Genomic DNA, 72089 nt, shown 5'->3' on the forward strand with positions numbered 1-72089 from the left:
TCTGTGTAGTGAAGAAGACATTTGAACCAGTTCATACCTCTGGACTTTGTAGTGGTAATTCATTCCAAAAGCCTCTAAGGAAGCAGAAATTTGTTGAATTTCTCAATATTCTTTTAAAGTCATTAACAATATCAGTGGATTTCCGAGAGCACAAACTGTGGAAGGTTGCTGTCCTTACACCTGCAAACTGCTGCAGAGCATGCTGGCAGCCTGCTTCCAACACCTAACCCCCTGCTCAGCAAGCATACTGCAGAATCAGCCCAGTCTCCCCATTTCAGCCCCCAAAATCTTGGCCCATTTACTGAGTCTGGAATACAAGTGAGTTATTTCTTCCACTTTATTAGCATTTGTGAAGAGACAGGTGAGATCTAATTTTAAAGTGTTCAGTCTGATTTTTTTGCCATACTCATGAATCTTGGCAGAGAGCCCAAAAATGAAGAAGGATCATTCTATTCATTTGTAGGGGAGTCCTGCTCTGATTAAATCTTTTAAAGCTAAAAAAAAACCACCAATCCTTTTATTATATTACTGAGACATGTATAATTACATGACATATGTATGAATTAGGTTAATCAATTATTTTCAAATGCATGGTTTATATATTCATATCAGAAAAAATGGTTATTCAAAGAAGCAAATTAATGTATATTCTTTATCAAAAGGTATATTGCTGCTAGAAGTTGCATTTCATAAAATTTAATGATTGATGAGGGTTTTGAGACAGGGAGAATTTCTCAAGATTTTTCACAAACGTGAAATAACTGTATCATGATGACTTAAAAAAATCACCATCTGGGAATCCTTCCATTCAGCTTAGGCAGAGTTTGCTTCCTGATGGCATGACTCAGTTTGATAAACTGAGGCAGCCAAAACCATTAGAGGTGGGATGGCAGGATGCTAGAATGAAAATACTTTACCTCATGGGAGACTGTGTCTTAATAATATTATTGTTATATGTCCTTAAGAAAAATTGATTAAAAAGATAAAAATCCCTAATTTTGACTATGAATACCTGAAGAAAAATTAGCATAGAATTGGCATAGAAATTGAAAAAAGCAACTGGATGGCAATAAACATGTACACAGCCTATTTTGTAAAAAAAAGTCATGAAGCCACTTGCTTCATAAAAAGATCTCTGGAATTCAAAGATTTATCTTTAACTGAATAAAGACTTCTTAAAAAAATCTCTTCTGATCCTTGGAAAACACGGCTATGGGAAAGGCAGTTATGCATGAAGCACTTTCAAGTTATGCAAATCCTCAAGAGGAAATTATATTAATCCCCAGATTCTATGCATTCTTTACTAGTCATTTTTTATGCGCACTCAAAATACAGAAAGCAACCCAATCAAACAATTTCAAAATTTTTTTATGAGTGTAAAAATTCACAGATCTCTACAGAATAAATAATACAGGGATGCAGAACCAAAAGGTGAAAGTCAAGTTTAAAGTGGAAGTAAATTCACTGAGTGGATGCCATTTCACTCCTTGCCCCACATTTTATGCAATTCCCACACACTGAAGTTATCCCATCGCTCATCTACGGTAGCTGCCAAACCACAACATTGGCTCCCCCTCCTGCCTCACCAGGGCACAGCCTCTGCCTCAACACACCCACCCTGATGCCATCTCACTGTGCCTCTGCCAAGGCACATTTTCATGCCACACAAAAACATATTTGAATATACTACAACAGAGTAACAGATGGAATTCCTCCACACAGAACTGCAGCACAGCCTCTTCGGTGCTGAAATGGAAGTAGCCTGTGCTGACTTAGTCTATCTCAAACACCCCTTAACTTTCACTGGTGGAAGACAGTGTTTTTGGAAGCTGGAATAACCAGAATGAGCACATCTCAACAGGTGGAACTATGTATAAATTATGGACTGCATTGAAGCCATACTTAGGTCTAATTATTTGTGGCAACATTGAGTAGGGAGAGATATCCCCCAGGAAATGCTACAAAGGATTCAGGTTTAAAAATCATCAATCAGAAGTGAAATTGATCATCTACACAACTTTTAATTCTCTTACAGGCAGATGAAATGACTGGCTGGTAAATCAGTAGCTACACAGCTACAGTAGGAATAGCCTACTTTGGAGGTGACAAGAAAATAGATCATTGTGAATAAAACATTGAAAAAACACGAGAGCAGTTTTTTGTTGGGCAAAACTTTGAAGAAAGTAATGCCTGAGCTGCAAATTCAATGACTGAAAGACAAAATTAAGGAATTTTGCATCACGCTTTTGAGGCTATAAAATTACCAGTGGCAGAGGCATGGAAAATAAAGCTATGTAATTTAAAGGCTGCTCCTGAATATGTTTAAATTATTATGATTAAATTTATGGAAGAACATAAGACTTGCTATGAGGTAACACATCCAAACTACTGAGAAAGCTTAGAGCAATACAGTAACAGACAAAAATATTTCCCAAAAAATCATCTTAGCAGAACAAAAAATTATATACTGAAACTTGAAATATTAGGTGTACACAGACAAGTTTTCTATTGGTCATAAAGAATGAAAGTTCTAATACAATGGTGTTGAGTTTCTGAATTTCCATACACATTTTCTTGTGTTTTTACTTGTGGGTTTTTGAGGTGCTATTTTCCTGGGATTTGGGGTTGTTTTTTTTTTTTTTTTTTAATTTCTTTCGTTTATTTGTTGTAGGGGTGCTTTTTTAATCAACATTATTTCATAAATTTTAAACTATGGTAGAGACAAATGAATTAGAAAAACATAACACACCATACTACTTGAAGTAGTGTGAATTGAATGGAAAAATTATCTAGGTTAAGGATAAACTTCTGTTCTCACTGAGTTTTTAGTTCCCCAATCCAGTCTGCTGTAGGAAAGTATAAATGGTTCTTCTAACTGGGGGAAAAGACTTCTTCTTTCACATACATTGCCACCTTATGGCAGTTAAATATGTTTGTGAAACTATGGCCTAATTTAGACCTTCTACTTGACAATTAGTATGGATAAGCAAATTCAGAGATGTCAGCTGTCAGAAGTGCTACTGAAACAAAAATCACAGTGAGGCACCAGCATCAGAGCTTACTCACCAGAGATGTCTAGAATTCTAAAGAGGGAATGAGAAAGTCACAGAGATATAAAGCATACCTACATAAACGAAATTTTTACTTTATGATAACTAGATTTATAAACATTATGTCTGTCAGTATTACTTTTACTATATTCACAGTCAATCAGGAGAGTCAAGACTGGTATACTGTATTTTAAGGAAGGAAACTGGAATGCTGGAAAATAATTTGATGTAAGTCAATAAAATAAGAAAATTATTTTGCATTAATAATATGTAAAGAATGACATCTTTTTCTAAATCACTCAAGATCAAGAAAATTCACTTTTTGGTCAGATTTGACCCTAACTTCCCTGTGCCCATTAACTACCCAGAAGCTGTGTTAATGCATGTCTTACATAAACCCAGAACATTGAAAGTACTTCACAGCAGTGAAACAAATTATTTTCATAAACACTTTGACATTGCTTTCCTCCAATGCCTTTTACAGCTGAGTTGTGAAGGATCTGCTAAATTGTCATCACATCCTAGCAAATTTCTGAGCCCCTTGGAGTATTCTTCAGTTATACTGGAACATAGAAGTGCCCATGTTTTTAAAACTTCTTCCAAAGTCTCAAACAATTGCAGTTTCTAAAAGTATCAGGACAGCATTGATAAAATCAATGAGCTGAACCAATTCCTCTGCTACAACTAAGATTAGGAAAAGATAATGATATGGAATGCTAATTGAAATACACCAACTATCTGTGATTGTAACAATTCCTCATAACGTGTCAGTATAACTGACAGCAATTGATCTAGATGGTTTCAGACAAATCTTCAGTAATCCCTTAATATATAAACTGAGCAGAAGCAGGCAGAAACTCTTAAATCATGCATGTTTTATAAATACAAAGAAAGCAGTGCAATTGCTCAATACCTCTTACACTAAAGAATCCTCACTGGTATCAAGTTTGTATCTTCAGTGGACTTATAGTTTTCCAACTTTTGTTTTTTTTAATACTAAATTACACCAGTTAAGCTAGTTCAGTCTGTGACAGTCTGGAACAGAAGTTACTGCCCTGCTTCATTTTGTTCCTTTCCTTCATCTTTATCCCCACTGTTCCAGCTCCTGTCAGCTTTCTGAACTGAGCTGCTTCTCTTCCTTTCCATACCTTTACTTTTTTCCCTCACCTCACAGCCTGGTAAACAGAGCAGAAAAATGGGATGGAGAAACCCTGCCTCATCTACCAGAGAAATTGTTGGTTATGCACTCACAGCTCTCCCCACAGTGTGCAGGGTGGAGAAGGGACTCGTTGGCTGTTGTGCTTTTACAGACTTATTGAAGCATTAAGGGGCTGAGCAGTTGTTTGTGGCGTGCTGAAAGAACTTTCTCCTGCTCAGAAAGACAAGAAATTTAGTAGAAGTTTATATTACATTCTGCCAGATCAGTTACAGGTTAGCAAGCAATCAGAAAAGCCCTAAAGCTTAATGAGAAAATTTTTCGAGCTAGGGCAGTTCATAGCTGAAATTGTCCTAACATTAACTAGAGACTTGAAACTGTTAGGAAAATGCAGTCACATCTCAAGAAACTCTCACAAAGTTATGAACAAACCAGATACTTTACAAAAGTACTTCTTACTTTCATCAGATAGGACACTTCTTAAAGAGATAGAACCAAGTTCTCTGTATGAAAAATATAAATAAAAGGAGGAAGATGTTTATCAGTCTTGGAATATCAAATTTATCTGCCTCTGCTTACAGTTAAATGGGACATTTTAAGGTGGTATTTTTGCCATGTTTTAACATTATTTAAAATCACCTCTAAATGTCCTTTATCTCCACAAGGGAGGTCTGAGTACAGTGCATCTATTTTTTAAAGAATTCATACATAAAGTTGTAATTTTATGTGGAATAAAATTACCTATACAACTTAAAAGACCTTGTCTCCAATTTTTGTTCATAAACACCAATTATCTTCTCTCTTCACTCTTTAACATTCATTCTAATTGCTGCCAAAGTCTATTTGCTAATGGGGTTACCTTCCATCATTTGCTGGCGCTGTCACACATGAAAAAACTGCTGCAGCTGATCCAGTTACTCTTCAGCTCCACCATTTGAATCATCTGCAACAATAAATTGATTTGTGGTCTTCCTGCTTGAAAGGCAACTCTTCAGTCTTCCAGACTGGGAACAGAGGAGGAAGGAAAAGGAAAGGAGACACAATTACACTCTACTAGAGCTGCTCGGAAGTCAGAAAGAAGCTACAGGTAGGGGGACAGGTATAGGCTCTTACCTACCCACTTACATTCTCTTCCTTTAGACTTCCACAAATTTACTCCTGTAAAACCAGAGGCAAAAGAGATTGCAGACTAAATGCAGCTCTGAAGAACTAATTTTTTATTCTGTGTCCTCTGTATGAGGAAATACTGAGGAAACACTGAGGAAACCTTTCAAATGCAGTTCGTATGACTTAATACAGAACTTTTAAAAAGCCAAGAATTGCACAAGTGGTTTTTGGACAGCATATTACTGACAATGCCAGGGAGACCTGGAAACTCAACCTTTTTCTGTTCTTCAGAGGAGAAAAGGCATTTTATTTTACTTCAACATGGATTTTTAAAAAGAGTACATTCCACCACATCAGTCTGAATTGCCATGTGAAGCCTTCACCTCATGGAAAGGGATTGATAGTGGAACAGGGAATGGGAAGCTGGAATGTGAATAGGTACCAAGTCATACAGAAAAACTCAATCCACATGCCTTCCTATTATGCCTTTTCCCTTTTTTTCTTAATAAAACTTTGAGAATTTTTAAACTGTAAAATTATTAAAGACATTTATATAGTAATAGATGTGAATAAATAGGGTACATATACATAGATGTGTTTTGGGTATTAACAGATACGTAAATTATTTTTTGATCCTAGCTTTTAGTATGAAGTATTCTCTCTAATCACAAAAGTAAAACAGTTTTATGTGTAAGACAGTAATTTCTAATTGCATTCTGATGCAGATTTTTCTTACTCCATGTTCTGTGGCACACTCTTTTATTTTCAGAGTTCATCAATTTCCAATTAACTTCTGCAAAAGACTTTATATTAATAACCTGTCAGCAAGTAATATCAGCACAATGATTTCTTTTCCTGTCACTTCCTCTATGTAGCCTTTGAAATTTCCTGTTGGATGCTCTCCTCATATGTGGTAGAGTTTAACTGTGAAAAACTGTTTTAATCCTGAAATACAAGTAAAAAAAAAATCATGTCAACACTGTATTATTTTGTCTTCGTATGTCATTGGTTACTATCTTTTCAAAGCAAACATTCTCCTTTCCTTGTTCTTCCAGTCTTTATATAAAAATAACAGAATTCTAAAAGATTGATGCAACATAGGTAAATGAAATTTCAAGTAACTGATTTCAAATAAATGAGAAAGAGTGCTAAAGCTGGTGAATTCACAGAGCTCTTTAGCATCATTCTGGAATTATTTTTTTTTTGGATGTACATGCAGTTCCAGACAGAGGCCATCAGGAGCCTGCATTTTTCTGCCCTCCTATTCAGAATCACATAAATCACATCCAATTTCCAATGTTATATAGTTAGAGCATTAGCATCTGCTTTCCATCTGTATAAATTAATTTACTAGTATTTGCAGCAGTGCTGCAGCAATCACTGTGAGACCACATTTGGCAACCATCAGGGCCATGAAGAAGTTAAGAGAAAGGGTATTCACAATGTCAATTATTGGAGAGATTATTTTATATTTTTGGCCTGCCTGAGACCACTGCTGGCATAGTTCAGTTTGCATTATGTTGTTGATATAGCTACAATTTTCACTAAACACTATATAGAGACATATAAAGATATTAATATTCACCATATAAAGATATTAATGCAAGTATGGCTGCAGAATATTAACATAAAGCTACTATACAGCTTGGCAATCAAAAAGTACCACATGATGGGTTGCTATGGTATCTGCAAGCATGACTTTTTTCTAAAGCAATATTGCAAATAGCAATACAGCATGTAATTCTCTGACCATTTTTAAGCATGACTGTTACAGATACTTACTACTTTGGAAATCAAAACAGTTTATTACACTCCATTTCAGATATACATTGTCTGAAAAATATTTTGTGCTGTTTGTTAATCAGCCGTCACACTCCACAAAGAAGATTATCAAGACTGCTGTTAAAGAGAAAGTAACATGCTTTTAAGACAATAGAAAATGGAAGTGCAGAGCATGTCTGGAACTGCAGGGTTTGATTGTTATAAATTGTTTATGAAATGCCACTCCTTATTTTCATCAAAAGCTTTTCTTGCAGCAGATATCATGTGTGCTTCAGCATGCAATTTTTCCTCTCCAGAGGGATGAGAATGTGCCGCAGTTTACTTTGCTTGGGCTACACTGCAGTCTTTTTTTTTTAAGGCAAGCACTAGAATATGTTTCTTTCCACCATGCAACAGCTCCCACTGATCAGCGAGGAAAATTAAATATGCTGAGTGACAGAACCTGCATGCTGTATCACATAGACAAAACCTAGTTGTGCTCTAAGGATGAAAGAAATGGTACCATCCCCCACTGAAAAAGATGTTGCTAATGCAGAGGTTTGTGAGCCATTAAATATTCCTACACTGCAGAGATTTCAGATTATTTCTCCTAATGCCTTAGTGAGCTAGATAAGCCTTTCTGAATCTATACTATAGAATAAATATCGTAAGGATTTTCTATGTCCAAAAAAATCCTCTGCATTTTTACTAATACTTCATTAGACATATTATATATATGTACATATATATATATAAATATACATATATAATATGTATAATGAAGTGCAAATGACACAGATACTTTCATCTATGATTCTTTAGAAGGCTGGGGCTGTTTCAGGGGTGCACCATAGGATTAGATGAATAATGCCTATTAAGAAAAGTAAACCCAAAGCTATTTGAGGAATTCCTCACTGCATCAAACCCTTCAGCTGTAGCTGTAAACTCAGATGAGCACGGCAGCTGTTACCAACGTGGTATCAGGTCTGGATACAGGTCCACATGTCCTACAGGGTACAGAACTGAAACCCAAGGAGCGGCTGTTTCAGTCACAGAAGCGCTGACAGTGACCATCTCCGCAGCACCAGAGCGATTATCAGGCTGCACCGAGCACAAGGCCGGTCCCTCAGTGCCAGCCGGGCTCTGGCGGTGCCCGCGCCCGGAGCTCGCCGGGGCCGCCCGTGGCTCCGAGCGGGCACGCCGGGCTCCGATCCGCCCCACCGGCCCCTGGAATTCACGCAAATTCCTGCCTGAAAATACCAACTACCCCCGAACCTATTTTAGGTGTCTATGAAAACAAGCGAGAAGCAATATCCTACCTATTCCCCCTGCTATCTTCTCCCTTTTTCGTTTTTACAGGTGATTCCGTATGATGGATGCAGGACTTGTCTTTAGAAGTGAAGCCTTGTCCTTAGAAGTGAAACATTTTTGTTACAAGATTGAGCCAGACCAGGATTTGAAAAATTCCAAAAATGGTTCACTTTTATGTTCCCATACAGGTTTGAGGAATAGTTAAGGTTTGTTTTAGAGGGTGGGGAGGGGAGTTGGAGGTTGATGACAACTTCAAAAAGTAAAATACACCAATATTCCTGGATTAGTAAGAGACAGCTCATTTCTTAGGCAGTTTTAAAGGAGGTTTTCTTACTAAGTTTTCCTTCTCTGTGAGCTGGGACAATAAGAGAGTGGAGTGGCCTATTGCTCTAGGAATTTTTTTTAATGTTTTGCATAATGATTTATGACTGATCCATTACCTGAAACCACTGTCTGGTATCAAAACTAAAGCACAGAATAATTTCATACCTGCGGGTTAAGGAGGAAGTCTGCAAGTCAACTGTGTCTTCCATAAGTTTTTTACTTTCAAGGTATACTGGAATGATTTCAAAGAAATACAGAAGTATCCAAATTTATTCAAATATATACACTTGGAATCCAAAAATATATTACTTTTTGGTAAAGGTCTGAGATATTGCATTTAAGATACTAAAAATGGAGTGACTCCAGCTGTATTATTGTTTCAATAGCCATAACTTTAAAAATAATAGAAATTGTATAGGGTAAAATTATTTTATAAATGACCTTATATATTCCTGTGCACTACCAAATTTGTAGAAAAATTACTACATAAATATTTTATGCTTATTCCACATAGAATTTTCAATTTACCTACACACCCATCCAGCACTGACTTAAATTTAAGCAGCAATTTAAGAGTATAAAGTATAATATTATTTTAAAGTATTTACATTATTACATTAGTAATAATTATTAGCAACTGCCATATTAAAATATTAGGTATTCTGGATTGAAAAAAACATCCATATTAATTCAAATCAGGTATAGTTACTAAAAACATGCATATTATCTTTCAAAGCATAGCATAGTTCAGTGTTTTTTCCTGTTAGTTATATTGGCCCATGCATACAGCAGCTTCTCTTCACAAAAGAAATGAGAACACACACACACAAAAAAAAAAGCATTAATCACACCATGCCCACATCCAATGCACACACACCATGTCCCTCATCCTGCCACCTGTGTGCAGCAATCTCCAACCAGGGACCAGCCTGAGAGCCTTGCAAAGGCATCTAGCTGCTTGATGACGGCTGTGACAAGGCCCCTAAAACCTCGAACAGCCCCTGTTCCCTCTTCTTGGCAAGGATGGATTTCTTCAAAGCAACTCTGTTATGCTCCCATGGGGTTATTTTGGTGACAGATCCAGGCTGCCCTATCCCACAGTGAGCGGTGTCTGCAGGAGCAGCTGTGGAGCCATCCCACACTGGACTTGCCCAACAGAGAGTAACTCTAGAGCTCTTCCTGGACAACTCAAAAATTTGGCAAAAAGACACATAGTTGAAATACATTATTTTTTCTGAATTCTAGAAAACCTCCTCTGGTCAGGACAACATCAGCATTTCATTTCATCTTGATAGTGACAAGTTGAGACTGAGCTAAGTCATGAAGCAACACTGATCTAGAATATAGATCACCTCACTGCTGAAGTGGCTCCCCCTTAATTTTACCAACCATTACTTGTTAATACTTATAAAATTCATACAATAAAAGACAAAGACCAAAATAATTACATAAAAAGGTTATCTTTATTCTTTTGGGTTGTTAGCAATGTAGTTATTTTTGGTAAAACAACTTCCTGCATGCAGTTCATCAGTATACTACGAGCCAATAATTTCCATAAAAGCAGGAGCCCATCAATATTCTAGTTCTTTTATAAGAAATGCAAAGTGTTTCACTGTCCATTGCACAAGTTCACTATTCATCCTCATGAAGGAAGATTTTTGAATAACAAATTATATTTAAAGTGTTTCTACTGCAGTGTGCACCAATAAGCAAAGCAGACAGTGTGATATTAACTCTGGGGAAAAAGCAATGTTCCTATGACTAAGATCCCTGAAAATCAATAGACAGGATTATAACATAAAAAAAGGCCTTCTATCTTGTTTCACATAAAAAGACCTACCAACAGATCAGGAAAAAAAAAAATTGTACTGTCCATTTGTTTTAAAATTATTCCTTATTAAAAGCTATTTAAAGCAATTAGCAGAAATTTTCCATTACACATTGTATATTATGTTTCTGAACAGTAAAGTGCCAAAGACAGACAGCAATAAATATTAATAACAACAGGAAAATATGTATAATTTCCTATAATGAGTAAAAAATGTTATAAAATAAACTATTCTTAAAATAAAAATAATAAATATACATTATAATTTTCTTCTAGCCCCATATTTTAAGCCATCTATTTGTCCTGTATAGTCCATTACCTTACTGCATATTTGCTGATTACAACACTCACACAAAATAAAATCTTTAATAGCAGCAAACTATTGCTTACTGGTATGAGGAATGACGGTCTTGTCAAACAGTTTTTCTTTTTAGCATTCACATTTCTTCCCATGTTAAACTTTAACAGCTGTAGGATAATAGCAGCAAGCATGCATCAGTTAGAGCTTCCAATTATTTAAAGTATCACAGAATATATCATAATATCTACTGAAATGTTGTAAGCTAACTTACTAGGGTACATATTTGACACATATATGGTAATTAGGTCATTGTCTCCTTGTTCAAAAAGGTACCACTGTGTAAAACAACTGATTAAATAACAGAGGGTATTTTACTTACATGTATATTGCCAGCCTGAATGCAAAAAAAAATCATCTAAATCCCAGTGCAGGACAAAGCTGATTTCACTACATCTTTTTGGTCATCTCAGCTCTCTATGGAAGGTTACATTACAGTGGAAACCTGTCTAAATTGCCAAGAGGGCGTCAAAACCACCTCTTTCATGCACATATTTTGTGTTGCTATGATCCATCCCTGCAAAGTAGAGAAAATGAAATCTGAGGTACATATTAAGGTAGTCCCCAAAGGTACTCTGCTATCAACTTATACTCATAGCTTTATTTTCCTAAGTGGGATACACTCATGAGAAATGAGAAGTGTAGCAACAGACTTTGGAATAAAGTATGGAAGCTACTCACGATACTACAAGGTCAAACATACCATTTAAAAAATAGATATAATTTCCTATAGGCAGAATTTTTCATTTGAAGCTCTTCTGTGAAAAAAATTGTTTTAATGTTTCAGGAATTATCAGCTATCTTGTACACTGAAAGTAATTTTTTTAGTAGTTTCACAGTTTTCCAAGCAGGAGCTCTATGTAGCATCATTTATTTGTATCTGAAATGGACAGTACAATAAATTAAAAACTACTAAAAGGTAATAAAAATAAATACATGAAACTTAAAGGCTAAGTTACCAACCTCTTTTCTGTGAGAATTATTCCCTTGTTTGATTTACTGACAAATTCTTTATCTAGACTCTTGGCTTTTTTTATAGTTTGGTGCTTCTTTGATCTACACCCTGAGGTTTAGTAATCTGGAATTCTGGCTTTTTGCATTTAGAAGTGGCTTGAAGAGAACTATGTTCATATTATGACGCCACAATTACATATTCCTGACATTTGTGTTTCTCGGCACACAAGAGTATTATTTAGTGTTTATCGAAATAAAGAGTATTTAGATTTTTTTCTCAGCACAGCAGAACTAATAAAGCAGTATGTTATTAAAGCAAATGAAATCATGAACAAGAACTGACACACGTGGAACACAGAAAAGAGATGAAATGTACACAGTGGATACACTTACTCCACAAAAATACAGCCTTATTAGGACCCCTTAAGGGTTCCTATATTCCAAGTAGAAATTTTGTGTCTCCTCTCAATTAGTAACAGCTGATAATCAAAACTATTGTTCTGCAAGTTTGTTTCCCTGTTGCCACCAAGGGTTTACTAGTGATGGATCATTTTCTTGGACAGGCACTGTCTGCAGTAGTGGGTAAATATGTAAAAACTTATAATTTTGGCATAATCCTCCAGTAAGAGTGCTACTGACAAAAACATATTTTCAAGCTTGCAAACATTCATCATGGATAAAAGTGCCTTTTATTTTTTGTTTCCTCTTCTGTCTTTTCCTTTGTCTTCCTTTTCTGATTTGTCATCTTCATATTTTTCTTTTTCTGGTTTTGTTACACTATCATAAGAAGGCGGAGCTGTGGTGGATGCAGACATATTCATTTTCTCTGGAGACGAATTTTCACTCAGCTTACCAACAATCACATCCTTTTTGATAAGCTGATCACCCCCATCCTTCTGATACATAAATGAAAGCTTCTTTACTGACTGTCTCAGAAGATGACGTCTGTAAGCACGCTGAATGATAGTGGCAGAAACTTCTTCCTGCTTTCGTTTCAGTGTGGTTGTAATTGGTTCATAGGAAGCTTTAGAAGGATTGGATGCCATAAACCGATCTTCCATCTGTATTCTGAGGGTGTCCATCTCCCCACTTTCCCCCAAAACACGCTTTGTGAAAGCAAACAAGATGTCAAGGCAGTGAATTCTGTCACCGCTCACCACAGGTAGATCCATTGCAATGAGATGAATTGTGTTTGGTTTTGGTATATTAAGAGGAGGATCTAGAGAAGCTGCAAAATCAGACAGTTTGCTGTATTCTATGAATTGTGTTGCACCAGGATCATATTTTTCCCAAACCTCATAAAACATCTCAAAGTCATCCTCACCCAAGGGTTCAGCGCTTTCTTCAGTAGCAACACTGAAGTTCTCCAAAATCACAGCAATGTACATGTTCACCACTACCAGAAAGGATATGATAATGTAGCTGACAAAGAAGAAAATCCCAACAGAAGGGTTGCCACAGTCACCTTTCACAGAGCTCCCTGGATGATCTTTATGGGGGTCACAGTCTGGCTCCCCACTGTTGAGAATTGGGTTGAGCAAATTATTCCAGCCAGCGGACGTGGTGATCTGGAACAGGCAGATCATGCTGTTGCCAAACGTTTCAAAGTTGAACATGTCATCAATCCCATCTTCCTTCTTGACGTAGGCAAAGTTGGACATGCCAAATATGGCATAGATGAACATGACCAGGAAGAGCAGCAGCCCAATGTTGAACAAGGCAGGGAGAGACATCATCAAAGCAAAAAGCAGAGTGCGGATTCCCTTAGCGCCTTTAATGAGGCGCAGGATTCGACCGATCCTGGCAAGCCGTACAACTCGGAACAAAGTGGGTGACACAAAGTACTTTTCTATCACCTCAGCTAGAAACATACCTGTGAAAAAAATAAAAATAAATTAAGAAAGTAACTTTTTAACACAGATTACATTTTCCATAGAAAATGTAAAATAATCAAGAGAAATTAAAATTAAGTAACTCTTCTGATTTTTGCACAACTTGATAAAGCATTAAATACACATATAACTATATTTCATTGTGAACATAGGAATTTCTTACCTATTATTGAAAGAATAACAACCACAAAATCAAAAATATTCCAGCCAATGGTGAAGTAATAATAACGGAGTGAAAATATTTTGAAGACACATTCACCAGTGAAAAGGACAACAAAGACCAAGTTAATCCAATATAAAATATTTTGCATCAGTTCAGACTGGTCATCTGTTTCTATCATCATTGTGATCATGTTAAGGCAGATTAGAACCATAATGATGATGTCAAATAGTTGCTTGGTTACAATATCAAACACCAGACCTTGCAATTTGTTCTGAGGGAAGAAAAAAGAAAAGGTTATAGTACTTTTATGTAATAAACATCTGTTTCTTCCCTCCCATTTCATTCTTCCTCTCCCAAAATATACAACCAAGCAAAAGGCTCAAAAATCTAAGTAATCCATTCTCCAGTAACTTATATGCTCGTTCAAAGTTTTTCTCTCAAAACTCAACAAGCCTATATATTTCTTCATATTCTTTGATTCTCTGTTTTCTGAGGCATAACAAATATGAGCGATTTTTCCTGCAGAACAGACAAGTGTACATTTCAATTCAGAATGAAGGGGTAACTAATTAGGCTGAAACCATTTAAGAGTTAAAGGAGAAATTTTATTGTAATTGATGTACCACTGAGATTTCTCTCCAAATACAGATGACATAAGAATTGCACTATTCTTACCATTGGTCGAGGTATAGGTTTTTGTGGTTTCTTGGAGCCCAGCTTCTTCATTGCATTGTAGTATTTCTTTTGCTCTTCAGTCATGAAAATGTCTTGGCCTCCAAGGTAAATTAATAAAAGAAACCCCAAATCTGATTACAGACAAGCCTTCATATCCATTAATTCACAGCATTGCAGCACATGGTTTAAAAAAGCCCTTTAGTCATCCTTATACATTGTTACCAAAACTGAAACATAATAATTATTTCAAAGATTGTTAAAATATCTGATGAATCTTGAAGGAAAAATGAAAGAAATTATGGAGCAAAGAAAATCCCCAAAAGTTCGATTTATTTCTTCTTAAAAAAATACATACCTGATTAATTCCATTAAATAAATTTTAAAAACTAAACCCAACTTGGAAAATGCACATTTCATAGACACTTAATAAATCTAGCATCAGGATCTCCACACTGTAAATTAATCTACTAAAAATAAAAAAAGTTTCAAAGGTACAAAGATACACTGTGAGCATATATACCTTCAGGTAAAACATACCAAGAGAAACAAATTACTGATTCTCCTTTTCAGGATGTGCATTTTACCATTTGACTATAGGTATCTCAGTTCAAATGATATATGAACAGTGTGTATGAAGCTTGATCATCCCCCTACACTGCACCTAGATCATAAGAAGCATGGGTTTACTTTGGGGTTTCTTTTCTGAATAAAAGGATTTCTAGACTGGTGTAATGCACACATGGAACACTTCTCAGAAATACAATTTATATTTTCAAGTAACTTGTTTTATTCCTTTCATGCACTTGTTTGTAATTGTATTCCAGGTATGCACGATATCAAAGCAGTGGCAAATGGAAATCAGCTTCAGAGTCAGGGGTGATTCTGTGACTTTGTCCCACTGAATTTGTCAAATGTAGTGCCAATCTTATAGACAGAGTAATGATAGGTCAGAATGAAGGTGTGTTTAACTTTCAGCTGTGTCTATATATTGACATGAAGATTTAGAAGGCAAAAGAGACCATCTCTAACAAACTCTCCTCATAAATCAAATATTCAAGTAAAATTAACTTCTTGGATAGTAGGAGTTTCGGAAGAAAAACAAGAAATTGATTTGATAATTATGGTGGAAATATTCTGTGACTGTTGGAAGACTTCAGTCAGTGGGAAATAAAGAATAAAAGAAGAGAGCCATAAAGAAAGTGGGAAGGGGTTGGGGATTTCTTCTGCTGTCTCCCTGATGTAATGGCTATCATTAGAGATCAAGCCATTCTTGTCTCAGTGCACTGTCCCCAGGGAGAGTAAAGGCCTCAAGGCAAGATAACACACAGGAACCTCAGAAAAGCACAGTTTAACTACACAGAGACAGCATGTCGCAACACGAGCTCTTTTCCCATTCATATCCCAATGGGCCCAAGTGTCAGTGATATTCAAAAAGAACAACAGTAAGAAAAATACTGCTCCTTCCTTCCTTCCTTCCTTCCTTCCTTCCTTCCTTCCTTCCTTCCTTCCTTCCTTCCTTCCTTCCTTCCTTCCTTCCTTCCTTCCTTCCTTCCGCCACTTCCTTCCGCCACTTCCTTCCGCCACTTCCTTCCGCCACTTCCTTCCGCCACTTCCTTCCTTCCGCCACTTCCTTCCTTCCGCCACTTCCTTCCTTCCGCCACTTCCTTCCTTCCGCCACTTCCTTCCTTCCGCCACTTCCTTCCTTCCGCCACTTCCTTCCTTCCGCCACTTCCTTCCTTCCGCCACTTCCTTCCTTCCGCCACTTCCTTCCTTCCGCCACTTCCTTCCTTCCGCCACTTCCTTCCTTCCGCCACTTCCTTCCGCCACTTCCTTCCTTCCGCCACTTCCTTCCTTCCGCCACTTCCTTCCTTCCGCCACTTCCTTCCTTCCGCCACTTCCTTCCTTCCGCCACTTCCTTCCGCCACTTCCTTCCTCCCTTCCTTCCGCCACTTCCTTCCGCCACTTCCTTCCGCCACTTCCTTCCTTCCGCCACTTCCTTCCGCCACTTCCTTCCGCCACTTCCTTCCTTCCGCCACTTACTTCCTTCCGCCACTTCCTTCCGCCACTTCCTTCCTTCCGCCACTTCCTTCCTTCCGCCACTTCCTTCCGCCACTTCCTTCCTTCCGCCACTTCCTTCCGCCACTTCCTTCCGCCACTTCCTTCCGCCACTTCCTTCCGCCACTTCCTTCCGCCACTTCCTTCCGCCACTTCCTTCCGCCACTTCCTTCCTTCCTTCCTTCCTTCCTTCCTTCCTTCCTTCCTTCCTTCCTTCCTTCCTTCCTTCCTTCCTTCCTTCCTTCCTTCCTTCCTTCCTTCCTTCCTTCCTTCCTTCCTTCCTTCCTTCCTTCCTTCCTTCCTTCCTTCCTTCCTTCCTTCCTTCCTTCCTTCCTTCCTTCCTTCCTTCCTTCCTTCCTTCCTTCCTTCCTTCCTTCCTTCCCTCCCTCCCTCCCTCCTTCCCTCCTTCCTTCCCTCCTTCCTTCCCTCCTTCCTTCCCTATGAGAAATTTCAGACACTATAATTTATCCTTGCATACATTTACTGAATGCTCAATAATAATGAAGTATTGTGAAAATGAAACATGTGGTACTTATCTTCTTTTTTTGTTGGTTGAAGTTATCTATGATGACACCAATGAATAAGTTTAGGGTGAAAAATGATCCAAAAACGATAAAGGCCACAAAGTAAAGGTACATGTACAGGTTGTGTTCATACTTGGGCTGTTTCTCTACCTATATAACAGAGGAAAACAGCAAACATCACAAATAACAGTTAAGACAAATCAAAGATCCTGAGCAGGAGGAGAAGTTGCATCCAGATGTACAGGGGGGTAAACCCAACTCTTTTGGCGCATACGCTACACTTGCCTCATATTTGAACTTGAAAATCTATTTAATACAGGTTTCTGTAATTGCACACATTGCAGGACTTGCCATTCCTTCCCTCTCTGTCTGTTTTCTTTGATGACATTTGACATTTCATGTAGGTCCTACTAAATTTGACAGAAATGTACAAATCTCAAAAGCAATTCAGTTCCTACAGACTATATGCAAATCAAGAGCTGGATTGAGGAGAGATGCAAACAAATATCAAGATTAAAAGAAAAATAGGTAAAAATTAGCAGATTTGGTTTTTGAGATCATCAGAGTCTGCAGCTCTAGATTAGCTTTTGCAGTGATGCCTCTTGACTATTTGGGTTATTTTTGCGGACACAGAAAAAACTTTTTTCCTGATCTGTACAATCTCAGACATAAACGAACAGAAAACCAGATCCCATTATTTTGGATTTTTACAGAAGAATTATTAGATTAGTAGTAATTTATGTAGCTTACAGCTATAATTTTTGTTACCTGATAAAAGTATAAGCACTTTGTGGGCATAGATTGTAGAAAATTCATCAGGGCTTTACACTTAATTTTTTATATTTTAGGTCATTTCAACTACCATTCAAGAAGTCTCACATCAGTCTTAGATTTGTTTTCCCTCAGTAAATTTTATATTTACATAGTAGATTTAATATTGCACTCACTTCTGTAGAATCAACTGCAGCATACATAATCTCCATCCATCCTTTAAATGTTGCCTAAAAACAAAATTTGTTAATATTTTCTATCACAGCTCCAGTTCTGAGAACATTCTAAATAAACCAGTGTCTTCTGCAATATATTTCTGTTCATAAATATAAAGAAAATATTAGAAGTCTGGTGCATTACGAGTGAAGCATTCACAGGAAGTTCATTGCTGCGGAATATCTCCCCCCAGTTCTTAAAAAACACTGCATAAATTCTAATCTTCATGGAAATTTATATAAACACTCTGTGAGATGAGTTGCAATCAATATCATCATACCAGAGAGACTTTATCTCCCAGGGAACAGTGATGTGCTGGCTGCCATCTGTAAAGCATTACCTGAACAGGAAAGGCACTGTGCTATGTGACATCCCAGTAAAGCCAAGTCTCTCGTGTCAGGATACAGGGAACCTGCATGACCAGCTAGTCCACCTGCACAGGATGGTGTGGGTCACTCCACTGGAAACAGGGAGCTCCAAGCACAGACTGAGTGAAGCTGTCCAAGGACTCAGTAGCTCCTTAAAGTGTGTGCCATCTAAGCCTATCACAAAACTCAGCCTGGTGTCATCTGCCAACTGCTGAGGGTGCACTCAATTCCAATACTGATGTCATTGATGGAGCTATCAGATAGTACTGGTCCTGGGGGAAATCTCTGAGAGACTCCACTTACACTAAGCCACTGACTGTAAGTCTTTCCATCCAACCAATTATTTATCCTTCTAGAGGGCCCTCATCAAACTTCCTCTGAGGGCAGGAAAGGTGTGAATGATGTTAACTGCAATCATTACACAGGTGAACTGTGGGTGCAATACATGCTACAAATACTAAAAGCAGTGCCACTCTCTAAGCTGGTAATTAATGCAATTGCCCACTGCTGTTTAGCAACAGCTACTGTTACCTCCAGAAGCAAACAGATGGCAGCCTGCTAGCACAATACTGACTACTAAACACTACCAGTTGGAAATTTTTAAAGGCAGAATAATTACCAATTGTTTATGAGTACAAATAATTTCCAAGAAGCAGTTTGTCAAATGCATTCAATTATAAATATATATGCTTGTCTTATTGGCAATTTACAGATACTTTCTCTAAAAAGGCTCATGCCTAGAAATCTACTGCTCTCCTCTTGTTTGAAGAGCAGATAAGTCCTAGAACCTATCTATGACGACCATGGTAAAAATATTAGTCAATAAGCCTTAACAGATAAAGAAAATCTAGCTGCAGTTTTTAACCAGATATTTTAGCTACATACTGTACTTCCGTAGCACTTGAAAAGGTACTAGCAGCTGGGTGCCAAGCAACCTTTTATCCATCATGTAAATATTAGATATTCCTCCTTTTCCAAAATGTCCAGAGAATGTACCGCATGTTTACAATAAGCAATATTAATTAGCTCCATAGAACAAAATTATAAAGTCAAACCCATATCTATTTATTTATTTTAAAATAACATTGAAAATTATGGAATTAAATGATACCACCACTAAAACTAAGGGTGGAAATTTTATGCACTTACCACTTGAAGCAGAGAAAGATAACCAATTGCAACATTATCAAAGTTTACTTTCACATTTTTCCACCGAACATTTCCAGTAGTCCTGTTCATATCTTCACACATACTTTTATTACTGACTTGTTCTGGTGTGAGCATCTCTTTATCTGTGGTGTTAACACAGTGATAGAACTTGCCAGCAAACAAATTTACTCCCATGATGCTGAAAATTAGCCAGAATGTAAGACACACCAGAAGTACGTTCATGATGGATGGGATTGCTCCAGTAAGAGCATTCACAACCACCTAGTCAATAAACAAAGAAAAAAAAAATTAAAAACAACACAAGAGTTATTTATTTTTTTAATCTAGAAGATGATTTAATGTAAAGCATTACATTACATTTAAGTAATGCAAATAGAAAAGTAGTAATGCATGTCATATAACCAAACATGCTACTGTTGGCCTTACTAATAGACATAAAATTAGTATTATTCCATGCTTTTATAATTTGGCATATTTTTAGGGATTTGTTTTACACATTAGTTCCTTTTTATTTTCCTTACCCTCATGCCTTCAAAGCGTGACAAAGCTCTTAGAGGTCTCAAAGCTCTTAATGTTCGGAGAGATTTAATTGCACCAAATTCTGAGAAACCAAGGGCAGTAGCTACTAAGCTAACCAATGAGACCTAGAAGAAACGAAACAAAACAAAAGCACTTTTCTAAGTAGCTTCAAAATAGAAATGCCTTGAGGGGAAAAATTTTGATCTGGATATTGGGAAAAAAAATTCACAAGTTCCCTAATTTTTCAGTGAAAATAAATTAAAAAAAAAAGAAGAAAAAGTAAATAAAGAAAAAAAATTAGTCTAATATTGCATGTAAATTTCAGAACAGTTTGAACAAAAACACACTTTAATCCATAATACTATCTGTGGATATGTGCGTATGTATATTTTTATTTTTTAAAAAAGTAATTTCCTCACCCTCCATGTGTTTGATTGTGGCTTGGACAGCCTGTGATACTAGCTATAAACTGGCTTCTGCATACACAGAAATCCTAAATACAACATTAGAAAATTAGAAAATTCAAAAGTTGTGTTGCAAAAAAGAAAAAAGGGGAAATATTACAAAACATCCTGTAATGATGTGCATGAGACAGAATCCCAACCTCAGCTTCATTTCAACTTTCTGTTTTTGTAATTATCAAATAATATAATTTCACAAAAGTACACTGTTATCATAAGCTGGAAAAATCTTTGGATTTTAAAAATTGTTTGTATTTTGGACAATTAATATGCCTACTTTTGTGGAAGAAAGGGTTTAATCCACAAGAATTTTTGAAACCTTCAGTACAGCTGGATTAACAGCTCAAAAGTTGATTTTCCTGCTGTTTTCCAGTGAAAGTCAATGACTTGTGTCCTCGCTGAACCCCTCACTCCAGATGGCTATCTCCTGCTGTGTTTACACGAGGAAGCCTTCTGCAGATTTCTTTCCTCTAAGGGTAGCTCAAGCAAGCTGCCAAATACGACGCAATCCTACCTTTGCTCTTCTCTGTGATACCATTTGTAATTGCACATGGAAAGCAGAGCAAAATGAGCTTTTTTATTTGTTTCGGGGCTAATTACCTGTTTCTGAAATAACTGTGAACATAACAACAGGTAAGAACTTTTGTCTGTATACCATAAGTCCTTTCCCAAACAGGGAACAGCTGGAGAGCTTGGGCTGCTAGGTACAGAACAGTTTGCCTGAAAAGATTCTGTAAAATGTCTCACAGTGATAATTTAACTTGACTGGTACTGGCAAATTTGTTCAATGCTTAGCTGGATAAAGGCATAGGACAGAAAGATAAAACTAAGATCTATTTAAGCAGTTGAGGGCAGCACCTGCATGCTGAACCAGTAGGAAGAGAAATAATTATAATTCCTTGTTAGTGGCTGAAAACAATAGCAAGTAAGTCTAGCAATAATATCAGAAAAAAGCTAAGCAGACCACCATGACTTTAGGGGTGGAAGAAGTGGGTTTACAATACAGGAGATCAAACACTGGAAATTGCATTGCTAAGTAAGGCATTCTCCATTCAAAACAGAGTATCTGCCTGAGCTGTCTTGTCTAACCTTGAGGTTAGAGCTACTTGAAAACCTCCAGTGGTGCCCCCCAACACAAATTGTTATATAATCTGCTGTTGTAGGACCACAAAATGCAGCCACTCTAAACAAAAGATTAAGATGGCTACATGAAAACACTAAGATTGCTAAAAAAATGAAGAGCCCATGCCTATCCACATGGATACACAGTATGCCTAATCAGAACTGATCTTAAAACTGAATTCAAGATCATAATTTCCCAATACAGGCTTGTACAGAGACACTAAATCTGAACACTCCTTAAATAGTAATAGATTTACTTATTTCTATTTTATTTTCTTTCTTTTTTACCAACGACCGTTGTAATGGGAAAAAAACCTCAAAATTTACGTATCACAAGCTTCTGGAAACATACTGTCTGGTTATTCATAGTATGAAAAGAGTCTAAAACATGGCATCAACAATTTTATGCAAAGGTGACAGAAGATATCTAGATGATTGCTGCTGATTTCCCATTGATTATATAATTTTCATAATTTTTCACTTAAGTTATAATAAATAAAAATCAGAATGCTATAGCACCCACAAAGAAAGCAAATATACAAAAATTATATATTCAGCCTTACTCAAAGACAGTCCTAACTTTTTGTCCTTTCATGTGCTAATGTTATCTTGTTTTGGAAAATTTAGTCTTAGGGGAGGGCCTTTATACTTGCTAAGTTTCTTACAGGTCAGTACATCTTTTCTGGGAATATGTTGACTTTTTTCTTGGTGTAAGTATTAACTGGGAGTTCGCAACAAAAGAAGTAGAGAGGCCATGAAAGTAAAAAGCAGGAAACTGCATATCCCAGAAAAAACATATCACATATTTTCTCAAGTCACTGAGTTAGTCCATTTGCTGAAAATGGGGATCCACTGGAAAAAGATGCACAGTTAAATGAGGAAGACAAATAACAAATGCCACTTGTGCCTTTTCTTCCAAAAAACCTACTTTAAAAAGGGCATTAGGTAAGTTTCAATTCTAAAGATAGGGGATAAAATTTCTGTCCTAGATTCCAGGTACCATCCAATCAATAGAGTTTTCTTTTGTCCACTTGTTGAATTTCTAGTCCAACATTTTCACAAAAAGAAAGAACTCCTTTGAATGAACATATCATGCAATGTCACTAATTTAGTTTCTCTGGAGTGCAATGTCAGCACTAGCTTTTAATGTTATTGTTGAAAAACAATTCTCCCCTGCAGTTCTTTGTCAGTGCCCCATTAAGCCCAGGATCAAATGCCCAATCCCAAGTGCTCACTTAAATTCCCCTTTACCTTCCTGTGTCTGTGTCCTCCTTGCTCTCTGCTGCCACATCCAGTACACTGAAATCAAATCTGTAAATGGTGCTCCCTCACCAGCTGGGACTCCACACAGTGAAACACAGAACACATGGTGTCAATGGCAGCACAAAGGCAGATTTAGTTACACACTGGATAACTGCAGCAGGGTCTTATTCACCAGTATGTATTTTCCATTCCTTTAAACCAAACATATTATTCACTGCATGTATCTCTTATCAGACTGAAGGTACATAAAACCACCTGCCTAAACAACAGAAACAGACTACTTGGAAAGGATAGTACCTACATCAACAATCAGGAAGTCCAGCCAGCACCAAGCATTAGTGAAGTAAGTCTGAAAACCATAGGCCACCCATTTTAGCACCATTTCCAGAATAAAGATGTAAGTAAAGATTTTATCAGCATAGTCCAGCAGGACTCTTATGGTCTTGCGCTGTTCAATATATATATCTTCAAAAGCCTGTAAAGAATGGGTTACATATAAGTCAGATATTGAAAAGCCTTTGAACATTACAAATTAAGCCAGAACTAAATGAAAACAGCAAAGTAAAATCACTTTCAACTTTATATGCTTTACCTTGAAAAAAAAGTAACAGAAATTACAATTACATTCTTTCTGAGTTTTAAATTTTATTTTTGTCTGAAAATGGAATTACAATAAAAAGTCAGAGGTTGCCCAAAAGATTTTTAGAAATTTCAATAATATTCAACATAAAATTATAATTTTTCACCCTGAAAAGTCCAGCCAGGTTTGTCAGAAGCCACTCTCATTATTACATCAACTTCAATTAACAAGAGACCAGATACTGCGTTGATGATCTCTAGTGAATTCCTGTGGCAGGAGCTGATGGCAAGGTTTTAGTAGTGGGAGGCTGTAGAGGTGGCCACTGTGAGAAGAGGCCAGGGGACTGCTTTGTGCCAGCTCCACCATTGACACCACACAGGGAACAGCTGGGCACAACAATGAAGCTGACAGTAACTCTGGAAAAACATGTTTAAGAAAGGGCAAAGCACTGCTTAGCAGTATGAGCACTGACGGAAAAAGTGAGAGAAACTACCCTGCAAACACCAAGGTCAGCTAAGAAGGAAGGAAAGTACCTGGTGCTTTAAGTGCTGGAGCAGAGACCAAGACAATATACAACAAATCCTGTGTCAATTAGCAACCAAAATGAAACCAAATATGTGAAGCAACAAATGTCCCTAAGAATAGTAAAAAGAAATTCAAGAGTTCCTATGTAACAGTCCAGAAATACTGCAACTAAAACTGTAGCAAAAAATTAACTAAGAACATGATGAATTCAATATCTACTTTGGGGGACAATTTTCCATTTAAGTAGAACAAATTTTTCATGCATACATTTCCCTTTTCACAATTTTTGTAATTTCTTAAGTAAGATTTTTAGCATAATCCTTTTCATAAACACACACGTCACCTAGCAGTCATCAAAATTTTAATGTAATCTACATTAAATGTAATACACAAAATATTCTGGGAATTTAGTTCGAAGTTTTCTTCAAAGGCAACTTCGATGTTTTATTCTTAAGGAATTCATGTGTTATAATACTACTTAGATAAAACATTTTTATAGGTACTATTTCTATGGGTGCAAGCTCTACTTACCAGAGCACCGCTGCTGAGAAGAATCATGAAGACAATGAATGATTCAAACCAGTTGTGCTCTACTATGTTGTAACAGGTTTTTCGAAGGTTCCACCAGATTCTCCCTCTTGTGCTCTCTGTACTGCCTCTACAGCATTTAAACTTCCGTACACAGCCTAATTGCACAAACATTAGGAAACTGTTATATGCTACAATTTTCATTATCCTGAAAAATAAAATTATTCTTAGCTAGCTTCTGTTTCACAAAGTTCAAGTTACTTCAGGCCACTTATGCCACTTATCTTTTCAATTTTATACTTTGTTTTAACTTGAGTGTACACAATTTTTCCTCTGATGTTACATCAAGTTTATAGTAAAGGACAGTCATCTAACGGAACTAATTTTCATTTACAAACACATTTAAAAATTTAATTATTCAGTTTATATACAGATAATTAAAGAATATATGCAAATTGTCAGGGAGTAGAAACAACAAGCACACATGGCAACTTCCACATGAACTTGTTTAAGAATACAGAAGGTTCTTCTTTTAAAAGAACTGTTGCCTTTTAGAAAAGGTTTAAATAAATCAGACATTAATATTATTTTTTACAATGCTGAGGAACAACTGATGCTCCATGGGCGGATGAAGGATAACTCTTTACATAAGCAAATGTTTTAACAGGAGAAAATGAGAGCTTTTCCAATGTGATACAGATTTGTGGCAACTGTCCACAGAAATTTGCCTCACATTGGAGAGCTCCCAACTTTATCCTGGGGCCTTCAAGGCACTGTTGGTAATGAATCTCAGTAACTGCCTAGCCAAGAGTAGCCTCCTGAATTCTTTAAAAATTATGAATCACATAGAAACAAAACCAAGTTGACATGACTTTAACCGATCCTGAAGGCATTCTGGTTTTCCTGTGAAGTGTCATTAAGTTCATATGTTACAAATAAGTTACACTGTATTTCATCATCTGAGCTAAAACAGCTACCACTGTGAAGAACATGAACTACCTTACCTTAAACCACTCAACACGCTTATACTATGAAAAAATAAATCTTATGTCCAAGAATGAGTTGGACACACAAACAAGGATAAGGAAGAATTTTAATATATTGTCAAATTATTTGAGAAGGGTACATTTTTTTGTTGGATTTTTTTTTAATTAAGAACTTGATATAGTCAATTCATCCCCACACTAACAATTCCGGTATATAAAGACCAGTAAAATAATACTTCAAAGGACAAAGGTTCCAGCCTAATATCAAAGATGTCTGCAAAACAGTGAACTAAAAAGCATGAACAAGATAGGGGAGTTAATCCTGGACCATATTTTGTTCTGAATTATTTTACTCATGATTTAAAAGGAAATTAAGATCCATAATATCAAAAAAACCCAGAAATTCTTTCCTACATAGTAAATTTCAGTAGTCCCCTAGAAGATGCAGCTATTCAGAACTAAAATAAATCAAAATATTTAAGGACCTGCAAGTATGCTGTTCTCATTTCTTTACCTAAATAGATACACAGGATCTCATCCACCTGTTTTAACCCACAGTATATTTATACAACCTCTCTCCCCATTAATGGTGCAACCTCAACAAAAGTTTATTGCTTGAGTCAAACTCTCCATTGAATGAATGATGGTGCATTAGGAAGTGATCAATCACATGATTTCATTTTAAATTTCTTAGTAAAGTGAGCCTAGTTTGATCTTGCAGATTTCACTACTGACAAAGTAATTTAAATTAACAGAATTGCTGTCTGCTGAGAATAAGTTTGTAGAATTGAGCCTAGCAATTATTTTAAAATATTAAGAATTACTACATATACACATATTGAACTTTGCTTTAACAAATAGTACTTTGTAGATGTCAGTATTGCTATCTACAGCAGGCAAAGTTAATCATACCCTAAGACTTGATGAATTACGATCCAGGACTGCTATAGCAAATAGCTTCCTTGAAGAGCCAATGTTTGTTGCAAACAAGCAAAATGTAATTGTTAGGCCCAAATTTTATTTCCATACCTTCTGTAAAGCATGCTTGTATTTCTGATGCTTTTTCTGGTTCACTTTCACTTTTTTCTTCTCCAAAGACAGTTAAATTAACTGTACTTCCTTCTGATGAGCTGGAAAAATCTAGCTTCTGAAAATAAAATTCAGTTATATTTTTACTTTATTAATATTGATATTTTTAGAATTGTAATTAACCAAGCATGCAACACCATGTGCTGATAATAAGAACAACAATGTTTTTCACCAGAAATACAAAAAAACATCCACACGTAGCAGTCAATGCTGTTGAAATGTGCATAAATTGCCACTTTCTATCTACAGATTGTACAGCGTATCATGGAATCTTTCATGGAATTTCAGAATTTCTAGAACATTAACTGTTACCAAGTTGATTTGCTGGTACATATTCTATTTATTTTGCTTCCTACTATTACTTTCTTATACATTTCAACTGGCATTAATTTGCATTCTTCTTTGCCAATGCACATATGTAGTACATTGTGCATTCTGAAACTACCCATTACTCTGGTACACATACCTGTACAGTCAACACCCAGAAATAATTTTGGGTTTTTTCTGGGTTTTTTAAATAATTAATGTTATAATTAAGTAAGTCATATTATTAAAATGATCCCCAAACATAAAAACAAACATACACACATAAAACCCCAGCCCCATGCCAATACAAGAATAAGTAATATATTATTTTGCAATCCGCCTGTGTACTGCAGAGATGTGGACATTTTAAGGGAATATGTGGTGTCCTGTACACTTAAGTTAAGTATGAGTACCAAACTAAATCAGAGTAGTTTTGGTCACAGCATTCTCTGACATTTTACAATGTTACCATCAAGAAGTATAAAACATCTGTAATGAAGTCACACAAGTAAATGTCTGTAGGGAATGATGTAAGCACACTTTATAAAACAACCTCAGTTTTGCTATATCAACACCAATTTTACTAATTTAGTTATATTTTTATGATTAAGAGATATCTAAGAGATAAATGCAGACAAGTTACTATCCAATCAAGCTGTATTTACATCTCAACTGTTAAATGTGAAAGGACACGATTATTTTTGGTAATAAATAATTTTTTGTTTGTGAAAGAATACAGCCAATATGATAACAATAAGTAACAGTATTCTTCATTAACTTAAATTAAAATTTTTTTTTATATTGCCTCCTTTCCTATTACTTTACAAACTGATTATCTGGAATAGAACACCCATAATACTTATGTTTACTGTAAAAATGTATTTTCTTTTTCAGCAACATAATTTCAAAACAGCAATATTCACATCAAACAACTTTTCCTATCATTACCTCTACTGAACCCAGGGATAGCACAATATGCCTTCCACAATTCTAATATTATGCTGCTTTCATCATTCCATGACATAGCATATATAATGCAAAATGTTGCAGTGGTGGTGAGTAGACTAAAACAATTAAGTCACACTATTACTTTTAAAATATATTATTTTTAAGAATAAAGAAGTTTTTTGTCATATTATTAATAAAAAAATGAAAGCAATGTGAAGTACCCTAAGTAATTTGAGCTGTAAGCTTAGCAGATGACATTAATTCAAATGAAAATATAAAAGATGAAAAATTGCAAACAAAATAGTAACTGAAAAGAATCAATATGTTTAGAATATGAAGTTATGTATTTAATTTAACTCATGGTAGAAGAATCAGAGTTTAGAGCTCTTTAAAATTTATTTTTAATTTCAAAGGGCAATTTTCTTTACTCTAGAAATAAAACAAGAGATTCTGTGAACTATTTTGATATAAACCAGGTAGTCTGGTCTCCTCTTCTACAGATGGTGTAGAGTATAATCCTACTGGTTGAAGAGTTACAGATTTAATTAAACATTAGTTCTCTTTTTTATGTGAGGGGCTCATACTTTTCACTATGATACAGGTATCAAACAACAACAGCAACAACAACAACAAAAAGTGATCATGAAAATCAATGTGCATAGCAGAGTTTCTCCCTCTAATTAAAAATTAGAAGTCTAGTTTATTTGTTATTTACAACAGAAGTCTTTGCAGAAGTCTAACTGATCTGGGGAATAACTCCAGGAAGAGAACTTTTAGGAAAGACAGAAATGTTTCTCCTTCAACTTCCAAGGCCCTTAGCTGCTGTTCAGTTTACTAAATAGAGGTAAGAAGGCCACATTAGATGTACACTAAACACTGGATTGAATGGAATAACTTAGAAAAAATTGCCACACTTATCTATTAGAAAAAAGCATGGCCTTATTATGCAGGGAAGGGTAAGTAAGACAAAGTGACATTCAAATGAAAAAAGATTTGTGTATTTTTCAGTCGAATGACTGGAAGGTCCCAGTTTACTGGTTTGCATGCTGCTCTACACTGGTCCAGACTCATGTAAGCAGAAGCTTGAGTTAGGAGCAGTGTCACAAAATCAACATCCATCAAATAAGACTCATCCCCTAATACCTGGGGGACCAGTCGGATGGGATATCACGATTCCACTCTTCCCTACTGAAGTGCCTTTTTGAAAATAGCTTCAAAAATCCCTAGAAAGATATTTTTCTATTCTTTCTGAACAGTTTAGTGTCCCCTTGTACACAGAAGAGAGACCTAAATACTTCCAATATGTAATACAGTGCAAAAGAATAGATGGAATATAATGACTCCACAACAAATCCACACAAATAAAGGCTGTATTTTCAAAAGGATTATCTCAATGGTAAAGAGCAGAACGGTCAAACTACAGAGAAGAGATCATCAGGAATAAGAAATGCATAGCTTGGTACAATTAAGTGAAATAAAAAACTTTGTAAGTTTTATGGTTCTAGAGTTTCTGAATTTAGAGGTTTGGGAGTGTAGTAACTCCTATTTTGTCTTTCTAAAAGTTGTCTTAATTTGATCCTTATTCCGAGTTTTCCTATTTTATATTTCTTTCTTTTTTGAACATCCTTATTTATGTAGTTTTAAACCATCCAGATTTATTTAGATACCTGCACAGAAATTTTGATTAATGTTTTATGATTGTCTTGATAAAAATAAAGCAATTGGATTATGTTCACAAAGAAAAAATCATTTATGCTGAAGCACAAAACTTACATAAATAGTTCCCTACATTCCAACCTTGCAGACATATATAAACTTCATGACTAGAATATAACTACATCATTACACCCATATTCAAGGGAACTATGCATATGTATAAAAAATTACATTTGATTGTTCCTAGGAGTGTATCTTTCATCTTATGTTTTAGCTTCTCTTACATGAGAAAACTGAAATGTGAATTACAAAAACATTGTGAACAAACACAAAACAATTTATATAAAAGATACTAACATTTTAGCATACAAGTAACTGTATATATGTAATATTACAGAGGCATTGGTCAAAATGAATGTGATCAGAAAATGTTCGTAATTACATGACAGCTAAAAACATAGTACAACAGATGAACAGAAAATATCAAGTGAGGACAACCTTCTCATTGTCATAAAATCATAGGTTGTTAACCTCTTTTGATCTTGAAAAGTGCTGATGCTTAATCATTCAGTTAACAAGAATAAAACTTACAAAGCATGCATGTTATGCCACAGATATAGTACAGAAAATACCAAAGATGCAACGAGGAGAGAAGAAGGTGTGGGCCTTGCCCTCGGTCATGCTGTGACGTGAGTCATGGGACTCAGCTTACAGAGCTGCACATGTTCCCACTACATTGCAACATATGGGGAAAAAGATACTGGAGCTGAGTAGCATGCAGGCCAATCAATCTCAGAAGTGATCAAATATGTATGATTTGTTTAGGTAACCTGTGTAAACATGCTGACACGCTGCTCTGCCTGGTTTAAAAGCACCAGTCTTGACTGATCCAGCTTGATTTTACTCCTGTGAGAGAATGGCACGCAATGAAATTAAAATATGGTACCCCTGAGGTTGTTTGAGTAATGGAAACAGAAGTGTGGATTCCTAATTACTTAATATATGTCACACATTTGCAAAACATAATATTTTTAGGTGTAGATTAGAGCTTTAGGCATATGCAAATATATAATGGAAAGGGTAAGATTAGGAGAACATCCGATGCTCATAGAAGGAAACTGGACTTGGGCCTGAACATAAATAACACCCGACAAACAAAAAGCCAAACCACCACCGAAAATCCCTTCACCCTCAAATCTTCCTCCTCCAGGAAAAAAAAAAAAAAAAAAAAGACACAAACAAAAAAGAAATACAGATGCACCCACACTATTTCAGCTTTAGGTATCCTTTAAGTGGTAGTAATTAGACATTAAAAACAACAGAACATATTTCTCCTTGCATTTCATTTTCAAGGTCTTCACTAGATGCTAATTAGGATACATCTAGGTCCTTTCTTTCAGAAAAGAGCTGCAGGCAAAATAAAAAGTAAATCATACCATTTTAAAAATGGAAACTTCTGCATAAGATTTCCCCAGCATCTTTAAATATTTAACTGAATGATTTTAAGAAAAATGTCAAACAGTTCATTATGGATTGTAGCAGACATAGCAATCAAAAACAAAACCTCATGCTGAGCAATCAACCTGTAAGTTCCTCAATTTGTCTTCTGGTATAAATCTGATCTCACTTCTTAGCAATGGCTTCTCAAGGGTTCATCCTATAATGTGGCTATGTAACAACTCTGACACAAACTGCTCCATTTAAAGGGGAAGTCTGAAAGAAAAAGCTGAACTAATCTACAAGATGAAAGACCATTTCCCTACTGACTATGAACAAGCGTATACAAATAAGGAGTGTTTTCTTAGTTTATGTATCTCCTGTGGTTGCCAATTCTCAGCCAGTTTTCCAAATCTGAGGAAGTGAATAGTGATACTGGATAACAGTATCCTATAAATGGCTAGTGCTTATGTATCATCTTGAATATCAGAGTAAGAAGGCACAGAATTTGTCACTCAATTCTACAATATAAAATACTGAAGAAATAGGTGTTTTCAACTGAAGGCTAATTTCCAGGCAAGTGGTAGATTTCAAGTTAAATTACCCAGGTTCATTAAATGTTCCTTCCACAAAACCCAAGTTTTATTAAAACACTAAGAAATCCAATGTTCTTCAGGCAGATAATAATATGTAAAAGTTGCAGTAGTTATTCAGCAAATATTATAGCTTCATTACATAGAGTAGTTTCTGTTTTAAATGGGTAACAATACTGATGCTTTGCTATAAAGAAGCCTCTTACTAATCTACAGTCTTTTCAACTGAGTGGCCAATGTAACATCTGCAGTAACACAATCTTCAAAAAGTAGATGGAACAAATCAAGGATCAGAAAACAAGCTACTGAAATAACAAAAATAAGTGTAATACTGCTGAACACTGTAATCTGTAATAAAAGAAACACCTAAAGAATACTTTGTTACACCTTTCTAAATTTAATTTCACTACATTTCCCAGGAACAAAATTATTTTCTAAACATTAGAAGTAATACTGGCAAATAAACTGCCCGTTCAAAACAAAACATCTGAAAACCTAAAAAGCACACAACCAATCAAAAATCTCTCAGACTCATCAACTGAATGCCCAAAAACCAACCATACACAAAGAAAACCCAAAAAACCCCAAAAGTAAAAAAAAAAAGCCAACCCAAAAAACCCCAAAACAACGCAGACAAAGCAATCCAGACTGGAGTACAGCTGTCTGCACAAGTGATGATATTCTATTTATGTCCTCGTGTCTTCAGGTGCCAGAAATGTTGATACCAGACACAGTCTGCTCAAGCCACAGATTGCAATCTGAATTTTTAGTGTCTTTGAAAATCCTGCCAAAATCCATGATTTTGCTTTTCTCCTCAGACTGAAGCTGCGAACAAATGACTACAGTCCTAGAGATGACCCAGTTTAAAATGAGACAGTTTTCTTAGAAATGACTGGTTTGAAACTCCTCCCCCCCAAAAAAATAAGAAATTAACGTTTTTTCATTCAGTAATTCTGTTTTTTTTCCTTGAGTTTTTAGTTGATACATTCACATTATAATATAAAAATTGCTCCCTTGGCTTTCCCCCATTATTTTGATTTCAGAACACGAAAACTGTTGCTACTGCTCTCATCAGCCTGAGTCAGCACCTCTGTTAAGCTGATTTTCCTTTAAGAATATTAATATTCTTCATTATTATCTTCCCTAATATTAAATAAATAATAAATACCTACATTTAGCTCACAGAAACATTACAATTATAAAAAAACCAGCCTTTTGACACTGTTTATTCTGTACATAAGTACTAATTTCCCTATTCAACTAACAGTTTAGTAGTTGGCTTTTCAAACATCTTTATAAATGGGTTCACATAAATTTATACAGTTCTATCAGGATTTCCTACTCTCTCAAACTCCACTTTCCCACTTCAGATTATTCACACTCTGTACAGTCCAAGAATCTTGAGTTACAATTGCTTTGCATTTCTAAGCAGGAAGAATTGCACTATGAAACAATACAGTCAGTATAATTAATTTGTCTAAAATATAAAATTTTTAAATTTTACCTCCTTGCTTTCATCCAAATCTGAGTCACTGCTAAACTCTTCTGTATTCAGACGTTCAAAATCAGACTCTCCAACAGCTATTGGTACCGTAACAGTAAGGCTTGGGTTGGTTATGAATGGTGCATAATCATTGTCACCTATAACAGTGGCCATTCCATTTTCAGTTTTGCCGTAATTTTTATCTATCCTTTGTTCAGTGCCAGTACAGTTGGGAATGCAATGGTTTCTCTCATCATTCTGATCTGTTGCTGTTTTTTGATTTACAGCAGCTTGTTTTCCCAAACAAGGCCTTCGGATGCATTCACCTGCTTTTTTCTTCACATAATCTATTCCCCTCTGAATCCTTGCCACAGCAATCTGCAAGTTGTTCATTTCATTATCATCGTCTGTAGCAGCAAGGTTGTCTGAACTAAATGAACTCAGCAGCAAGGCCAGAAAAAGATTCAATACCTAAGTAAAATAAAAAAAAACAAAGACAACAGAGCTGATTTTTTCCATTTTTCATCTACATGCTTATTATGAACACATTATAAACACAGGCTTTGTGTTTTCATCTACAGTAACGATTCTGAAAGTACACAGTAAATAAAATGCAAATGCAATTTAAGTAAAATACCTTCCCTATACCTCAACAGAGGGGATTTTGTGGCTTTACATTGCTTTTGTTTGTAGAAGGTCAGAAATTAATGATTCTTTGGCACTGTCTGAAGAGATTCAACATGTTTAGCTTTCTGGCAAATCACAGCACTCTGATCTATGCAGGAAACAGATTTTCTATGTGCTGGTCCAAACACACACAAATAATTTTTGTGTATGCAACTTAAAAAATGAGGAATGCACCCTGCCTTTCAATGCCCAAGTCATCCTTTTCCCACAACAAGACAAAACATAGAACACGCATCAGTCACAAAAGCCCAGAGGTTACCAGGAACTCAAATGCCAAAGCAGCAGAGTACCAGCTCTTAAAATCTTGAAATTAGCTCTCCCATCAGCTTGGAATGCAAGATGATAAAATATTTTAGGAATACATAAAGACAAATGGACAAAACAGCCATGAACATACAGCAGGGATGTGTGCTCATGTAAGAAGTTTTCCCAGAGCTATGGAATAAAATCAGAATATAGTAAACACTGTGGAAATATTCACATAGGTGGATACTTCATCCCACAAAATTCAATCTTCTGGTATAGAAAACTACTTATGGAGTTTAATCAAACAACTTCATTATAAGACAATAGATTAATAGAAAATCCTGAAGCAAGTGGCTGTGCAACTAGAAGCAGGGCTGTCTTAAAGATACTTACCTGACTCCTCTCAGAAATTTTATTCTTAAAGAACATGCACAGGATGGCTAATTTAAAATCTCCTCTGCTACAGAAAATAACTTAAAGCAGAGATGTTTAATAACAGAGGGAATGAGAAAAGTGGTGCAATAGGGAGAGCATATAATGTCTTAAATACTGGTGAGTTAAAAAATATAAATAAAACATTTAAAAAGAGAAATTTATATAAACTAGTGCAAATCTGATGCTTTCCTCTGAAAAAGAAAAATGCAGATATAATACAGGCCATGTCAGAAATATCTGTAGAAAGCACTTATGAAATAGCAAGCAAAAAAGTGAAGCAGCAAAAGAAAACCTGAAGTAATTGAAGCTGGGATTTTTCCTGCATAACAACTTTCCTTCTAATTCAAGTTTCCTTACTCCATTTGTGTAAAATGCTGGTGGTGCAGCAAGCAGGTCTCAAAATGGCATATGCTTCAGAGTCTTAAGAATGCAATAGCAGTCATTTAGACAGGAGAGATCAGAAGATGATTTACAGAAAGGCCCAATAACCTGCCTAAGTGTGTGATTGGAAGCAAGGACTAAATGGATTAGGGAGAAAAGGCCCTGCTATATCCTCTTCTGCAAATAGGAAACTTCCACTCTGGATGTCCAACACTGAGGGTGCCCTTACTCTTCTCTCCCACTCTAGGTAAGCAGGAGTAGCCCACAACACCCTGAGCACCTGGAGCTGCACGCTCTCACCCACATCCTCTGAACTGCACTCTGGACCCGGCAGGGTTCATCCTCCAAGCCGAGGACTCTAGATAGGACCAGAAATCTAACAAACAGAAAACTCCATTTCAAAACCCACACTCATAACAAATCCAGACAATAAAATAATATTTAAAAATCACATTAAATAATACTTTTATAATTAATTTCTGGTTCTCTTACCTCTCATATTCTAAATGAATTGTAAAATTGCTTTGACTACATACCACTAGGTTTCCAATCACCATGACCATCATGAAAACAATAAGGCACATGGCTTGGCCTGCAACCTCCATGCAGTCCCACATGGTTTCTATCCATTCCCCACACAGCACTCGGAACACAATCAGGAAAGAGTGGAAAAAGTCGTGCATGTGCCAGCGAGGGAGCACACAGTCACTGGAGATCTTGCAGACGCACTCCTTGTAGCTCTTCCCAAAGAGCTGCATCCCAACCACAGCGAAAATGAACACAATGATGGCCAGCACCAGGGTCAGGTTCCCCAGAGCCCCCACTGAGTTGCCAATAATCTTTATCAGCATATTTAGAGTTGGCCAAGATTTTGCCAATTTGAAAACTCGCAACTGGAAAAAAAAATACAGGGATTATTAGCAATAGTTACAAAAATGTAATAGAGGTAGCAGTGTGTTACAAACTAGTGACTCTCAGCAAGAGCAAAAAGAAAAACCACAACATGATTCCAACAACAATAACTTCCATAGCATTTCATGAAACCCACACTTTTAAAATGTAATAAAATTTAGACATTGTTTTTTTTCCCCCTGTGTTTTTTTGGTTTTTTTTTTTTTTTTTTGTAGTGTTTTGCTTGTTTGTTTCAGCATATTTATGCTTTTCCACATGAAAGAAAGAGCACACTAGTTGTATTTGTTCAGACAGTGGATTCTGAATACATACACTTCGGATATTACATGTAGAAACAAAAATATTTTTCTAATAAAATAAAGATTTTTTTTTTGCTAAGGGGAAAAGAAAAATCAATCTTCTTAAAATTTATTAAACCCATGAATTTTTTAATTCCTACATTTTAAAAGAACACCTCTAGCCTTCTTGCTATTTCCAGACATGAAAGCCAACAAGACTAAAAAGTTTTCTACTTCTCAATATACTCTAAAAAAATTGTACATTTCACTAAACTTTACTCATTCATGTTTAAACAATTACAATAAAATTACAGCTCTTTCCCCTTAAAAAATAATTGCTTCTGAACAGTAAAACAGCACACAGTATTCAATGATAAATAATTTTTAAAACAACCTGCAGATATACCCTGTGTCAATTACTAAAAAGTATACTAAAAGGTGTCTTATTTATATGAACAGAGTTGAAATACAAACATAATTCAGTAATTAATGCAGATGTATTATTTACCAATCGGAATGACCGGAGAACGGATAATCCATCCACGTTTGACAAAAAAAGCTCCACCAAACTAAGAGTAACTATAAAACTATCAAAAATATTCCAGCCAACTTGGAAATAATTAAAAGGATGCATGGCAATTATCTTGAGAACCATTTCTGCTGCAAAAATTCCAGTAAAAACCTGAAGAAAAAAGCATTACTGTTACTTTATGGATGAATATGAAGAAGTTGAACCCACTGAAAAAGAACAACTGAAGTAAGAAGTAGCATCCCTCTTACAGCAGGATGTCACTAAGTAAAATTATCACAAACTGAACCCCAGAGAGAAGGTAAGTAGCGACATCAAAAAGAGCTCCAGCATAAATATGTAACATCAGTTAAAGCTAAGGTACATACTGAAGAATAAGCTACTCCTAAAAGGCTTCAGTTTGCTCCTTTTATCTGCCATCTATCAAATTAAATCTAATTAAAGGAACTTTCCCCAGCAAGATAATGCACTTGCTCTTGCCAGAATGGAAGCTGCTTTAACAAAGGTGTGTGGGAAAACGTGAATTGGTCATAAATTGGAGTGACGTACCATTAACAAAGTCTATAGAACAACTCAAAAGTAAGCTTATCTTCTCTAACGGCCAAAAAAAAGCTCAATTATGCCAAGGCTTGAGTAAGTAAAACTCCTTTCTGACTCTGAATGCCTCTGACATCTTCTGAAGCAGCAGGCAAACCACACCTCTGAAATAAATTCATTGTATTTACTATAGATGTATGACCACCAGTACAAAACTGCATAAATTGCTATCATTCATGAGAAAGATCAAAAAAAGTTCAAAAAAGTCAGGAGCATTTTACAGTCTCTAAAATGCAGAGCTACAGAGTCCAAAAAGGAAGAAAGCAACTGCTGATACCATACCAATGTCATAGAGGCATACAGATTGACTGGGAGCACACACAAATTCCTGGCATGAAGGAACACTTACGCTCACACATACTAAACTACTCCATTACATAGGAAAGGTAGTAGGAATGGGAGTTTTCTGGGTAAAACATACAAACACAATCACAAGACAGCTCTCTGAAACAGTTACTGATGCTCATCTATTTGTCTGCCTTATCTTTTCCTCAAAGGCATCCTGCATGTATTTTAAACAGCAACATGAGATATTTCTCTTGTACAGATAAGGATCTCTAATTCCAGGTTAAGGTGAAAAAAGTGAAATATATCCATATTGGATAAAAAAAAATCAGCATATAATTTAAATGCTGATACTTTGACTCTTTAAGTCTGAGTATGTTACCAACATGTATTAGAATTTCACATATTCCAATAACCAAATTGTTTTATTATTTTTCTAGATCATATTCACCAGAATAACCACTTAGAATAAGCATAGGTTAAGAAGTATAACATACCTGTATTATTGCTTTTATAAACCAAAATAAAGCTACCTCACCAAACCCAACTCACACACTGTGTCCACTAAGGAACAAAACTCAGCTGTACCAACAGATACTCTTAGAATAAGTCACACATTCTTTGCCTTCCAAATTGTTATGGTCCAATCAAATAAATGGTCTTCAAGAAAATCAACACATAGTAATAGCAGTGAAAAATAATAATAGAAATTAGCATTCAGCTCTTTTTTTGTTGTCAATGGTACTTACACTAAAAAGGATCTAACTTGACTCCTACTTATTTTTGTAATACTAAACAAAAACATGTCAGATTTCCTTCAGTTTCATGTAATTCAAACTCTGGCTTTTGGAAACTCTATTGAAGAAGTTGTAATACAGAAGACAAAATTTAAGATGCAACACCTCTCAAATACTCTTATATACAATATATTCCAAATGGTATTTTTAGACTATTTTTAGTACAGTTAAACCTTTAATATTTATTTTATGGGATGACAAAAACTATAAAAGCAATTCTATTCCAAAGAGAAATCAGGTTCCACCAGTATAAAATTTTATAGATTGAAGGACTTACCAGATTTCCTACTGTAAGTACAGTCTCAAACTGGTTAGTCATTGGATAATGTTCCATGGCCATAAATAATGTGTTTAAAACTATGCAAACAGTAACAGCCAGATCAACAAATGGATCCATTACAATAAATTCAACTATACTCTTCACTTTTAACCAGGGCTCACAACAATCCCAAATCAAGAAAGTATGGGCAAACTTATCCCAGCAAGGTGGACATTTTTGTCTGGATCCTTCAAGTTCTGGAGAAAAAGAGAAATTTACAGTGAACAAGTTTTGGAGAATGTGAAAGTAATTTTTTATCTGGTTTTTCAAGTTTTAAACTTTATACCTGGAACCACTAAGGACACTTGGAGGAACATCCTCAGATTTCCAGGAACTTAATTTATTGTTTCTGACACAAAAGCTTTTAGAACACTTACAGAAAAACCTCAAGTGTTCTGAGCAAATACATTAAAAACATGTCTATTTTTAATAACATATGATCTTGTTTAAAAAAACACAAAAAGCCATAAGAATTATGCTTAAGATTAGGGATCTTTTTTTCAATAAAGCTTTCAACTTCAAAGTCCTTTTAAATGTCTAAGTACTTATTTTCAGGAAAAAATAACATTAATTTTAGCCTTAAAAGGGTTTTGAAAATTATTCAAGCTTTTTTCATTATTTTCACTAGTAGTCATTCCACTGTTCAAAGCAATCCTTGGACAAATTTTCTTCTCCTTATTAACTAAAGCCTGGCCTGGAATTTTCTCTAATATCTTTATGGTATGGTTAGTGGCAAATGTATCAAAAGGCATTTCTTCCAATAACTGCATTGCTAAACATGAATAACAGGCATAAAACACATACATAGTGCCCATTTTAATTACAATGAGTTTTCTACGTCAGCCTGCTTACCTGCTTCCTTTCTTTTTTCACTATGCGCATGCATTTTGTTTCCTGTAATTCAATTTATATATTTGCAATGACTACATATTTTTTTCTTCTCTATTTGTATTGTGGTATATAACTTTCAAGCAATCTAAGACTATGTCAAGAAAGTTCAAGTGTCTGCAGCTATAACATACCTTCCATTCTGTTTGTGATAACATCAGCTAGACTCATGGCCCTTTCCCTTAAATCGGGATCCTCCAGCAACTCCATTGGTATTTGATACGAACTTGTACGTCTGTTTTTCATTCCTATTTCTGTGGTAGTGCTCTAAAAAAAAAATAAAAATAAAAGGTGTGTAAATTAAATTCAACTTTAGAAATACTAGAAATACTGTGGATTTTTTTAAAATTTCTATTTTCATTATATACATCCAAATACAACTAATACTTTTAAAACGTTAAGAAAAACATTTGGATACTTAGTTCCCATACTTGCACTGCATTATACTCAAATAACATTACTCCACTTTAGACACCAATAAATTTTGGAGGGGGCTACAGCCAAGAAAACAAAGAAAGACTTGCAGAACTTGTGTAAAAACAATTCCCAGTTCCATACTTGCTCTACTAATATTTCCATTCTAAACTAGTTCATTCACAAGACCCTTCTAACAAGGGAATAATGCTAGGAAGATTCTGCAGCAACTATTCCATAAAATAGTTTTAAAGATCAGTTTTGATCTCTGTACCCATTCAAAACTTATTTAAATTATATTTTCTAAATTCAATCATTATCAACTCTGATTTATTTTATGAATTTCAACTGAAGTAACAGCATAGGTCTGACTTCATTGATCCCAAAAATAAATACATGTTTTTCATGACTTAATTTTAAAAAATGAAAGTTGTGTTCTAACTATAGTCTTGAGCACATCTCAGTTATGAAGAATTTTTGAATGCACAAGGATGGGTACAATTTTTTTTCAGTCCATTAAATAAATGCATTAAAATAAACATATAATAAACTGCAAGAAAATTATAACTGCAAGGCATCTGGCTGATAACTGCAAGGAAGCTAGCTCATGTACTTTCAGGTGCTATGATACACAGAAATTGACCAAAAAAATTTTAGTAAAATAATATTTTTAGGAAAAAACATGCAGATGTCTCTGCTCCATTCCCAAAGCAGACTGAGGGAAAAGGAAAAACAGAGCAGAATTAAAATGTTTTGTTGGTTTGGGGTTTTTGGTTTTTTTTTAATTATACCCTGATCCTAGGCAGTGAGCAACTCAGTCTTTGAAACCCAGGAGGAAAAAATGCTTTCAGGACTTTTAAGGCGTCAACATAATCTTTAAGACTATGCTATATTTGCACAATACCAAATGTATGAACAAATGCATATTACTGACTGCATATTTACTGCAGAATAATGCATATTACTGACTTTTCTTTACTAAGAAAAATACACTTAAAAGGAGACTAAAACCACAAAGAAAAAAAATTGAAATAATCTAATAATGTACAGGAAGCTTAGAGTTGGACATCCTATTTTGCACTCAAAAACAGATTTAGCAATGGAACATTACTAATCTGATTCATTAAGCAGATGTATTTACATCTTTTCTTTGCAGGTATGTAAAACTTACTGCTTTATTCTCTTTCATGCTTTAGCCTCTCACTTTTGACTAAATCACTTCAAACCCATTTCAACACAGTAAGATTCCAAAAGCATTCACAACTTCCCATCTATTTTCAAAGCAATAATTTTTGAAACATTGTCCATGCAATAAAGAAAGGACATGAAACCTGGAGTAATTTTAAACTTTCTTACATTGCCATCAGTCGATGGTTTATCTATTATCACTTCTGGCAGAAGTTGTCCAGTAGGAGACAACAGACCTGGTGGTCCATCCACCAAGGAAACCACTCCATTGCAATCCACAGTGCTGTGCATCTTCCCATTCACTGGGAAGACTGTCAGCCTTCGGGATGACCCACTGGCCTGGCTGATGTTGCTGCTGCGCCGCTCTGCGTGCCTGCGCGGCAGAAACAGAGACCCTCTCCTGCTCGAGTTATCCTCAAATGTGCTGTGCTCATCGTCAGCAAACTCATTTTCTGAGCCTCTCTCTCGTCCATCGCCTCTAAAACTGAACAGACTTGTTCTGCTACTAGGCCTGGGAGAAAACAGGGAGCCATGAACACTCAGCAAAGACTGCAAAGGAAACATAAAAAACGACCGTCTGAAGATTATAAGCATACAAAATTCATGTCTATGTACAAGAAAAACAATAATAATTTATATTCCCCTGGAATTTTTCAGTGTTATCTTAATACACTGCCTCAGGCTGGTCTCAAAGATGCATTACAGATGAAAGTCAACTGAATGGGTAAATTTACAGTGTACCTAAAATAATGACTGCAGAGAAAAAAAAATAACCTATATAAGGCCACTGTTTTTTCATGCTCTAAAGAGAAAAACCAAGCTTTACATAAACTCTCAATGATCCACAAAGATCATGCATTATGTTAAAAGATACCAATACCTTTAGTCTTCTACATTCGTACATTATACTTAATTATTCCTTTTATGAATTAAGAAGGCATTTCTATCTCAGATTAACTAGGAGAATGCAATACTGCTGTGCACGTTCAGGTCCTAAATAATAAAATGAGAGGCAACAAAACACTTTTTGAAGGTACACTTGAGAAAATAATACCAATTTACAGTTGATATTTAAGGGAATGCTACATTATTTTTACTTTGTTGCCTTACATTGCAAAGTTGCAGTGAAGTTTGTTGTATATGACAATAATCTCACAAATTCCAAAAATTACAATTGCATTACTCACAGTACCTGGTGGGATGATATAAATGGCTTCCCATAAGTTAGTCTGTTCCCATCAAAAGAAAAACGGAAACCTTTCTTTTTGATACTGCCATCTGATTCAGATTTTGGAAGCTTTTCATCCTTCATGTCATCCTCTTCTCCAGAGAGCTCTCTCTGCCTCCTTTTCTTCCTTCTATTTCTCCTTTCTTTGGCACTTTTTGAACTAAGCTTGGATGCATCTGAAGAACTATCTGAGGGTGCAGCATTCCCACTTTCACAGCTGTACTCAGTCATCTCTGCTGCAGCTGCTGCTATTGCCTGCCACAGCAATTATTTAACAAGATACTTTATAAATCACATCATTTTAAAAGAAAGATAATCTTATTCCTAAGATTTGTATCAAATTACATCTAGTAAACAGTGTATTTGGTTTTGTGCAAAGCTACAAATGAAATTCTGTAGTATGAATGGAATTTGAATGGAGTTCTACTTAGCACCCATGTCATGGAGTCAGCCCACATTGTCTACAGTCACAAAGTTCATTAGAAAATATTTGAAAATTATTAAATTTATTAATTATAGTGAATGCAACAGAAAACAAAAGAGCCAAACAGAGTCATACTTCCGCCTTTAATTATTTAGTAAACTAATCCTAGTTTTATTCTAAATTTTATTGTAATCCTAGCTTTTATTGTAAGTAGCTTCCTTAAGCTGCTTCCAGTCTTAGATTTGCTAGTAGCAGCACAAGTAGCAAAAATGAATCAGAAATTTATAGATGAAAATATTCTACACTCTAATCAAGGGTTGAAAAGTATCGAAATTATTTCTAAGATGAGAATTTGGAAAATCACCATGACAGTTTACAAGCTACTACCCCAAGATAACAGAGATTCATTTAAAACTATTATTCTGATTTGGATGCTACTCTTTGTTCTCAGTTCAGAAATTGATTACCACTTTAGATATTATATATTTTAAAAACAATAAAGAGGCATAGAAAAAGCAGTCTACAGTATTTGCAAGTTATGTTAAAGAATGGATTTTTTTAATATGTAAATTTATTATTGGTTCTGTTTTAACAAATAGCAGGCAAAGGAACACACTAAGGCCCAGATTCTTGATAGAAAATACCTGAGCTTCTTCTTGCTGCTTCCGCAGTTGTTCAAGCTTCAGTTTAAAGTCTGCCTCCCTCTGCTCTGCTTCAACAAGAGTTGCTTGATTTTGTTCTTCATAGGCCATGGCAACCACAGCCAAGATCAAGTTAATCAAATAGAAGGAACCCAGAAAAATCACCACAACAAAAAATATCATGTATGATTTGCCAACAGCTCGCAGTGTCTATAGGAGGAGAAGAGAAATCCAGCTGGTGAAGAAATGTATCACTTCTGCAGTTCCCAAGCATTAATGACTTTGAAAAGTTCAAAACTTAGTTGGTTTTCCTTCTGTAGTAAAATCATACTCGTTTTCTGAATTACAAAGTAATTGCAATTCAGAAACATAAATATAAAGGGAACATTCTTTTAGGTGAAAACCATGCCTAAGGATCATGCTGCTTTGGGACAAACCTCTTTCAATGCCTAATAATCTTGGGAAGTATGTGGGATCAGAGTTCTTAAGGTCAGTCACATATCACAGGTTGGATGCTTAGAATGCTTACCATGTATTAGCATGAGTTCTCTTTGAAACAAACAAATGATCTAAAAATGGCACAATTGGCTAGATAATGAGAAGATAGTATTTATTATAATTAACACATTTGCACACACCATATAATGAAAAGCTAGTGTAAGAATGTTAATTTGTATCAAGTCATGCATTCTAAGTTATAAAAATAGGACTAAGGGTACTGAAATTACATTTCAGGTTTTGCTGTCATTAAGTCTTTTTAAACTCAATATTGACTATTTTGAAAATATCATGAGGCACAAAATGAAATATACACTGCAAAAATTAAATTATGGACCAAAAAACCTTTCATGTGCCTCTTCAGAAATCATGTGAGATTCTGTATCAAGTGCCCACATCTGCTTAGTTTTGCAACTGAATTTGCTTCCTTTGATAAATGTTAACGGCTAACAATAGCAATGGTATGTAATACAAATAAGAACGATTGATTTGGGCCCAGTAATACATTGACCACAATTTTAAAAATACACTCACCAACTGATAAAGATTTTCCCAATAGTCCTGTGTCATCAGTCGAAACAGTGACAAGAAAGCCCAACTGAATGTGTCAAAGCTAGTATATCCATAGTTGGGGTTTTTACCAGCTTTCACACAGATAAACTCTTCTGGGCATTTACTAGAAGAGGGAAACAAAACAAAACAAAAGAGGCAAAACAATCCATACACAAATTTCATATAACACTATTTTAAAAAAATTATTGTTTCTTGAGCTTCTTATGAGGCTTACTCTGTGGATGGTGCTGCTATTTATGGCTTAAAACAATTCAAAGATTAGTGAGGAAATTAAAAGTCTGTTCTTTAAAAAATAATCCAGAGAGTAAACAAGTGATGACAATATTTCCTTCTATTATCTTTCACAATTTTAAACAAAATAAAGTTTTTTATCAACAGTTTGATATTACCTCTGAAAATATCTCTTCAATGAAAATAATAAATGTACTTAACATAGATATTCCAATAGGTGGATACTTCCATGCAGGAAAAAGACAGCCAGCACACATATTTTATGCTTAACCTTGTCAGTGAGGCTGGCATACCAGATTTCTTGGCTTCTTCACATGAGCCTAATTAATAAATTCTATTAATTTGTCAAGAGCAAATAACCAGCACAAGGACACTTTTATCTCAATAAATTTTTCATATTGGTTTTGAGAGTAGGTGATGCAATCTTGATATCAAATGTAAGTACACTGTTTCAATTAGGACAGAAGAGCCTCTTGTCCCCAAAACCTCTATAGAAAAACACTGTGAAGATTTCTTTTCATGTACGTGTGCCTATTTGATGTGCATTTATACACGTAAACAAAATTATCTCATAGTTAGACACATGAGTTAAATGTTTACTAAAATAGTTTGAATATTTTAAAATTATTACCAACCAAAACCAAGGGATGGACTGATACTTCATAAGCATATAGAATGATATGATTTGGTTATTATATGATTGCTCTTTTAGGGTTGAGAAATGGCAGGAAACCCATGGCAAACAATGTTCTTAAGTCCTTCATAACACAAGGTCTACCAGCTACATGGAATTTTCCAGTTACATATGAGCTTTTAAAACAAATTTCCAGCAAAGTATTTTGTCATTTAACATTTTTATTCATTCAAGAGTCCAGCTGCTAGGAACCATGACCATATTATTATTAACCGTGACATTAGGTAACTAAATTATCTTTTTAAAGTTTAGATTGATATTTTTTACATGTTTAGACAGATAATATGTCATTTTCAGTGTACCTTACCCTGCATCTGAGCTATTGCCACAAAGCAGAAAATCCGTTGCTCCTTCTGGGCGGTAGAAATGACCTAAAGAAAAAATAGAAATAACATGTTTACAAATGAAAGGAGGTTGGGGTTTTGGGTTTTTTTTGTGAGGATGAATCTGTGTTCAAGTCATCAGGTTTTGAATGTTCATAATCTCCCATTAGTGTTTTCGAAACAGTGGGTTTAAATACTGGCAGAATCATATAACTGCTTGGGTTGGAAGTGACCTCAAAGATCTGTTTCCAAAACACCTGCCAGGGGCAGGAATGCCACTTAATAGATCGGGGCCCCATGCAACCTGGCCTTGGACACTTCCAGGGATGGGGCATCCACAGCTTCTCTGGGCAACAAAATAAAAATACATTGCAAAAATAAAGTCCTAGAACAATGTCTTTTTTATACCCTAAAGAGACAAAAAGAGCCTAAAAGAATGGGTTTTGTGAGGCCTTGAGAAGACCAGGGAGGGAGCAGGCAGGGAGGGAGATATGAGCAAAGATCTTTACTCTACCTGCAAGTATAACATGAAAGCTGTAATGAGGATGAAGCCTGACTCATCTCAGGAGCGTACTCCCGAAAGATAAGAGGCCACTAATCAAAGTTTGAGCATGGGAAATTCTGAAGTGATTTTCAAGAAAGTTTCTGTGAGACTGGTTGAATGCTGGCATATGCTGCCCAGAAGAAGCTGTGGCATCTCAATCCTTAGAGATGCTAAAAACTTGCCTGGAACAAGGGATTGAGCAGTCTGCTCTAACTGGACCTGCAGCTGAGCAGCAGTTGGTCTGGACTGTGGAGATCCTGTCCAACCCACATGATTCCATGACCCTAAAACTAACCTAAACCACTACATACATCTCTAAGTGCAGTTAAAGGAAAGAGCAATCACGTCAGCATGAGTTCAGGATGCAATATACACAGATTCCTATTCTTTGCCAGCCAATTTCACTGGGTTTTTTTAATCTTTAGCCGGCAGTTTAAAACAGGCTAAAGAGAACATATTATCTTGTGATTGTGTCTTGGTTTACATACAAATTTTAGCAAATTACAAAAGTATTTCTTACTTTCGTCATTAATGTATGCATCCCAGTTCAATTCTGTATCATTAAAGTATGGAACTACATGTGTTTCAAAGGCTGTTGAATTTTTTGATGGCCAGAACAGGCATTTATTCTTCAAGTTGCCCATGAACAGCTGCAGTCCTATCAGTGCAAATACACTCAGGCAAAACACAGTCAGGATCATCACATCCGAGAGCTTCTTCACAGACTGAATTAAGGCTCCAACAATAGTCTTCAGGCCTGCAAACAGAGGCAGATTTTTATTATAATATTAAATATTTAACTAAGCTAAAATGCAATCTAACCAATCTAGTCTCCAAGACACTACTAAATACCATGCACAGCTTAAATAAAACAGTCTTAAAACATTTTCCAAAGGAAAAGCTACCGACAAGTTTCATCATTCCTGAAAAATAATTTGAAAATATGAATGGGAATGAATGGCATACATTCCAAAGCACCTGCTCTTCAAACCAAGAGCTTTGAATTCATGCTCTCTATACATGTACACTACATCTAAAGAAAACAGTTTACTTTATTTTCTTTTTGATGCCTCTTGCTCCAAACCTCTGCCAGTATTCTATTACAATACACAACATTTGGTTCTATAACAGCAAACAAAGAGACCACAATTTTATTTCAGTAGCAATTTTAATGTCTGCATTCTAATGCTTCATCTTCTCTTGGAGGTGGGGTTTGGTGAAGATCGGCATCATAAGATAATAATTACATCATGCAATCCCCATGCTACTCATTATTATCTTATTCCTCTGTCAGAAATTCAACTTTTACAAAACTCTAAAATTTTCAATCCCAAATGTCTTTCATAAATATGTATATGCAACATTCACATTAAAAAGACTTAATTTTGATCCTTAATGTGGGAGAGAAAATTTGAAATTATTAAATGGAGGAATATACAGGCTATGCAAATGAGTTCTTCATGCAATTGACTATTAAACTCTGAGGCTGACTGTTTTACAGAATTAGAAAATGAAATTAAATTGAAATTAAGACAAAATCCTGGATGTTTCTGTTAAAAACATGAGTTCAGCTTCTGTTCAGTTTCAGTCAGCCTCAGTGTTTAACCTCGCTCTCACCTGGAATGACTGATATTGTTTTCAAAACTCGGAGAACTCTGAATGTTCTCAACGCTGAGACATTGCCCAGGTCCACAAACTCTGTCACATATCTGTAGTGAGGGATTCCACACACAAACACAATGACAGCACACACAAAATTAAATAGAGGTGATGTAGAGTGTCTACTATTTTACACAGTTACTTCTTACCTGGAATTACAGAAATAGTTTTCAAAGCTCTCAATACTCTGAAAGTTCGAAGAGCTGAAAGATTGCCTAGGTTTACAAATTCTGTTATATACCTGTAGGATTAAATCACAGTTATTCAGAATTGAGGCAGAGCTTATACTACTTACCTGGACCTGAAATCCAGAAACCCTGGGGCTTTTTTTTTTTTTAAGGAATAAATTAAAGACTTGCATTCATATTTTCACGTTTCAATTAAGTTTTCCCTAAGAAATTCACCCTTAAGATTTACTATTAACTGCAAATTTAAAACGAAACCTATAGACCTGCTTTTGTTTTTAAAATCCTATTTTAAATTGATTGTTAGTGGTATCCTCTGTACTGTGGAATAGTCCACTAGTTCTGCTATGTGCTACACTAGTGTAAAATATTCTAGTGGAAATACTTGAAGCTCAATCCAGCCACAAGTAATTTAATATGAACTAATATAAGCCAACCAAACTATTACAGATTCAAAAAGCTTGGTTATTTAACTTTAAAAAATATTATATACTTACGCAAAGGAAATGACAACAAAATCAAGCCAGTTCCAGGGGTCACGAAGGCACGTAAAATCATTTATACAGAAGCCTCTTGCAAAGACTTTTACTAGAAATTCAAAAGTATAAATTCCAGTGAAAGTGTACCTATGAGAAAACATGCAAGCAAAAGTTAGAGATTGTTGTGTTGTTCAGTGATACACCATGAGCATACAGGAAATAAACTCAAACCCAGTAATTAGTACACGCACTGAACACAAGTTATAAACTCACATAAAGTATGACTGGTTTTCCACCATTCTTTTGTGAGATAATAGGATTAGACTTTTTCATTTTGTCAGAAAAATATTTTTGCAGTTTATAGCACATAAGATTTTTTAATTTCAGCACTAATAATGATAACCATGAATAACATGGAAAAAATTTTTTTGTTCAAATAACATTTGAGCATGGTTGCCACATCAGAAATAAAGTCCATGGGCAAGTAAAACCTAGTACTTACTGAAGGTGCTTTACAGTTGACCATGTAGACTTAAGAATGATAAACAATAATCCTCAGCAGAGGTATTTGCTTTAAAGAGTGGGTGTGTCCCATAATTAGATTTTGCTACACAAAATGAAGGTGTTTCGGAGGGGCTATGGAAAGCATTTTCCACACTGAAAAGCAGTAGTTTTGGGTGGAATGACCGATTTCTTTTTTTCTTCTTTTAATGAAAAAGAACAGCTCAGGAAGGAGAATGCATGAAAACACTGCTTGTATGAACGTTCTGAGGAAATGTATTTATCAGCATTTTGTTCAGAGAAAAAGGTTAACAATGTCACAGCTTCCTTCCTTCGCAGAGCTTGCAGGACTGTGCTGCTTTGGGATGATCAGACTCCAAGCAGGAAAAAGTGGATACTGGTATTACACAAGTAAGTGAAACTGCATGGTCTAGCTCTTAATTTGCTTTTCATTTTTAAAGCATTTTAAAAATTATTAGACTTTTTAAGTATACTTACTCTACATATTTTGCCCATTCTGGAAGATTTCTCCATGTCATTAATACACAATTTGCCAAAATAGTGAGCATAATGACCTTGTTGAACAATGTTGACTGTAGTTAAGGAACATACCCCTTTTAAAAGCCAAATTTGCGTAACACAACATACAAGGAATTGACCAGGACATAGAATACTGACAACACATATAATACAAATCAGTTTACTATCACCAGCAATGTCATAAATAATGCAAAGACATTTCACAAGAATGATGGTTATACACCTATCACAGAATCATTTAGGTTGGAAAAGACTGCTGAGGCCACCAAATTCAACTTTTGACCCTTGACTAGTCAACTAGACCATACGTGCCACATCTAGTCACTTCCTGAACACCTCCAGAGATAGTGAGTCTACCACTTCCCTTGGAAGTCAATTCCAATGCTTGACAACCTCTTTTGTGAAGAAATTCCTCCTGATGTCTAACATGGACTTCCCCTGGTGCAGCTTGAGGCCAGTTCCTCTTGTCCTGTCACTGGTTACCTGGGAGAAGAGCCTGCCCCCCACTTGGCAACACCCTCCTTCCAGCGAGTTGTAGACAGCAGTAAGGTCCCTCTGAGCCTCCTCTTCTCCAGGCTAAACACTCCCAGCTCCCTCAGCAGCTCCTCCTAGGACTCACACCCTTCGCCAGCTTTGCTGCCCTTCTCTGGACCTGTTCCAGCACCTCAATGTCCTCTCTGAATTGCTGTGCCCAGAACTGGACACAGCACCCAAGGTGTGACCTCACCAGTGCTGAGTACAGGGGGACAGTCATTGTCCCAGCCTTGCTGGCCACACTATTCCTGACACAGGCCAGGATTGCCCCTGGCTTTCTTGGCCACCTGGGCATGCACTGGCTCATGTTCAGCTGCTGTTGACCAGCACCCCAAGCCCTTTCCCACCGGGCAACTTTCCAGCCACCCTGCCCCCAGCCTGTAGCACTGCATGAGTCAATTTGAAGTCAATTTGTAGGATCCAGCACTTGGTCATGTTGAACCTCATGCTCTTGGTCTGGCCCATCCATGCAACCTGTCCAGGTCCCTCCACTTTTCCTGCCCTCCAGCAGATCAACACTCCCACACAACTTGGTGATATCCACAAACTTACCAAGGGTACACTCGCCCCCGCCATCCAGATCATCCATAAAGATTTTAGACAGGGTTGGGTTCAATACTGCATCTTAGGGAACTCTACTAATGACTTCTCATCTGGATTTAATCAGCAGGTTAAGTGACTAATCTTAGCTCAGATTGATTTTGAAAGAATAATTTTTTTTGGCAGGAATACATTCAAACACTAAATCAAAACGCCTAGTATTAACATTAGTAATATTAATCAGTAAGCATTTTTAACAAACCACTTGAAAAGGATATGAATGAACCAAAATCTTAATAGCTAGTCTTCTAGTGATATTGAAAGGAGATAAAAGGTACAAGGCAGGTGTGGCACTGAACCTGTGGATTGTCTTCGCTTTATCCAGTACTATAAATGTCTTTAAAAAACAGACAAAAAGGGCATGAGGGTAGTGGGTTAGGAAATTAAGGATTTTAGAAACCTTGTCATAATACAGGCTGCTTACACACATCTAAGTAGCTAAGTTTATTTTCAGTAGAATTGCAGAAGGAAATCACAGATTCTAAATTTTCATATGAGCAAAGAAAATGCTACGCCACACATTCTTTGTCTCTGTGCTCTTAAAATCTGCATTTCAGATTTTCTAGTATTAAGTAATTACATTAAAACTATAATTAAAAATATGACTTTTTAAATTTAAAGAAGCTCTTTTACTTGCATTTCAGAACAAAATTGGCAATGCAAAACAAAGCACCTAAGTAACCATTTTTGAGACCTCACAAAGAACTATTTAAACATTCCAGCATGTTAAAACTGCTTTTGGGGGAGACATCCTTGACTTTTAAAATCCTTGGCTTTATTGCTTGTGCAACTGCTACTACCATAAATGTAATAATTTTTTATTTTAAATAGGAGACACAATGAAATGTTCATCTAATGAAATCTTAATTCAATCTACATTTAATGATTATTCTCCCAAAATCTATAATCTGGAAATAAGCAGGTTATAACACTGAATATTTCTGTTTTCCAATGACATTTAACTATAAAAGAAATAGGTCATTTGTCAATAGTGTTTGTGAAGTTAAGAGAACAAAAACTAAAACAACTAAAAAATCTGCATGATTATTAGTCTTCAACATTTTATACTAGAAAAAAACTGCTTTAATTAGGTTGTTTTTACTGATATAATACAGCTCTTTTGTTAAATTCCTATCTTGCAAGACACTATTTTTTTGATTATTGAGTACTTAATTTCAAAAACCTGTTCTATGGTTTTAATTCACAAGTCTTTTATTTAGTACACAATAAAATAGCCACTTGCTGCTTATTTTTTACTGCTTTTTTAATGTAAACTCAGTTTTGTATTCCTTCTTGACATCATTTCACTTCACATGCATATATAAAAATAACTTTCCTTCATCTGCACTTGCCAAAGTAAACACCTTGCTCTTTTCTTCCTTTTTATCAGTATATCTATAAATGAAACTGAATCAGTATATATCAATTTAGATTTTGTCATTGCCTGTAACACAGACCCAATACTGAAACACAAAAACTGGTTTAGTCTTTAAATTTTTTTTTTTTTTGTAAAACAAATATTTTTATGATATTTTCAGGAATGTTTGACAGTGATTGTTCTGTCATAAGACTGAGTGAGGATTTTGTCTAAACATGTCTGTAATAAACTAAATCTCAGGCATCATGTTTCTTACAAAAATCCAGAGAGCAGCCAGAGAGATGGAAAGTTTTCAAATGGTTCAGCATTAAATCAGATCTGCAGAGATTACAGGACATTTAATATAAAATCCATTAACTAAAATACCATAATATGAGACATTAAAAGAAAAGTGTCTTTTCTTTTCTCTTTTTAAAAAGCACAATTTTACCAAGAGTTACAGTTGTCTTTATAGAGAAATCAAAATAACTAACATAATAGCACCTACTGCATAATACTTCCAACCAGTGCCTCTGACCAACTCCCCAGCAGAGCATTTATCAGGTTGTAGTAAAACAGGAGTATCTAATTACATTCTTAGTACAAAACACTTACTTTTTTATTGATGTAATATGGGTCCAGGTCCTCCAGGGGTTCACACACCATTCCTGGAGGAATATCACCATAAATAAATGGCAGCGTCTTTCCTGCCTCTAAGTCATTATTTGGCTCTAGGTGATCTGCTTCATGACCAGCATCATCTGCAGGCTCCTCTTGGTGGCAATGAAATTTTTCATCAGCAATACGTTTTTCAATGGCTGCAAGAGATTCTTCAGTGAAATAGAAGAAGCTGTCAGGGCCTGGTGGTACCAGCATTGCCTGCGCCATCTTCTCATTCTGCAAGTTTTAAATGCTTTTAGGCTCTTGTGTAAGAAGATCCTAGGAGGACATGTAGGAGAAGGAAAGAAGAAACAGCAGGTCACACCACCAACAAAATCCCCAAATATAAGCTTTAGGCATAGTCAGAATCTGCCTCTTTTCTCTTTATAAAGCCCTGTAGCAAGAAATATTTCAAATAACAGTCAGATATTTAATAGAAAAGTAGCTACCCATGGCAAAGAGATAGAAGAAGTAAAGAAAATAATAAAAAAAGAAAAAAGATTAAATTCTCTTACAGTTTGTCAACTCAGGGTAATACATCACAACAAAAGAAGAAAAAATCTAACTTTTCCTGGCCTAACATTAAGTTACATTATTGTGAAAAAGTAAAAAGTGTTTCAGCACAGCTAATTATTGCAATGGTCACAACCTCTACCATACAGATGTCTGCATTTTTGGCACACCATCTTAAAAAATCTTTCATTTATATTACAAAAGTAGAAAGAAAAAACATGCTATTTTTATTACTGTCAATTTCTTATGGCAACATTGCTCCATCTGGTGGCTTATACTATGACTGCCAAACAAATGTTTATATTTTATTATCAGGTACTACACAAACACATTCTATCTATAAAGCCATATTCACAGGCAGAAAGCAACTGGCCTGAAATTCAGTCTTTCCCTTTTAGGCTTTCTGATTCATATCTACCTGATTTTCAATTGTAGCTTTGATAGTGCTATCCCTCTGTAATTAAGGAAGTTATGATGGATGAAGTGTTTTAGATTTATATAAAAAGCACAGCACAATCAAAAGTAAAGTACTCTCTTTGAGACCAAGGTTATTTTCAAAATACTTAAAAATAAGAAATTCATTAAATTCATTAATTGATTATTTCTTTCTAGGTTATATTTTCCACAGTGAGTGTACAGTTAGCACCTAAGGGTGCTAACAACTTCAGAATAAACCAATTTTTTTGAACGGACACAAGATGGAGTCCAGTCCCACTTGCTGACAGCCATTAAGTGTTGTGGCCTTTGTCAACACAGCATTGTGATGAGTTGACCTTGGCTGGCTGCTCTCCCACTCACTTTCCACAAAACGAACTGCACAGGGGAGAATGTCATGAAAGAGCCCAGGTTTTATTAAAATAAAGACAAGCAAATCATTTACAAATTACTGTCATGGGCAAAATAGACTCACTTTAGGAAAAATAACTTACTGTCAATTAAAACAGAATTGGAAGATAAAAAACATAAATCCTAGAAGAATTTTCCCTCTGCCTCTTTGCTCCAGGCTCAACTTCACTGTTCACACTCAACTCCTACACCTCCACCCCCAACAAGAGGCATGGGGAGGGTGGGGAATGGGGCTGGCATCAGATCATTGCTGTTCTTTGCCACTCCTTCCTCCCGTTTTTCCCTTGCTCCAGCATGTGTTCCTCACACAGGCTGTGAAGCTCTGGGATAAGGTTGCTCCAGCGTGGCCTTTGCAGTGTCTCTCCCTGAAGGAACATTGACTTTCTCCAGGCTGGAGTCCCCCAGGGCTGCGGGCTGGGTATCTGCTCTGGCACTCCCCTCCCCTATGGACTGCAGGGAAACCCCTGCTCCAGCATGGCCTGTCCCACAGCTTCCAGGGAGCTTCTGGAACCTGCAGCCCTCCTTGCACTCCTGTTCCCCTGGCCCTGGAGCTGTTTCTCACAGCCTCTCACAGAGTGCTCCTCACACTGACCTGTGGCATTTTGCTCTTTTCCAGGTGTGTTTTCCCATCCTGCCTGAGCTGGGCACAGGGTAGCCCTGGGCTCTCCACTCAGGGCCTGCCTGGCAGCCCTGAAACACCACGGCCACTGCTCAGAGTCACCACAGGCCTCAGTGTCAAAAACACAGGCCTCAGTGTCAAAAACTTAAAGCAGATTGAGGTGATGGCAAATGCCATAGGTTCCTGCCACCACAAAAGCCACAGAGTGAGCCAGTTCTCCTGACCCCAGTGTGTGCAGGGAAGATGCACTGAGAAGGAAAAATACTGATGGAAAATACTGATGGCAGACTTTTTCAGGAAGTGTAACAGCTCCAAAGTCAAATAACCCATGACACAGCAAATCCCAGATAGATGCCTCTTCTATGCCAACTTCTAGGTCAACTTAATGTTAGTTGAGGAAATTCTCTATTTCTAACAATTTTACAGCAGGAATTACATTGCCATGGGCAGACAGACAACCCATGATGCAAGCCATCTCCTCTTCAAAATTAGTCAGTTGAGGTTATGGACAGGCTTCAAATCCCTGCTTTTTCAGCTGAGCCACAACAGGTTCCAAGGCTTTGGCACATACCACAATAGACACAAAAAGAGTGGGGGGGCTCTTCATACTGACTACTAAAGAGGTGAGAAATTTCCTTATAAATAGTTATAGAAATCAGACATTTTTCATGTCACCTGCTAAGCACTTTAAGAAAACACAGACAGTTTTTTACTCTGGAAAAGAAAGCCTGAGAATACCAAGTCTTTCCTTATCTATTTAAAAATGCCTCATCTCATCTGTTCCATCTTAAAGCAATTCACCATTTTCAAATGCAGGATTTGATTGCTGTTTAGCCTTTTGGGGCAAATCGTTCTCAAATCCATAGCACCAGTGAATCTGAAGATCTGACCAGTTCTACTTGGACTGAGAACCAGCTGTGTCCCAAAAGGTACTTTTCCTTCAGAAGCTGAATAACAGATGTGGCTCTAAACCTTCACGAGCAAAAAGGGAGAGAGATCTGTCTTCCAAACAAGAACACCAGGATCTCTTTCCTTCAGCTTCATTTTCACCTAAGAACTAAGGTAACACAAATATTACTTGGTACCTTTAGGTCATTTATTTAGCTTATAACTCTGGGTTTGTTTTTTGTTTTATAAAATGGAGGGGTAGGTATTATCTGCTTCTTCATTTGTAAGCTGAAAATTCAGGAAAATAATTTCATTAGTGCAAGTAGCTGAGTCTATATAATTTTTTTTGAAGTCAAGGATAGTTCCTAATAGTAGGGGCTTCCTCCTACAACAAGGTGGTAGCAGTATTAAGTCCTAAAAAAAAGTCTGTAACATATAGGAATGAATTTTTTATACCAGTACTACATGTATTGTAACAGATTCTGAGAACAGCACTTGTAATAAAATTTGTATTTCATGAATGATGCAAAGAGTTAATGCCATTGTAAGTAGTCCACATACAGTTATTATCTAAAATGGTTAGATGGTTGCACAAAGTCTTTTAGAGGCTGAAGACACAAAAAAAGCAAGAACTACAGCTATTAGACCAACTTCTACCTTATAAACAAATAGAACAGGAGCTTTACAAATGGTGCTGCCCTGTCACAGGAATGGTGCTCTTTACAGGCTGAATAAAATACAAGATTTTCAGCACAGCTACACACCACTGACCAGTCTACTATGCCTATGAACAAGTAGGAGTACACTTGGCAGTCTAAGAAATACTTAGGCAACTTTGTGTTTCAATGATTATCTTCAGAAGCAAGCATGTCAACAACCAAAACCAACCAACAAAACAAAAAAAAAAAAAAAAAGGGAGACACTGGATGAGAGTGTAAATATATAACGTAACATTCAGCTAGTCTTTTAGAGGATGTTTAGATGGATAAAGACTCTACAAAACTTGAAAAACAGTCTTCTAGTCCATGTTAGGAATATAGACTTGGAAAGTGATGGATGTGATGCCCACAGAAACGACTCAAATCAAACATGTACTTGAAAATGTCACTAACTGTTCTGTCTATGCATTTTGTCTAAATTTACTCTTTAAAGGTTTATAAAGCGTAAAACTAAAAGTTCATGACTGCTCATTTTAGCAAATACCACTACAGCCTTATGGCAGTTTTATTGCAGTGGTTATCAGAATGAAAGCCAGCCCTTCCACTTGCATGTTCATATTCTGCTGGTTTATGCAGCAAGGCTGAAGTGGGACCCTCAGGGCTGAGATGAACTCCAGCATTTCTCTCTAGAGACACCACAGCCAATGTTTGCAGCACAGTTCTCAATGTTAACACAAAACAACAAAAAAAAAAAGTTATTTTCCACTATATGACAATCTCTTCTGTGAATGCCTCATTCTAGCAGTCTAATCACAGCCCATGCTTGGAAAAAAACCCCACACCTATTAAATACTTCCTGAGTTTCAGTTCAGTGATAATTTACTTTTCATGGCTTTTTTAAAGTACTGCAAACGTATAAATGTTGTAGCACTGTGGAAGAAAGTGATGCTGCTTATACTGTTATCTCATGAAGAGAAAGAAAGAAATGGAATGAAAAAGAAAAAAAAAGATAAAGCAGGATGGATTGGTTCAATGACTTAAATGTGTCTCTTTCCTGCAATTTTGACAGCATTTGTATTATAAACTAAGGTAATAACCATCAAATCAGAAAACCATATTTAATGTGGATCCTGAAGAAACTGTTACCCTTCCATCCAAAAATCCCACAAAGGTCCTTCTGAAAGCCTTCTGAAAAACCAACATCAGTAAAAACAAAACCCAACACATAAATCCCTATTTTCTCAGCTTACTGTTAAAAAACAGGCTTCTAATCTTTCATGGCTACGTTGTGCATGTGAGGCTGACTGGAGACTGTCCATCAAGCAGGACAGAAAATTCAAACTACAAATGAAAGATTACAGGAAACTGCTACAAACCACAGACTCTGTAGCAGCATGGTACTAGGAGGAAACTCCTGGGGCAGGAATGAGCCAGTTAGCAACCTGATACTAATGTTATCATAAATATATTCTTATGGAACATGGCTGAGTGAGCAAGAATAATTTTTAAAATATCTTTTAGAAAATATTCTTCATGCATTTACAAAGTAAAGCATCAGGGTCATTTATATCAAGTCAGGAGTTTTAAGCTTGTGTCCAGGATATGAAAAAAAGCACAAATTTATAGTTTTTATTGTTTCCATATATATAAAAAATTTAAAAATATATATATTTATTTCTATATATTACTTTTAATATTTGCAAAAATAATGGTCAAGCTTAAAACCTAACCAGCCAGCAACAAGCCCTCAATACTTAAAAAATGTGTTTCCCTAACGCAGCATTTTTATCTTAACATTCTTCAAATGTAGAAATAGGACATCTGCTCTTCCTACTATATATTCTACAACATAATGACCAATTTTTTACAGTATTGTTTCCAATGTTCTCTCTGCTATGGTACGTTTCATAGTGTTATTTGAGTTACTTGAATCAAGCTTTCAGTGTACTAAAGAAGCCATACTACTGAAATTACTACGCCTCAAAAAACATCTTAGCCTCACATGTATTGAAATTTCATTAAAAATAAGGCAGTCAGGTAAAGATGTTCAGTGAATTTCATTTAGGCAAGTGATCAAATCTGACGAGTCATAAAAAAATTTACAGATTTTTTTTTCGCTATGCTCTTTTTTGTGCATTTCTGTATATTAAAAAAAAGGTGGTTTTTTCCATGGACATTTAATTCTACTATATAAATTAAGACTTACTCTATTAACTAATATAATGTCATTGAGCAGTGATGCAGCCTTCAATTTCTACAGAAAATAAGCTGGGTTCATTACTGCTATGTCAATTGCACAACTGTGTGAAATTCACAATCTGTGACTGCAAAACAAGCAGGAGGCTATAAGACAAATCCAGAAAATTCTTAGGATGGTGGTTTAATCTAGAAAGCATCTGCTCCTAAACATCAATAAGAACTAAAAGGTTTCTGAATTATTTATTGCTTTGAGACTGAATAGATTAGACCTATGCTATATTTCACCCCTGGTACTTCTCAACAAAAGATTGTGCTAATGCAATAGCACTAAGTGGGACAGCTGATTTTTAAGGAAAATTTTTACCAGTCATTCTTTTGTCTGTAAGTCACTTCATTCTCTATACCTTGTCCATGAAAATAATTTTAAAATCGAAGAAAATGCTTATGGAGGACAAAATTAATTTCTGTTCAGTTTAATGGATTCTACTCCTTATATGAAAATTGCCTTACATGACCTCTAATTCTTCCAAAGGTATTCTAAACTAGATATTTTCAATTCAATAGCCTCTGATGTCAATTTATGAACTTATGGTAATACACAGAAGACATCAAAAATATTAATATTGCAGGAATGAAAAATGCTTAAAAGATACAGGATGCTACAGCTGACCTTCAAAAATAAGAATTTTCTAATATAAGTCCATTTTCAGAATCTGCAGCCACTTAGAGGCAGATCTAAAGTTTGTCTTTCTTTCCTTTATGTCAGAAAATGCATTAATTTGGTGCAGATCTAGGAAATTCAGTCCTCACAAACAAGCAATTCAATCCCCACGTATCAAGCGGCCACTTTGGAACAGAGCCAATACACAGCAAATAAAAAACCATAAGAGATTTTACTACTGGCAAGGCATGGAAGAACTGGGAAAAACATGCTACATTGCCACAAATGTGATATGCACATACGATGATGTTTCTGTTATTTGCATGACTACTTGGACATTTTTCCAGGCCAGAGGAACACTGCTCAAAACATCAAGACCCTGCTTCTAGTTAGGTCCAAATAAGTCATGTAGCCAACTCTCTGCATAATAAGCCTAATTTAAAGCTTCCTCAGCCTGTTAACTCCTCTTACAATCCAAAGACAAGTTTATATCAGATTTGCCCCCACACTAAGGCTGTTATTCACTTCAATAGCCCATCAGTGCTTCTTGCTTTGATGTATTTATAATAAAAAATCTTCTCAGAATTATCATTTGGTGACATCAGTTCAGTAAACCTACTGATGTCAAGTCTTCTCCCTCAAATTTTTGAATACTTTTTTTTTCCCTTTTGGCAAATAGGAGAACACAGGTAAAAAGAATGTGGGGGGGATGAGGGGCAGGGGGAGGTAGAAAGCAACTCTCCCACCAAAGTAAACACACAGAATGGGAAAACTGGCTGCAAAATATAAAAGAGATAAAGCAAGGAGTACAGCCAGACCTCTTTCCATTCCTCTTCCTGGCCAGACAGGCTCCCTATATCTCATTTAATGGCTTCATTAGTGTAATCTGAGTCTACTTTCTGTGCTGGTCTGATTTCCTAGAAAGACTCAGCTACTGTTCTGCAAATGGATACAGGCTGGGATGATTGGTAAAACCTGGCTCAGTTTATAGCAATGTGGGGGCAAAATTCCCACATCCATTCTAGGGCTTCCTGCAAACACACCAAAAGGGGAAAATGGCATCAGCATACATCAACACAGAGATTTATGGTAGGATGTTCTTGAAAAGGTTCACCTGTTAGGTTCAAAAAGGATTTTGCTCCTTCCAGTATATGACTGAATTTTTGTATGTATCAGAAAAAAATGTTTACTAATGACATCCATTAAAAAAGCCACAGAAGCAGAATAAGCCTGTAAAACTGAAATGAGAGTTCAATACCAATTACTCTGTTTAGTTCAACAGCCTGAAACACAATGCTCTGTTAGTACAAGAGAATTTCAGGCTGTCAGCCTGACTGACAAAGTTCACCATCTGCTTCCCAATGAACATGACAGCATGAGAAGGAAAGCAAGAATATGCTAGAATACTTGACACCATGATGGCATTCAAAAGTGCATTTGTTCATTTTTTGGTTGATTTGGTTTTTGTTTTAGTGGAGATTCAATTATTTATAAAGAAAAGCTTTTTAGTGCAGATTGCCATGTGCTCTGGGATGACTCTCCTTGAGCAGGGAGATTGGACATGATGACCCACTGTGGTCCCTTCCAACCTGATCTATTCTGTGATTCTGTAATGGGGTGCAGTATTAACAGTGGCATTAGCATCACTCCAAAATATCTCATTCCTGTGGACAGAACTTTTAAATGGAAGGCTTTGTCACGGAAGGAAGCTTCTCTTACACGTCTGCTTTGGTCCTTATCTCCTGTGACTTGTGTTCCATAGAATGTTACTGGTTTGTACCTTGTTACTTGTCCTCTACATATTCTGTCCTAACTAATTCAATTTATATGGCAGATTAATACTAAAAACTCAAATTATTCAAACTTCACTTAATATTAAAATTTCACTTACTGTACATTACCATGAGTTTACAAAAACCACTGTTTTTTATAAATATGAAAACTAATGTAAGAGCATGTCTTCTCTTGCACACATTAGCTGTGGAATAGCCACAGAATAACCATCAAGCAAAGGTGCCAGGAGGGTATAGACAAATCAAAGTGTTTTGGAGAGCCAAAGAAACTCCTCTAGCTGAAGCAGAAAATATATACACAAAATATGTACATGTTAATAGCGCTGTAGGAAATTGCAGAACACGCTAAAATTACAAATAGCACAGCACTTAGAGTGGACATAACAGAATTAGGGGAAGCACTGATAGCCTTTTTCCTCATGCCAAGTTCATCCCAAAAAAAACCCCAAACAAACCAGGCACCCTCATCACCATCATCCTCATTTTAAGCCAAGTGTTAACCAAACTAAATCCACAACTATGCCAGGGGCTGAACTAAAGAGCTAGAAATCATTTCCTTTGGTTTTTCCTCCATGTTCTAACATTCAGAACTAGTTTAATACAGAATTGCTTCCTATCACAAGTGAAAGACAAATGGAAAAGAGATTCTGAAAGAAACTGGAGATCAGATTACTTGAATTTAAAGTATTAGAAAGTATCAAGGTGAAACTAGTTTGATAAGCACAGGCCTCTTTCACAAACAAATAAGCCCTGGATTTATTACACTGTCTGTTCTGCTCAGTTGTGTTCAGGGACGTAATTATTTTTAAAAGGAATTTTTTTCTTATGAGCACTGATTTTTTCCTATAAATAACGGTAATTCTCTTAGTCTTTATCAGTCATTTTCAGACATTCATGTGATCATAAGCCAGAACAAAGGAACTTCAAGGCAAATTTGGCAGTGGTTTTCTCTGGGGCTTGAATCCAAAAGTCTTAACATTTTCTGAAGTATTTGTCCTCCTTCATTCCCTTTTATTCTTGGCTTTATATTGTGAGACAGGTCTGCATTCAAATGTATCTGACATTACATCCAGTTGGCAAGAATTCAACAGGAGACTTCCTCATACAAAACCCTCACCACTGAGGCTAAAGGACAGCTGGAAATACATCTCATGTTTTCATTTACTTCCCATATTTACTTGCTTTTGAAAATTACTCCTTTTCTTATTGTGTAAACAAAAATTATGGACAAGAAAATGAACTGGATTAGATTAAGCTATTATTAAAAAAAAAAAAAAAAACAAAACCAAGTTATTACTACTCTTGTGCCTGCAGAGGAAATGATGACTAAATAAACAGATATGACAGTATGCTCCAAAAGAAAACAAAACCTGCTGAAAGAAAAAAGGGAAGAAAATTCTGAAATATTAATCTAATTTCATACTTGTTTTTTTTCCCACTGCACATGTTTTACCCTTTTTTCCCCACTGAACCTGTTCTACCTTCTGCATTTAAATTTAGATTTTCAAAATTAAGACTGCACTGGCTGATACCAACTGCCAGCTGAAAAATGAACAAGAGACAGCAGTAAAACACTGTATCACATTGGATTATTGAAAAATACTGAAATATTGACAATTATTAATGAAGTATTACCATTAATAGTACTAGAATCTAGCCAGGGAAATACATTTTACAACCAATTTACCTGATTGAAAATCCATTTTAAAGGATTTCACTGCTTGTACAACAAGAAGTAACATTCAGCAATTAAGTATAAAAGATTCCTGAAGATCAGAAAGAAAAGGATAGACTTCTATGACCTTTTTCATTATAATCTTTAGACAAAAAAAATTGCAGTGTTCTGGTTCAATCTCCTCTTCTAGTCACTAACAACATACTGAACAATTGAAAAAAAATTCTTTTTCACCTCAGGTTAGAATGCCAGATATCCATATTTTCCTGAAGCATGCTTAAAAACTCAGCGATTAAATATAAGGAGACAAAGTTGGTAGTTTTATTGCCCTAGGTTTTGTAAATTGTGAAATATTCAAATTGCTTGCAATCATTTTATTAGCAGCATACCTATATTAAAAAAATCTGCCAAGTTCACACTGCCTTATCAAGGCGTGCCACTTAGTAAAAGAAAAAGAACTGCATAGAAAAGTGTCTGCCAGTAATAATTATTCTGAAGTCACAGAACCATCTACTGGCTTGGAATCACCTGCCTTGAACTCAGTGATTCACAACCCTTCTGAACAAACCCACCTGGACCCTGGGGGTGGTTCAGCACATCAGGCTGGACAGGGCTTTGAGCAGCCTGATGGGCTGGAAGATGTCCCTGCGTGCCCCAGATGACAGGCCTGTCCCTGTCCCCAGCACAGAGAGCTAAAAACCCTTCTGACCAGCAAAGGCCCCACCTGCCACCATGAAAGCACTTGCTGAGAGTCTCACTTTTGTTACTACTGCAAGATCAGCACAGGCAACATCCAAAGATGGCCTAACAGTTATCAGTGTTTGTTCATCATAAAATCTAGAGGCATTAGGAATCCTTTCAGAAATTACACTTGATAATCATTTACTTTGCACAAAAAAGCACCAGATTAATATCTGGTGGCATCTACAGGCAGATGTTTGAAAATTTACCTACAGCAACAGTGACTAGAAGCAGTCATGAGCTTATAGGGGACAGAGTGTAAGAGCACTCCCTCCCTCACTAGCCCCAAAAACCCATAAAACCCAACCAAAACTAACTCTAATCTTGTTCCTCTCTGTAGGCACACAACTTTTCTTAATACATGTGCCATAGTAACAAGGGAATCTTCACCTGAACTGCAGTGATTATTTATATTGTTGTTGTGCAATATAAAACAGAATTGCAAGGCATTCACAGAAAACAGTCATTAAAAGAGCAGGATCTAAAGTGCAGCAGTTCGTTTTAAAAAAGTAATTTTCTTTTTTCTTTTTTTTTTTTTTTTGCATAATATGCTGGCATTTTCTATTTCAGACAAATGGAAAACAGCTGTTTCAGTCCAGACCACCAGAGCCACTGTACTTTGTCAAGCACTGTGGAATGACATTCAGCTTCAAAACCTTCCTTCCCAATCATAGAGTAGGAATCAATAATTTAATCAAGTATTCATCAGGAGAGGGGAATATCCTATTAGTCAGTGCCTGCATTCCTTCCCCCTCACTTCTCTGCATCACTTAGATTTCCAGAAGAGTACATAAGTCTTTTTAGCTTAGCCAAAACCAAAGCTCCATGTGTTTAAGAAAAAAGCCAAACTCGTACAACTTTCTAAAGTTAGAAGTGAATACATACCCATTATAAACATAAGGTTAAAACTTTTAAAAAAGAGCCAGAAAATTCACAATGTGAAAGAAACTGAGGAAAGGCATTAAAACACCATTTTGGAAAAACAGTTACTAGAGACTTTTTCAATTAAACACCCATCTCCATCTAAAAGATTCTAGCAAGCACACATCACCATCACCATGATGCAAAAACCATGAAAAAGGATTTTGTGGCTAGTTGATTTGCTGGTAAACACATTTACATCTCTTAAATTACTTGCAAAGTACTAAGCTACTGTCACTTGACACATTTGTCCAAAGATAGAAGGAACATCGTCCTCAATCTGCCTGAGAACAGATTTTTAACAGAAAAACTTGAAGATCATCCTTTTTTATTATTTTCTGAAGGCAGTAATTTTTTTCTTTTTCATCATTCATGAAGTAGTATCTTCACTACAAAGGAGAGAACTCTGATTGAATTTAGTGAAAGGACAAAGATATAACAAGATAAGAAAATAAAATATGCCTCCAGTGACCAGATGGAAGGAGAATGAAGGAAAGACAAAATAGGTGATCATGGCTATTAGGTGGTTGAGACAAAAGGCCTCTTCTTTCATTCAATTTATTTAATCTAATTAAAAAGATAGTCTTTAGTAGGTCACAGAAATCTCTATATAATATTGTCAAATATTATCTCTAAAACATTTTAAACCTCTTCTTGCCTATGACAGTCTTTGTCTAACAAAAAGAACTGGTAATTGATATATCACTTGAAAGAGATAAGATTTAAATCCTTAAGATCATAAAAGAAAATTATAATAAAAATTCTATTGGTTTTATTTCCTTATAAATTCTTTAAAATCATGCAAGACATCACTCCAATTTTGAATTATGTTTTCCAACAAAAACTGAGGTTCATATTATTAATGAATTGAATAACTTGAGAGTAAGTCAAGAGCTTTTTTTATAAAAAGACCTGTATAATCTTTTTAACAAGGGAAAAATGTAGTAACTCCTTAAAAATACATCAGTTGACCTGTAAAAAGAAAACTAAGCTTCCAAGAAATAGGATCTGAATCCAAATGTAAGTTCATTAATATATTTTTCTTAACAGAAATGGTATACAACACAGAACTTAAATTTATCTAACACAGCAGTCCACTATGTCATGTATTTACATGCCTGGAAATCTCTTGTGGAGGCTCTGGAAGAAATCCAGGCTGTGTTGATCAAGGCTATTGTACCTAACAGGATTGCCTGCAGGGAGAGGTCAAGGTCTCTTATACCCTCTAGGACAGACCAGGAGATCAACAGAAGTTTAACACAACTCAGTACCACCACTGCTCTACACAAAAGGAGTCCAAGTCTCAAAGCAGAAATACTCTAACAGAAAAGAAACTGTCTTTTGATTGGGATAGAAGGAAAAAAAAACAAACTACACTATGAAAACTGGTATGTCCTAGCTAGTAAGGGGCTCTAATCTTGGATGAGATTCCTCTGACTGCTGAACCTGAGGTGTTAATTGTCATAAAGACTTCTCAGATTTTGATGGATTTATATGGAAAGCAGTCACCTTCATGTTACCCTTAATATGAGGTGATTCCAAGTATGAAGTTCCTTTGTTTCCACTGGACCTTGTATGGACACGTTATCCTAAGTAGTGCCTTCACCTGTTATCTTCCTCATTAAGGACCACCTCACTGTGCCAATTGTTCCACCCCTCCTCTCTCCTTCCTCCTGTCCTGGTTGGCCTGTATGTAATCAAAGATAACCAACACGAGAAATACTCTGTCCAGTGATTCAGTTCTCAGGTAATGACACTCTCCTTCCCCCACCATATAGGTAGGAAAAAACCTCAAAACCTTATAACACCCTGTGCACCAGATGAGTAAATCCAGAAAAACTTGCAGCAAATCAGAAGGTTTGGGGTTTTTTTCAACAGAATGCTGCAAAGCCTTTATAAACAAATTGTAGATAAACATATTCTAAATGCTTCCTTCTGTCTCTTATTGTACCAATTAATCTGGCTATACATCCTAAAAACACTAAAGGTACTGCATATTTTAAAAAATTTGATTTATTTAATTTCCTTTGATGTTTTCTTTTCAATGTAAACCTTGCTGTAAGAGAAGGGTTCCCAGACAGAATCAGGGTGGAGATACAAAAGCTGAGGCAGAGGCAGATAAAACCACATCCCTTGTTGAACACCCACAATCCCAAAGCTGAGCAAACGTGCAGCTCCCAGGCAGCAGGTCCCAGAGAAGCCACTGATGGATTAAGGGCAAAGAAGGACAGGTCCCTGCTAGGTGGAACACCTTCAAAATAAACAGCTCCTCACTGGCTGGCCAGCTGCTCACAAGGTACATTTCTCATTATTATAAAGAATTTGCATGCTAGCTGAGCAAGCCAGATGGTTAAGAAGCATATTCACATTCATTATTTGGGTACTAGAAACTGAAAGCCCCTTCCTGGCTGCTGTTTGATTAAATATCAAACATTTCCTCTACACATGCAGCATGAGAAGAGAACAACTGGGTCTCACCTGGGAGGGAAATCAGTGCAGAGGGTGGAGGCAGCGGGTGGGGGTACATCAGAAGGAGAGAGCAGCTATGGTAAGGGAGGTGAGGTGTGAAACAGCCAAGAATTACTAAAGAAATTGTGGAAAGAAAAGAAATACAGCAAAGGCAGGAGGAAGGGAAAGATGCAGCCTTTATACAATCTGTAATAACCTAACCCCTGGTATATACGTTTTTATACACAGTAAAAATAGTTTGGCAAAATACTTCCCAGGGATGTCGTATATATTCTAAGACATATATTACACATTCAGAAAATATATTATAAGTATATCTTACATTATTATATCTTCAAACTTGAAGATATAATAATGAACACAGTAGGATTTCATATTCCACACTTAAGGCACAAAAACCCCCACCTTATCAATGATACTGTTGCAAGGTAAATCAGTATCTATAAAAGCATTGTAAAGTTACAAGCACTTTAAAATTAAATCAAAGTGAGTGTCAAGATTGTGCTTGTATTCGGTTATTTCTTCTCTGTAGTATATCATCACTGATTATCTACTCATTTTCACATCAGGATAATGTGTTCAGTGAATCACAGCTGTCCAGACACAAAGCCAAGCAGGGAGACAAACGCAAGGGGTTGCCTGTTTTGTCCCAGAACTCGGTGGGGTCTTGGGAGCGCCCAAGACAGAAAAAAGCTAGAGATGACCTGCCAGGTCCTGCTTTGGGCGCAGCATAAATGGCATCATCTCTGCCTGCTGGCAAGCACCTGGGCACAGCACCAGTCCTGAGGGACCCCAGCCCTGCCCAGCCCTGCGTGCACACAGGGGACAGCTGCTAGAGGACACTGCTCCAGCCCCTCTGCAGCAGCAGGTAACACTGCAAGGACACACAGGGACACTTTAGGTCTCTTGGCCACTCAGGCCCCACTCAGATATAGCAACTTCAAACAAGAATTTTACAGGATAACACTAGATAATGATTCTGCAAATGCATCATCTGAGAAAGCTGTAGTTTCAAGCTAAAGAAACCCCAGCCTAGATCTATACATCACTGGTTTCATCAACACAGTAAGAACCCAAGAATAAATTAAAACTTTAGATACAGAAGGGACTCCAATTTAATATATGTCACAAATACATTGCAAAAGGGCACAAAAGAGGCTTGGTGGAGCATAACTGCTGAATTTCCTTACTTAACTTGTTGAATCGAATTTCACAGTGAGATTTTCAGAGAGAGCCCAGTCCTCACAGGAAACATGACAGAGCTTCTATGGAAATAACTGTATTAAATCTATCTTTTCACATATGAAAATATATTCAAATTTCTGTTGGGAGGAAGAGGCCTTGTTTAGTACACAACAACTTCATCCAAGAAAATTTAATTTTTCTTTTAAACATCTGCTTCAATACCAAACTTCTAGAATGGATTCCTTCCACAACTTTAAGAAAACTATACTGAACTTATTACCTCGCACAGGAAAATGCAACCTGTACTTAAAAATTTGAGAAAGAGTTAGTTTCCTGTTAGACATCAACTAGTTAACACTGACAGAAACTTTTACAAGAGTAACAAGACAATTAATGGAAGATCTTCCCTGGTAGCAGACAGTGTGCTTTGAACACAATTGCTTCAACCAGTGCAATCACTCATTACCGAGGATGACTCAACCCTCTCTGTGGAGCATGACATCTGTGATTATTATTGATAAAAACATCCTTGTCCTGGGCTGAGTTTACAATTTATTTCAACAGGAAAGGAAAACATTTTTGAAGATTAAATTATACCAGTTCTGTCTCCATGCGTTCTGGATTATATGCACTTGTGCAGTCCCAAAGGACATGCTGCAAAAGGCATTAACTCAGTGTCCCTATAAAACACTTAAATGAGGACACATATTCTTGAAGGATTAGATCCAGGTACAGTATTTTCCTTTGGACTGGCTTAAGAAGAAATGTTTTCTACATGCTATCACCACTTATTAGCAGTGAGTATGTATTAACAAGAAATGAAATTTACTTATATGAAGGGGAAAAAAGCGTTTTTCAACATTACCTCAAAGCTTCATCCTTGCCTCAAATAAGAGAAACAAGTTTTATAATAAAATATTGAAGGCAAAAGCTGTCAATGTCGATACTGCACTGCTGGTAATAAAACCTTAGGCTAACAAAATCTGTTTAAAAGGCCAGAAAATTGTTCATGTCTCATACTATTTATCTGCACTTAGTATTTCTTTTGATGTATGCAATTTTAAAGCAACAACCTGTTTTACCCACTTCCATTTCTCTCTGTTGAATTTTATCTGCAAACACCAAATAATGTTTTAAATATGGAAAGGGCAATGTTTGCTTTTGTGTCTCTTAGAAATAACATAAAATTATCAATGCCTAAGATTTACACAAAAATTGTATTTTCATCAAGTCTTCACTTGTATAAACTTTTGCTAAATACACCTTTAGAGGGCCATTTAAAAGCCACAGTATTTTTAAATATAGATAAGAAGAAAAAAAACCACAAGAGCCTACATGAAACTATCCTCTTGAACTCCCAACACAGAGAAAGGGCAGGGATGGAGTGGGGCGAAGAAGTGGGTGACATCAAAGCCCTCGGAGTGCTAATGGCCAGCACGGCCCTTGGCAAATCTTGCGGCATCTTGTACACAGCTCTGACCATCGCGACCCTCCGTGTGAGATGCACACCCGGAGCTCTGCTCCCACCCCGACACACCCTTCTTCCATCAGGAGCAGCCAAGCAGCCGCCGCGCCTCTCACACGGGGATCAGAGCCAGGATGGATTCCTCCTGTTTGCCCACAGCAGCTGCGCTTGGCAGACAACAACAACAACGCAGCAACTGATCCAGTTCTGACAAAAGTAAATTTTCAGTCCACTTAAAAGCTGAAAAACGTTTAGGCAAACATACAAATGACATGAAAATGGCACTGTCAGAACTGCCTTTCACTGCATATGAAAATTCTCACCTTAAATGGTGCTGTGGTGCTATGCATCAAATCGTAAACATGTCATACAGTAACATTAATTTGGGGGGGGGGTTAGTGGGTGGTTTTGGTTTGGTTTGGGGTTTTTTGTGGATTGCTGGTTTTTTGGGGGTTTTTTGTTGTTGTTTGTATGGGGGTTTTTGTTGTTAATAACTCATATGCTCAAGATCAACAAGTTCAACTGGGAAAAATAATATTAGATCTATCCTTCCACTACTTAATTTTTCTTTTTGCATCCCACTCAGACTAGAAGTTTGTTTATTTTAATCCAGAAACTATGAGACATATTTTGGTGAACAAAGAAACATGGAATACATCAGCGTCTTCAAGTTCAACAGCACAATCTGATTTTACAAAAGAAGGGGGAAAGGGTACCGAAATTAATTGTTGTAACTAAAAGCTTTCTTTTTATAAATCACCTTACAGTTTCATGTAAGGATTATTCCCATCATTTGTTTTCCTATCAAGACTTTTTTTTTTTCTTGAGGTTGAAGCAGCGCCACTAACAGGAAGCACAAAGTGCACTTATTTATAAATGACTTCTCTTTGTATAAAAGTCACGACAAACCAATTTGGTTGAACGAAATAACTTTGCTACACCTGAACTATAAACTGGAATGCTAAAAGTTTAGAGCTAAAGAAACAGGCATGTAAGAAGGATTAATGCATTGGTTTTAATTCTCTACAAGAATACCCAGCAGATAAGGCTGCCCGAGAGGAGATTCTGCTGTTCTTCCTGGCTTTCCCTGTTGCTCTCTCCTCTGTGCTTCTTCCATCTTTTCACAGATGTGGTCACCACTGCTTAGCAACCAAGGGGACATGATGACAGAGGAAAATCCTCCATCTAGAGCTCACCCTGCTCCACCTACAAAGCAGCAAACTATCTTTCACAGCGAATTAGGAGAAATATGTTTTCTTTGTTACCACAGAGGTACCCAGTGGGACCTCCTATGTAGCTTCATGTGAGACGAATTTTCTCTCCTTAGTGGATGCACAGGAGAGAACTTAAGCTGGAGGAGAATCTGAAACTTGTCGGTGAAAAAGCTCCCCAAATACTAATGCCAGGTAAATAAATACATAAGTAAATATAAGGAAAAGAAAAAAAAAAAGAGAAAGCTCCCATACCGCGGAGATGTCAAAGAGAAAAGCGAAGACAAGAGACTCAGCCGAACACCCTACCTACTTCTACTCAAGTGCTCCAGCCCACCTCCAGGGAGAGCCCAGGCAGCTTAGACCCAAGTCCGGGCAAGACCCCCGCCAAGGCGCCGGCGGAGCGCCGCACTCACCTCTGCCATGCCACAGGTAGGTGCGGTCCGGGCGCCGCCGCTCCGCTCCGGGCTCCGCTCCGAGCGCCGCCCGCTCCGCTCCGGGCTCCGCCGGCTCCGGGCAGCCCCGCCCGGCCCCGCCCGGCCTCGCCGCCAGCGCCGCAGCGCCCCCTCGCGGAGCCCGCGGGCGAAGCCGCTGCCGGCGGGCAGACAAACGTGAGGGCTGGACAGCGCCTTCCCTCCGGCAGGCCATCCCCAGCCGCCCGCCCCCACCTGCAGGCCCAGGGGGAGTCGGAGCGGGTTCGACGGCCGCCAGGACAGGCGGGAGCTGGGCCGGGGGCCGAGCCGGGCCGATGGAGAGCGAGGGGCGGCCGCGTCCCCCGTTCCTGCCCGCAGCGCCTCCCGGCCTCTGCCTCTGCTGGCGCCCCCGCCGTGGCGGCGTGGGTCGGTTCCAGTAAGCGCACAGCCACTCTTCCCTCTGCCATCCATTCGCGTCCAATGCTAAACGGGTTTCCGAGAGGAAGTCATGGTGTCCTTGGCTGTAATACGAGGTAGTAACATAATACAATTTGCCTTATGAGCTTTTAAAAGCGTTTATGTGTGTTTTTTCTACTGATGACTGACTAATACCTTCTGAATCTCTCTTGGAAACCTGCAATGAAAAACAAGCTAGTTTGCAGCCCAGGGAGAGAAGAGGTGTTTTATGTGACACATTACTTAAGGAAGTGTCTCAGAGGAGTTACGTTCTTGTTTAGAGACTATGTCCCTTGCTTCTGGATGTGGACAACAGACAATAATTCTGTGCAGGTTTTAGGGGAACATCAGCACCTGAAGAGCGCTAAGCATGAGAGCCATAGAGCATCACTTTCACAATGTGTATTTAAACCCCTTAGAGATGACCAGCTGCAACTAAAGCCACAGCTAAGCCTAAGTCAAAGTGCTTAGTCCCTCAGGTAAAATGCCAGCCTACCACTGCTGTCCAGCACTTTTCACAATCAGTGCTTCTATTCCTGACGGCCCCCTGCTGTGGCCTGGGCACATTG

General features: G+C 36.6%; 1 protein-coding gene across 3 annotated transcripts; it reads right to left on the reverse strand.

Annotated features, from left to right (window-relative positions):
* Positions 1-10157: 10157 nt before the first annotated feature.
* Positions 10158-53081, reverse strand: LOC134421302 (sodium channel protein type 2 subunit alpha-like). Of its 3 annotated transcripts, XM_063162046.1 has the most exons (26): positions 52762-53081; positions 51008-51126; positions 49614-49703; positions 48633-48761; positions 48100-48191; positions 46812-47048; positions 45732-45795; positions 44461-44602; positions 43432-43638; positions 42328-42618; positions 41304-41684; positions 39668-39800; positions 38604-38842; positions 36627-36800; positions 35465-35821; positions 33201-33650; positions 26697-26814; positions 24685-24839; positions 23350-23523; positions 20205-20327; positions 19663-19944; positions 18106-18159; positions 17171-17308; positions 14580-14684; positions 13905-14175; positions 10158-13722 (listed from the first exon to the last, which is right to left on the reverse strand). In XM_063162046.1, exons 1-26 carry the CDS (start codon positions 53032-53034, stop codon positions 12539-12541), a joined length of 5982 nt encoding a protein of 1993 aa, XP_063018116.1. In that variant the 5' UTR covers positions 53035-53081; the 3' UTR covers positions 10158-12538. The 3 variants fall into 3 exon arrangements, with proteins under 3 accessions (XP_063018116.1, XP_063018114.1, XP_063018115.1); XM_063162044.1 differs by lacking the exons at positions 49614-49703; positions 51008-51126 and having other exon boundaries at positions 52762-52971; XM_063162045.1 differs by lacking the exons at positions 48100-48191; positions 51008-51126; positions 52762-53081 and adding an exon at positions 47909-48000 and having other exon boundaries at positions 49614-49698.
* Positions 53082-72089: the final 19008 nt, after the last annotated feature.

Source organism: Melospiza melodia, chromosome 8 (assembly GCF_035770615.1).
Source record: "Melospiza melodia melodia isolate bMelMel2 chromosome 8, bMelMel2.pri, whole genome shotgun sequence".
NCBI lineage: Eukaryota > Metazoa > Chordata > Aves > Passeriformes > Passerellidae > Melospiza > Melospiza melodia.

Bases quoted from the DNA above. Each gene is read 5' to 3' on its own strand.
- LOC134421302 (XM_063162046.1), bottom strand. From the start codon at position 53,034: ATGGCGCAGGCAATGCTGGTACCACCAGGCCCTGACAGCTTCTTCTAT. The intron at 35,822-36,626 runs GTAAATAATACA...TTTTTTTTCCAG, and splicing joins TTCTCCGGTCATTCCGATTG to TTGCGAGTTTTCAAATTGGC. The intron at 13,723-13,904 runs GTAAGAAATTCC...TTTTTTTCACAG, and splicing joins TGTTATTCTTTCAATAATAG to GTATGTTTCTAGCTGAGGTG.